This window comes from Helianthus annuus, chromosome 5 (genome assembly GCF_002127325.2).
Source record: "Helianthus annuus cultivar XRQ/B chromosome 5, HanXRQr2.0-SUNRISE, whole genome shotgun sequence".
NCBI lineage: Eukaryota > Viridiplantae > Streptophyta > Magnoliopsida > Asterales > Asteraceae > Helianthus > Helianthus annuus.
Window position 1 is genome coordinate 158647142 of NC_035437.2, and position 60107 is coordinate 158707248.

The 60107-nt window shown below is 35.7% G+C and overlaps 7 protein-coding genes and 1 long non-coding RNA gene across 22 annotated transcripts in view; 4 read left to right on the top strand and 4 right to left on the bottom strand.

The window, feature by feature from the left end:
* LOC110941628 (cytochrome P450 71A2) overlaps positions 1-2885 on the top strand; it is a 4164-nt gene extending 1279 nt beyond the window's left edge. Inside the window, exon 2 of the mRNA XM_022183292.2 lies at positions 2214-2885. Coding sequence (XP_022038984.1) covers positions 2214-2813 — 600 coding nt within the window. The 3' untranslated portion in view covers positions 2814-2885. The remainder of the gene's footprint in view (positions 1-2213) is intronic.
* A 13941-nt stretch (positions 2886-16826) lies between these two features.
* Positions 16827-18117, bottom strand: LOC110943826. The gene is made up of 5 exons (XM_022185558.1): positions 17928-18117; positions 17764-17836; positions 17532-17676; positions 17372-17434; positions 16827-17240 (listed from the first exon to the last, which is right to left on the bottom strand). The coding sequence occupies exons 1-5, from the start codon at positions 18115-18117 to the stop codon at positions 16827-16829; spliced, it is 885 nt and encodes a 294-aa protein (XP_022041250.1).
* A 3146-nt stretch (positions 18118-21263) lies between these two features.
* On the top strand, positions 21264-24296 carry LOC110941629. The gene is made up of 4 exons (XM_022183293.2): positions 21264-21329; positions 21965-23100; positions 23169-23921; positions 24032-24296. Exons 2-3 carry the CDS (start codon positions 21982-21984, stop codon positions 23895-23897), a joined length of 1848 nt encoding a protein of 615 aa, XP_022038985.1. The 5' UTR covers positions 21264-21329; positions 21965-21981; the 3' UTR covers positions 23898-23921; positions 24032-24296.
* A 1159-nt stretch (positions 24297-25455) lies between these two features.
* On the top strand, positions 25456-28258 carry LOC110941631. Of its 6 annotated transcripts, none has more exons than XM_035990313.1 (8): positions 25456-25481; positions 26122-26192; positions 27007-27096; positions 27221-27321; positions 27409-27484; positions 27563-27848; positions 27936-28062; positions 28136-28258. In XM_035990313.1, exons 2-8 carry the CDS (start codon positions 26126-26128, stop codon positions 28241-28243), a joined length of 855 nt encoding a protein of 284 aa, XP_035846206.1. In that variant the 5' UTR covers positions 25456-25481; positions 26122-26125; the 3' UTR covers positions 28244-28258. The 6 variants fall into 6 exon arrangements, with proteins under 6 accessions (XP_035846206.1, XP_022038987.1, XP_022038988.1 ...); XM_022183295.2 differs by lacking the exon at positions 25456-25481 and adding an exon at positions 25857-26040 and having other exon boundaries at positions 27415-27484; XM_022183294.2 differs by lacking the exon at positions 25456-25481 and adding an exon at positions 25858-26040.
* Positions 28232-30922, bottom strand: LOC110941632. 4 transcript variants are annotated; one of them, XM_035990316.1, is made up of 7 exons: positions 30900-30922; positions 30189-30259; positions 29285-29374; positions 29060-29160; positions 28897-28972; positions 28533-28818; positions 28232-28445 (listed from the first exon to the last, which is right to left on the bottom strand). In XM_035990316.1, the coding sequence occupies exons 2-7, from the start codon at positions 30253-30255 to the stop codon at positions 28307-28309; spliced, it is 759 nt and encodes a 252-aa protein (XP_035846209.1). In that variant the 5' UTR covers positions 30256-30259; positions 30900-30922; the 3' UTR covers positions 28232-28306. The 4 variants fall into 4 exon arrangements, with proteins under 4 accessions (XP_035846209.1, XP_022038990.1, XP_022038989.1 ...); XM_022183298.2 differs by lacking the exon at positions 30900-30922 and adding an exon at positions 30341-30526 and having other exon boundaries at positions 28897-28966; XM_022183297.2 differs by lacking the exon at positions 30900-30922 and adding an exon at positions 30341-30523 and having other exon boundaries at positions 28234-28445.
* A 1161-nt stretch (positions 30923-32083) lies between these two features.
* LOC110941633 lies at positions 32084-35116 on the bottom strand. Its single transcript, XM_022183300.2, has 4 exons — positions 35051-35116; positions 33280-34415; positions 32459-33211; positions 32084-32348 (listed from the first exon to the last, which is right to left on the bottom strand). Exons 2-3 carry the CDS (start codon positions 34396-34398, stop codon positions 32483-32485), a joined length of 1848 nt encoding a protein of 615 aa, XP_022038992.1. The 5' UTR covers positions 34399-34415; positions 35051-35116; the 3' UTR covers positions 32084-32348; positions 32459-32482.
* A 1288-nt stretch (positions 35117-36404) lies between these two features.
* Positions 36405-38667, top strand: LOC110941634 (cytochrome P450 71A2). The gene is made up of 2 exons (XM_022183301.2): positions 36405-37319; positions 38000-38667. The coding sequence occupies exons 1-2, from the start codon at positions 36444-36446 to the stop codon at positions 38597-38599; spliced, it is 1476 nt and encodes a 491-aa protein (XP_022038993.1). The 5' UTR covers positions 36405-36443; the 3' UTR covers positions 38600-38667.
* A 5745-nt stretch (positions 38668-44412) lies between these two features.
* LOC110941636 lies at positions 44413-46546 on the bottom strand. Of its 7 annotated transcripts, XR_002594207.2 has the most exons (8): positions 46319-46546; positions 46032-46226; positions 45909-45927; positions 45747-45828; positions 45313-45435; positions 45127-45234; positions 44897-45062; positions 44413-44645 (listed from the first exon to the last, which is right to left on the bottom strand). It is a non-coding gene; the product is annotated as an uncharacterized LOC110941636 (long non-coding RNA). The 7 variants fall into 7 exon arrangements; XR_004893420.1 differs by having other exon boundaries at positions 44463-44645; positions 46032-46546; XR_004893424.1 differs by lacking the exon at positions 44413-44645 and adding an exon at positions 44734-44831 and having other exon boundaries at positions 46032-46546.
* Between the last annotated feature and the right edge of the window lie 13561 nt (positions 46547-60107).

Genomic DNA, 60107 nt, shown 5'->3' on the forward strand with positions numbered 1-60107 from the left:
CTACTTGTAAAAAAAAAAAATCATGGCGAACGGCGCTCCGTGGGGTGTAGTTCTCGTGGTTCTTACAACTCGGGGTGGTTCTCATTCTAGCAGCCCCCTAAATATATATACACACACATATTATAGATCTAGTAGGTGTGTTCGCGTGATGTGATGGGAACAAAAACACTAGTAATCACGTAACATGTTAATTTTTCTTAAATAAAAGATTTTCAGCATTCCCATACTCAAATTAAAAAAACCAGTGCGGTCGATTAAGTTCATTATGTCGGAGAATTGGATCAGTATTAATTCGGTTTATTATGATATAAATATATGGTATCGACACTGGATGTGGATTATCGATACCGATGTTGATATCCGATTCAAATAAAAATATTTAAAATAAAGAAGCACAAATATTTTAAGTAGATAACTAGGACATGCTCCAAAATCATTACGATGGTTTATCAACATGCATCACAATATTTCATCAAAATGCACAATTGTTGTAATGCATTTTGATGCGAATGTTTACCATTTGAATCCAAAAGGTCGGTGCATTTTAGATTACTTTATCTTCATTAGAAAACATCATATGTGTTCAAACACTTTACCTTATTATGAAACCGATATGGAAACGTAACATTTTAGATTTCCTTGTACTCTCCTGCAAAAATGTATTTAGATTTATCCGCCATATATAAGTATTATGTGTACTTGCTATACATGTGTGAAGCACCATAATGTTGATAACTAGGTAAACGAAACTACACCCTGAAAACAAAAGTGAATGTTGGGTTTTACTTATAAGTATGTCGATGTCACGTAGCTCTACATATATAAAATATTATATATATACTAGGTTATAACCCCGTATATTACACGGGTTGAATAAATAAATTTTATATACTAAATAATAAAACAATATATCTTTAAGAACCTTATTTATTGTACAAATTGAATAAATATAATTTATATATTAAATAATAAAAAGTTATATCTATAAGAATAATATTGTACAGGTTGAATAAATGTAATTTTATATACAAAATAAAAAAGTTATATCTTTAAAACCACGTGTATTACACGAGTTAAATAAATGTAATATTGTTTACCAAATAATAAAATAATACATCTTTAAAAAACCTCATTTATTACACGGGTTGAATAAATGTACTTTTATATACCTAATAATAATAAAAAATACATCTTTAAAAATATGCGTATTACACGGTTTGAATAAATTTAATTTTCTGTACTAAATAATAAAAAATATATATCCTTAAAAAATCTCGTGTATTGTACGAATTGAATAAATCTAATTTCATACATCAAATAATAAAATTACGATTTTGGCCCCTTGATTTTATCACTTTTACCCTTTTAGCCCAAAAAAGAATTTTTTAACATTTAAGACCCCAACGTCTTTTTTCTAACCTTTTTGGCCCCTAACGTCCTTTTTAACCCTTTTGGCCCCTAACATTTAATGGATGAGGTTAGTGATAGGGGCCAAAAGGGTTACAAAAGAAGACGTTGGGGGCTCAGATGTTAAAAAATTGTTTTTTGGGCTAAAAGGGTAAAAGTGATATAACTACAGAGGCCAAAATCGTAATTTTCTCTAAAGAATTTTTTAACATCTAAGCCCCCAAAGTCTACCTTTTTGGCCCCTAACGTCTTTTTTTTTATAACCCTTTTGGCCCCTAACATTTAATGGATGAGGTTAGTGTTATGGGCCAAAAGGGTTAGAAAAGAAGATGTTGGAGACTCAGATGTTAAAAATTCTTAGGCTAAAAGGGTAAAAGTGATATATAACTTTAAAATAATAATTATCTATAAGAGATAATTTGTATAAGTAAATATTAAATGATTACTAATAATTAAATAAATATTATGTTTTCTAATACCATGAAAACATAATATTTATTATTTATATCCGCATATAATTTGTGTGTTTAGGGTTTTGGAGTGGAAAGATAAAAACAACGAATGATGGCTAAATTTTAGTGATTGAATTAAATTTAAATCCGGGTCATAAAAGAATCTGGAGCACCACGTGTACAACCCAAGGGATATTAATTAAGGTTAATGGGTTTAGTGGGAAAACTCATCCAAGAACTCCTAAGCAATCGACACGTGTCATTATTTAGTTTACTTTATTATATATAGATATACACATGTATTTTTTTAACCGTCTCCTATATACATATGTAATTTTGATTCATGAATCCTAGGACTTGTTTAATGCTGGCACCGATACCACATTCACTAGCCTCGACTGGGCGATTGCCGAGCTACTACGAAACCCACGTACAATGAAAAAATTGCAACAAGAGGCACACACAGTGGGACAAGGAAGAGAAATGATCACCGAAGACGACTTAGGCAATATGCCCTATCTAAAGGCCGTCCTCAAAGAAACCTTACGATTACACGTTCCAGCTCCATTGCTTGTTCCCCGTGAATCAACAAAAGACGTTAAACTACTCGGCTACGACATCCCATCAGGTTCGCAAGTGATGATTAACGCATGGGCGATAGCAAGAGATCCTTTAATATGGGAAGAATCTGAAGAGTTCAAACCAGAGAGGTTCTTGAACAATAAAATGGATTATAAAGGTTTCGATTTCGAGTATACACCATTTGGTGCTGGAAGACGAGGGTGTCCTGCTATTAATTTTGCAATGATTATTAACGAAATTGTGTTGGCAAATTTGGTGTATAAGTTTGAATTTTCATTGCCGGGGAACGAGCCTGTAGACATGACTGAGACTGATGGTTTAACCGTTCATAGGAAGTTTCCTATACTTGTCAAAGCAACTCCTAGGGAGTAACTTGTTGGAGCAACTCCTTGTGTGTGTAATAAATTATGTTATAAATAAAATATGAGAGTGAGCTGAAACAAATAAATTATGAACTGCTGTAATTTGTTTATATATCAACAGTAATTTTTACATGAACGTTGGGGTTTGTGATCCACTCGATTCAATTTATGGGTGACTCCTTGCTACTATTTGAGATCAACATAAATGTTATTAGATAAAAAAAATTCTGTAAATGCTATTAGTTTTAAATGCATAATAAATTGTGTAACGTAGCATCCATCATACAATCGTCATTACATCACAGAGAATACTGTTAGTTTTAAGGGCTACGTGATCACTCGTAGATCATACAAAACGTTGGGTTTTTGAAGTGATAGTGATCTTTTGGAAATCACCAATGGGTATCCGACATGGTCGATGGTGTACCTAATATTGCAGTTTTGTAAACATTGGTCGACGAATCTCTCACGCTCATGACTCCATACTTTCAGTAGGTAAACCCACGTATTACCATACCCACTACTCCGTAACTCTTCACTAACAAAAACAAACTACCCATAACTTAATAAAACCACTAAAAACATATGACTAAAATAAAACATGCAGACCTATTCTATTATTTGACCCGACTTGACCCATACCAATGATCCGACTTGACCCAAACCATCAAGATTAGCCAACATTTGGATAAGATTTCAAACAAGCTCTTCAGTTTTTTTACATTGTTGGGAAGGGTAATTTTGTAACGGATTTCCAGCCAACATCGGTAGTGTTTATTTTAAGACCTTTTCGTTTTCATGTTCTTCATTCTCAACCTGCATGGAAATTTAATATATAGGTGGCCTTGGTACTAAAAGTTTCCAAGTGTGGTGTTAATCCTTCATATGATGTAGTGGGAACTTCTACACTTGTGCACGTCTATGTGAAATACGAATTTCACATGTATAAACATGGAATCAGTTAGAGTTAAAATTGCCCATACGTATCGAAATACAGCCCGATTACACATCCTTAAGAAGAAGTGGTTGATTAATGTTATAATGTAGGTGGATATTTGTTTGGTTAAAGATGGTCATATTTTACTGTAACGACTATATATGCAGGTCTCCTTTATTAAAAGATTGGTCATATTTGGTTGTAAAGCTTTTATATTTTAGATTATGCTATACTAGTCTAAGTACCCGTGTGTTACACGGGTGGGTTCAAACCATAATATATTATTTAACAGTGTTGACATAAATCTTTAAAGAAAAAAACGTTCCCGTACTAACGTAAATAATAAAAAGGAAAAAAGCTCATAAAAAATACAAACATACATCAGGTTTTTTTACAACTTAATCTTGCTGAGTATATTCGGTCACTGAAATAGTTTTACAATCATCAAGGGTGACATCTAAACTTTCAAATTATGAACAGGCTCTTATATTTTTCATGAACTTCCAAATATGCTTAGATATTCTTTGCATGAGAACGAGCAGCTAAAATTTATAGAATATATTGCAAGTGAGATCGTTTAGAAAAATAAATAATAAGTAATAAATACTAAATAATAGTAAAGAGTGCAAGTCAGACCTGCATGAACCAGTTGCCACCAGTTGTCCATACTCATCATTAAAATTTGTTAAAATTTGTTGAATAATGTGTCATTTTCATACAAATCACACAGCTCAAAGCAGCACAAAGAATAACGATTGATCCGTAAAGTTTATTTTTTTATATATTTCTTTACAAAATGTTAAGTATTACCGTGGGCCTCAAATGTTCATACTTATGGAAAGTTGAAATTAGGCCATCCTCCATATTTATATCCCACGTCTAACAAACCCATATAGTTTTGTTAGAAGACAACTTTAGAAACTCACATAGTTTTGTTAGAAGACAACTTTAGAAACATCACCTATGGTACCAATGCCATCCAAGGTAATTTTCATCCAATCAACCACATTCATGCCTTTTTTCACGTAGAAATGAGAAAATATGAATAGGATCGCAAGACTCGACTCGCTAATATGCTCGTTGCTACGCAACTGTCAATAGGCATTTCAGCAAGTTGGGTAAGGGGTCAACATGGATTCAGTGGATCAAAACAATTACAAGTATCTTTTAAAAAAAAATCCTTTATAAGTCTTTAGTCTCAAATATTGTTTTGAAAATAAAATATAATCCATTTTTCTAAACATGATGATTTATAACGTTGGTGTATTTTAAAATCACACTTCAGGATGAACCATTTGACATGTTTCATTTTTAACTTACCTTTTGTATTACACCCATCTAACCGACTAACACATTCAAGATAAGTATTAGTCCAAATCAACCCATTCATAAGTGTATGGCCCGAAGTTGTAATATCTAAGTTTTACGTACCATCAAGTTAAACCTAACTATAAAAAATGTTAAGCTTTTAGTCTCTTTGTAAAAGAACAAAAAAATAACGCTAAGCCACCTGCTCATCAGCAATGATTCCTCCAAAGCACCGAAAGCTTTTAGTCTCTTTGTAAACCATCCACGAGAAAGCAATTCACTGCCAAACATAATCATACAAATTAAAATCCTGAATCCTCAAGACCAAAAAGATCACACAAAAAACCATTTTCAAATTATTACATTCAAAATATTGAAAGTTGTGCACATATCTGAACCTGGTGTCTCAAAAGTTGAACCTCCTTACATCCAATGAACCTTTAGGCACATAAGTCTTTGAATTCAGTTGAGAAAGATCCTGCCGTTAAACAACATCCAAATTCATTAAATTGAGTACATTAGCTCTCTAGCAACATGAAACTTGCAACGTATAATACTTATTAATAGATTCACGTGCAATGTAGTTTGATAAATAAACAATATGTTCTTCATTTGCCTTAACTCTTGCATTAATATACCCCATGGGAATGGGAAGTGAAGAAAAAAAAGAAATTAGATAAGGATACCTTAATATCTCTCCGGTGTGTTTAGGATCTGTTATCTAATAAAAAAATACTATTCAATACACCAGACATTCAACCCATGACGACACCTGAAAATTAAATTGAATCTCTGTACGTGGCACCTTCATAAGCTCAAAAGAAAAACTGCAATATAGTAAAATTCCAAATTTCCTTCAATCTATGAATATGATGGGATAATAACAAACAAATTCCAAATTTCCTTCAATCTATGAATATGATGAGATTTACAGGTTCAGATCTGCATAGCATTGATATCATAGGTGTCAAAATCAGAAGTTCATTATGTTGATTAGAGTATTTACAGTTGACTTTTCATCTCCATCTCTTTATTTATGCTAAAAATTATTACATTTTCTCTCTTCTTTTTAATTAAATAATACTTTTATACTCTTATTATTAATTTTTCTCACTTTTCCACCTACAACAACTTTCAAAAAATATTAAAAAATTATAAAGGGTGAACGGTGTTTTTTCTCTAAGTTTATTGATGAACGGTAACATTTTCCATCATCCATTCACAACCACTTACAATCAATTTATATAATATACGGACATACTCACATAATTACAGACGATCAATTGCGAATGCTCTTAAATTTCGTCTATACAAAAACCAACTTAAATACACAATTCACATGTAAATCAGTATATCTAGGCTTGTAGTTTCACAAAAATATTATCTCTAAGTGGATAGTGTGGTGGTAAAGTGATCTAGCTTAGACGCTGAGGTAGCACACACTACCCTTCATTTTTGTTGGTAAAGTGTAATACTATCGTAAAAAATATTCTTCGGGTATGTTTGGCATGAAGCTTTTAAGAGCTTCTATCTTTAAGCTTTTAAGAAAAACTCATACTCAATAAAAAAGCCTTGTTTGGTTAAATGAGCTTGAAACTTTTAGGTTAGAAGTTTGAAGCTTTTGGTTGAACTCTCCTACTAGTAGCGTTTAGAAGGAGCTACAAACTTTTAAGGAAAAATGACTATTTCAACCTATAAAGATAATGAACCTTTTAAATGTTTTTCAGAAAATCAAATTCTTAATTATCTTTAATTATTATTTTTAGTATATTATTTGTAGTCCCTTATTATTAATTCTAAAATATTTTCCAAGATAGCCATCTTAAATGGTTAATATTGATATTTTTTTATTTAAAAACTGTAAAAAATGTATATCTCTTGACTTGTGTTTTTTTTATCATTAGTAGCTATTTACGACCAAAATAATAATATATTTTTTATCGTTAGTAGTTATGTAAAACCAAAGTAATAATCATAATAAACAAACCGAAAGAAACATATATTGACACGTTTAGTATTATGTTTTTTTAGTTATCTCTATTTTGGTCATTTTATACAAATAATTAAAAGTTCCAGCTACTCTGCCAAACATCTAAATATATCTAAAAAGCTACAGCTACCAATTTACAACCGCCAACTACTTTTGCCAAACATACCCTTCGTTTTACGACTTAGACTTATGACTAAAGACCGGAGAGGTCAAAGGTGGATTAAAGTGAACGCGCGTATGATGCAAAGAAGATAAAAAGATTTATTGTCGAAATGCGGTTGGAGATTAAAGGCTGAAGAAGACAAATGTGGACGAGTGTTATATCTTCTCTGCACTTGACAAGGGTTTGCTAGGATTTTTTTCCAGCTAGAGCCTCTTTGGGTGGGGTATGGTGTGGGATAGCCAAAACCTTGTCGAAAAAAAAGATAGACGGAATCCTTTTAAGAAACTTCTTCAAAGGGTCAGTGGGAAAGGGTGATGACATAGCTTTTTGGTTAGATCCTTGGGTTATAAACGAACCGCTTAAAGACAAATTTCCGAATCTATATTTTTGTTGGAGTCGGAGAAAAGAAGGAAAGTCATCGATCGGATTAGTTGCGTCGCGGGTGTTTCGACGGGAAGATGGAAGTGGAAAAGGCAGGCGATGTCGGCTCAAGAGCTCGCAGAATTGGATCAGTTATGTGCAATCATGTGTTCAGTTTCGTTAAGTGACTCGCGTGATAGTTGGAAATGGAATGGTGCAGCTGATGACGAGTTTAGTGTGGGCGCGGTTAAGAGGCTCTTGAATAAGGGCAGGGGCAATAGTGAAAATTTTGTGGTCAAATGGTGCAAGTGGCTTCCGATTAAGTGTAACGTTTTCATATGGCGCGCCTAGATGGATAGGATTCCTACTGCTGCGGTATTGGTTAAAAGAAACATTAATATCGCTAACACTAACTGCCCTTTGTGCGAGTTTGGTGATAAGACAATGGAGCATGTTTTTACCTCGTGTTACGTTGCTTCGGTGGTATGGTTAAAAATCAGCAGGTGGTGTAAGGTTCCGAACATTTACGCGTTCTCCTTTCGGGATTTGCTGGATTTTCACAGCAGATGTGGGCTAGGAGAAAAGGCTGCTGAAGCTTTGAAAGGAATCATTCGGATAGCCTGATAGCATGCTAGAGTTTGTGGAGAGCGAGAAACAGGTTAAAATTCAATGGCAAAGCAGGTTAGAATAGACGACATTGTGAACGAAGTTAATTCGGTAGGGTTCCTGTGGTTTAAAAGTAGGTCGAAATGGAAGAACATAGATTGGGATAGTTGGTGTAAATTTGTATTTATCTAGTCGCTCTTTGTGGCCGCCCCGTTTGGGTTTGGCTGTGTTTTAATGATGTCTACATTTCAAAAAAAAATTGATTGTGACCCTCCGTTTTTTTGTCAACCCATATTAGGATACCCGTTAGGTTTAGATAATATTAGTTGTCACGACCCCCGACCACACCCTGGACGGGAACCGCGAGCAGTCAAGTAGTACCGGCCGGTGGTTATTTTGAAAATATTGCAGCGGAAAACTTCATCAGGACCGTGAGTTGGGAAAATATCAGAGTTTAGAAAACACCGGATTTTATTTATTAAATAGATGGGATAAAACCTATGTTTTACAAAGGTAGCTTTAATAAGGGATAAACCCGAATATATGAAACCATGTTTTCTTAATTTAATTCAGTTGATAAAATAAGCCACTTCTTTAAGCCTTTTGGTGCTATATCATCATTCTTATTCCAATCTACTGTCATTTACCTGAAACGCGTTTAAAAAGGTTTGGTCAGCAGGAAATACTGGTGAGTTCATTCATTTTACATCATTACGAGTTTTTACATTTGCTCTTTCAAGATTGGCAAAGACTTAATCACTGCAATTATAAATTTGTTATAGTTTATAGCATTAAGGGTTTTTATATTTGCCCCAATCATATAATTAGCTGGTTCAGCTGTCACTCGACTGAATCTATGACTGTGGACATATCACTAATTAGGCTCGCCCACCTAAAGTGATAAATCGTTAGTAGTAATGTGCACAAAACCCCCACATACTGCCAGTAATTTAAAGATTAGCAAAGACTTAATCACTGCAAAATATAACTGGAAAACATTTAGGGTTTTGTAAAGTACTTTGATAAAAAGAGAATGATTCACCTTGTTAGCATATAGTCTTTGATTAAACAAGCCTCCTGATTCTATGCCTTCTGATAACTAAGCATTTACTTTATAGTTCTGAATCTTCTGATGATTAGTTATCTTATTTGATTATAAGTATATGGTGTAGAGTTTCGGGTGGTTAAACATTTAGTTTAACAGAGTGGAATACGTATTAGTGTTATACCAAATCAAACCTAACGATTGTCACGAGATCAGAACCTTAATGACATTCACAAAGTATAGTCTTGTTTAGACAGCACTTTGGCATTCGTTCAACGAAATTCACAAAGTACAGCACTTTGGCATTCGTTTAACGAAATTCACAAAGTACAACACTTTGGCATTCGTTAGTTGGTTCCCGAATCGATCGTACAGAATATCGCATCGGTGATTATTGGTTAGAACACCAACGTATAAAGAGAAGAAGAAAAGAAATGAGCAAGGAAGAATGAAATCCTGGGCTCCTATTTATAGGTAAGGCAGATTCATTTCTTAGCTAGGAAGTTTCCTTAATTATTAAGTTTCCTTTTATTTATTTAGTTTTTTCTTAACTATTAAGTTTACTTAACCAATTAACTAAATAACTTACTTAGCTTAGTTAATCTTGCTTAGATTAATTAATCTTGATTAGCGTAATTAATCTTGCTTAGCTTAATTAATCTTGATTAGCTTAATTAATCTTGCTTAGCTTAATTAATCTTACTTAACTGATTAATTAATCTTCACGGCTTAATCAAGTAATTTACTTAGCCGATTAATTTAAATAACGTAACTAGCTGATTAATTAACTTACTTAGCTTACTTAACTGCTAAGTTTCCTTTCCTGTTAAGTTTCCGTACCTATTAAGTTTTCTTAACCGCTAAATTATCTTAATAGCTAAGTTGATATAGTAGTTTAACAGCTTCCTGATTATGAGTTCTAATTTCTAGACACAATGGAACTCGTATTAGTGTATTATCTCAATTCAACTTTAACGATAATCACGAGATCGAAACCCTCACAATGAATGACAAAGTATAGCAAGATATTGGCAGCACTTAAACATCCATTGGATCGGTTTTAATCAATCGGATAAAGTATCGTACCAGTGATTAGAGTTATTACCCTAATACAAGCAGAGTTTCGGGATTTAGAAGGTATAATCTTGAGCTGCTATTTGCTATAATAAAAGCTGAAGGAAAGAAAAGAATTGAGCAGTTTGAAACGTAGCAGTGATCGAGTTAATACCGTGGATTCGTAGCAGCGTCTTGACACCGAAAAACTTGTTTTTCAGCAGAATATGGACGTTTTGAGACTGAGATTTCGAACACAGAAGCAAGTCCCATGCACAGGCTACTTATAGCAACATTTTAGGTTTTACGCGGCCCGCGTAAACCTTAATAAGATCTTACGCGGCCCGTGAGGGCCATAAAGGCGGCATTAGGGTTTGCTGAGTCATCGGTGGTCTTGACACGTGGACGACACGTATCCCTTAAGCTTATCCGGAGACTTTCAAGTTGTCGCGGCCCGCATAGCCTTACCTTATGCCTTACGCGACCCGCGTGAAATCCAATTTTCTTGATTTCTTGGTTTTTCATGCACATTAGGATTTCAGGGGTCCGAGTTTTCACTTACGGGTCGATTTGGGACATTTTTGCAGGTCCTTACATCCTCCCCACCTTAATTAAAATCTCGTCCTCGAGATTTGCTGAAACAAGTAAGGATACTTCCGTCTTATTCACGATACCCAAGTATATTCTTGTCCACGCTTTAAGTCCTACTTTACCCTGACTAGAACTAATCTTGCATGTTTTTGGAATTCTCATGATTGAATGATACGGTCTTGCATTTACTTCTATGTTTTGAGGAGGTGTAACTAAAGATTTCTAAGTATTTCATGTATCATGCATACTTGCCATTTTAGCTGATAACTGGTCCACTTTGCTTAGTTACTTTAATGGTTTGACATTCCTTGGACTTAACTTTCCTTTCCAAATACAGAGAGACTTTTAGTGATATCCTTTCTCTGATTTCAATGGTTTGCCGATCTCATGGCCTGATAGTTGCTTTTCTCATATGTATTTCTAACAAACTGGATGATATCTTCATCCATAAGGTGCTTCAAATGGGTAACACTAATACTTGTAGACCAATTATTGGAGAATCTTATGAGTGATAAATGATAGTTCTATTTATCGCACATGCACTTAGCATGTCTTTCTATGTTTGTAGTGTTCCTTCATACAGCTTAAAATATGTCGGGTTAAAATTTCCCCAGAAATGAGAAGTAAGGTGACTATCTTGATTTGATGCAATAGATAACGAGATTCTATGCAATGAGACTATTTCATCCTTATATAACTTAACTAAGTGTCTTATACTAAAGGGTTTCCTTTATTGGTAGGGATTGAGCAGACTTGGTTAGTCGATCCACAATCACCCAGATTGTGTCGTTACATTTTCTTATGTTGGGTAATTTGGTAACAATATCCATTTGTTATCAATCCCCTTCCCATACGGACACTTCTAATCATTGAAGTCAACCTAAAGGTTTCTAACATTCAGCTTTAACTTGCTAAAAGATTAAATACTTAGAGGCATAACTTGCTATCTATTAGTAATTCTTATAAAACTCTTGATACCTCATATCACTTACACGATGCGACAAATACTTAGTCTTATGAGCTCCTTTGAGAATTCCTTCTCATAGGTTTCCTTGATTAGTACCCAAATTCTTTTCTTATGGAATCTCCAAATTCCATTAATTCCTTTTTCTGATTCCTTCCTTATTCCTTTGTAATCCTTCAGCATCATTTTTTTGCTGTGTTCTTGGGTATTATTTAATTGTTTCATTAAATCTATTCGTACTTTAATCTACGAGCACGTATTTGTTTTGGCTTCTTATGAAACTTATGACTTAAAGCATCAACTACTTCCTTAGTCTTAACTTTGTGATATAATGAGCGGTGTTGTTTCTAGTCACAGACAAATTCTGAGTTTCTCCTCACGATCGGGTGATAGCCCAAATAGATCCTCTGGGAAAACATCGGTCGGAATTTCTTTCAGTTCCATGCCTCTCGTGTTAATGAATTACGAGATCATATACGCCATGTCTTACTTCCATGCATAACTCGCAGCTTTCATCACAGAGATGAACTTTATCGGTTGGTCTGTCTTGTCTCCTTGTGGTCACTTCTCCGGTTGGCTTGCAAATCTAAGCCTAAGTCAGCAATCACCTCTGGAATCATCGTTTCCATGTTATTCCTTTTTATGAAGCAGACAAGATTTCTTTTCTATCAGTTCTTTTCATTCTTTCCATTTTATGTCATATATCTTGATCCTGTGTTTCGAAGATCAGGTTTCACTATCTAAATGTCTAAATTTTGAAGCATACATTACTTCATTTTTCTTAACATATATACTAATGGTTAGGACAACTTTAGTCCTTTGAGCTCGTGTATTGTTGCAGTAATTCCTTTGTTACTGGCAATCTTAGTGGGATTATAGGTGAAGAAAGTCTTTGTAAGTGCATCTAGTCGTGGTTACTGTTATCTTCGCAAGATTCTTAAAGAAAGCAGAATTACTATCATTAGCGTAGGTTTTGAGATGTTTTGTACCTAGCACAACTATAGCTACAGGTTTCCTAATGCGTTAATAATCTAAAGTAGCGCAAAGGGAAATCTTATACTTACGATGGCACTCCAACATAAAGGGTTCACATCGTTCATCTTGTCGCACGAGTTACGAGACGGTTGATCAATTGGAATAGCTTTTTATGTCGGAATATAGATGTATATGAGAGATTCCTGGTAAAAATTCTAGAATTACAGGCTCGGGATGTATTTTAAATTATCAATCCTTATGGTTTTTGGATTTCCTTATAGATATACTTATCTATATAATCATATATTTCACATATTGTAATATACAAACCTTGCATACGGTTAATGTATTTAAAAGATTCATATTTCGAAAAAAACAAGCCAGATATCAGGTCATGATACTATTTAGGGAATTCTGTCACTTGTTTGACATATTATATATCCCATTTTATCCGGTTCTTGCCGGAGAGGTAACCTCATCTTACCCGGTTCTCGTCGGAGAGGTAATTTGTATTTCCCATAAATAGAATCTTCTCAATGATAAAAAATGAATCTTTTATTAGAGCTTTTATCAAAGAACAAGGAAATTAGTATTCCCATGACAGATCATATTCTAGAACCCAGTAGTACCAATAAATAAGAAATAACAGTGGCCAAGTGTTATTGCTTATTTACCATACTTACAACGTTCTAGTCATCATCCTCATGGCATACCAACACCCATCACAATTTATTTATGTTAGCTTATCTCGAAGCTAATACTAAAGTATTTTTCTTAAGTTCAAGTCTAAGTACTATCCTGGGTGCTACCAGTTAATAACAATTTCCTAACTCGTTCGTTTAAGCTTAGGTATTATCACAACACCCAATTGCTTAAACCAGTGGCTCTGATACCACCTTCTGTCATGACCCCCGACCACACCCTGGACAGGAACCGCGAGCAGTCAAGTAGTACCGGTGGTTATTTTGAAAATATTGCAGCGAAAAACTTCATCAGGACCGTGAGTTGGGAAAATATCAGAGTTTAGAAAACACCGGATTTTATTTATTAAATAGATGGGATAAAACCCATGTTTTACAAAGGTAGCTTTAATAAGGGATAAACCCGAATATATGAAACCATGTTTTCTTAATTTAATTCAATTGATAAAATAAGCCACTTCTTTAAGCCTTTTGGTGCTGTATCCTCATTCTTATTTCAATCTACTGTCATTTACCTGAAACACGTTTAAAAAGGTTTGGTCAGCAGGAAATACTGGTGAGTTCATTCATTTTTGTACAAAACGACACATTGTTATAATTTACAGCATTAAGAGTTTTTACATTTGCTCTTTCAAGATTGGCAAAGACTTAATCACTGCAATTATAACTTTGTTATAATTTACAGCATTAAGGGTTTTTATATTTGCCCCTATCATATAATTAGCTGGTTAAGCTGTCACTCGACTGAATCTATGACTGTGGACATATCACTAATTAGGCTCGCCCACCTAAAGTGATAAATCGTTAGTAGTAATGTGCACAAAACCCCCACATACTACCAGTAATTTAAAGATTAGCAAAGACTTAATCACTGCAAAATATAAATTGGAAAACATTTAGGGTTTTGTAAAGTACTTTGATAAAAAGAGAATGACTCACCTTGTTAGCATATAGTTTTTGATTAAACAAGCCTCCTGATTCTATGCCTTCCGATAACTAAGCATTTACTTTATAGTTCTGAATCTTCTGATGATTAGTTATCTTATTTGATTGTAAGTGTATGGTGTAGAGTTTCGGGTGGTTAAACATTTAGTTTAACAGAGTGGAATACGTATTAGCGTTATACCAAATCAAACCTAACGATTGTCATGAGATCAGAACCTTAACGACATTCACAAAGTATAGTCTTGTTTAGACAACACTTTGGCATTCGTTCAACGAAATTCACAAAGTACAGCACTTTGGCATTCGTTTAACGAAATTCACAAAGTACAACACTTTGGCATTCGTTAGTTGGTTCCCGAATCGATCGGACAGAATATCGCATCGGTGATTATTGGTTAGAACACCAACGTATAGAGAGAAGAAGAAAAGAAATGAGCAAGGAAGAATGAAATCCTAGGCTCCTATTTATAGGTAAGGCAGATTCCTTTCTTAGCTAGGAAGTTTCCTTTTATTTATTTAGTTTTTTCTTAACTATTAAGTTTACTTAACCATTTAACTAAATAACTTACTTAGCTTAATTAATCTTGCTTAGCTTAATTAATCTTGATTAGCTTAATTAATCTTGCTTAGCTTAATTAATCTTGCTTAGCTTAATTAATCTTACTTAACCGATTAATTAATCTTAACGGTTTAATCAAGTAATTTACTTAGCCGATTAATTTAAATAACGTAACTAGCTGATTAATTAACTTGCTTAGCTTACTTAACTACTAAGTTTCCTTTCCTGTTAAGTTTCCGTAGCTATTAAGTTTTCTTAACCGCTAAATTATCTTAATAGCTAAGTTGATATACTAGTTTAACAGCTTCCTGATTATGAGTTCTAATTTCTAGACACAATGAAACTCGTATTAGTGTATTATCTCAATTCAACTTTAACGATAATCACGAGATCGAAACCCTCACAATGAATGACAAAGTATAGCCAGATATTGGCAGCACTTATACATCCATTGGATCAGTTTTAATCGATCGGATAAAGTATCGTACCAGTGATTAGAGTTATTACCCTAATACAAGCAGAGTTTCGGGATTTAGAAGGTATAATCTCGAGCTGCTATTTGCTATAATAAAAGCTGAAGGAAAGAAAAGAATTGAGCAGTTTGAAACGTAGCAGTGATCGAGTTAATACCCTGGATTCGTAGCAGCGTCTTGACACCGAAATGTTTTCAGCAGAATGAATATGGACGTTTTGAGACTGAGATTTCGAACACAGAAGCAAGTCCCATGCACAGGCTACTTATAGCAACATTTTAGGTTTTACGCGGCCCGCGTAAACCTTAATAAGACCTTACGTGGCCCGCGAGGGCCATAAAGGCGGCAGTAGGGTTTGTTGAGTCATCGGTGGTCTTGACACGTGGACGACACGTGTCCCTTAAGCTTATCCGGAGACTTTCAAGTTGTCGCGACCCGCGTAGCCTTACCTTATGGCTTACGCGGCCCGCGTGAAATCCAATTTTCTTGATTTCTGGGTTTTTCATGCACACTAGGGTTTCAGGGGTCCGGGTTTTCACTTGCGGGTCGATTTGGGACATTTTTGCAGGTCCTTACATTAGTCCTATATGGTTGGCCCCTCTTCTAGTCCAAAAACCCGTATTAGGATACCCATCAGCCCATAAGAAAGTTTTACGTTGCCCTTGAATTTTTATTCTAGATCCGTCACTATAAAGTGGTGTATTCTCGGACTAAATAGTTGAGGGTTCAAATCAAGCAAAGGTTTTGGCAATTTGAAAAAAAAAATCACAAGAATATTGAAGGCAACCTCGAGTTGACCAACTAAAGTCTAAACCAACAATCAACCCAAAAGCCTACCTAGCCTATATTAATTCCCATTAATAAATCCGTCTAGGGTCCAAAATAACCCAGCATGCTATAAGGCTATATGGTATGGTGACCATCCTCCAAGGGAGAATGATCTGCCACCTAGGCGCCACATCATAGTCCTATTGAGAATGGTCCATCCCATAAAAACAATGGAAATGAGAGGATGATCCTACCCCACCGTTTTTAGTTGTGTTTTTTTAACATACTCTTTTTTTAACGTTTAACAAATAAAATAAGAAAATATTTTCATTAATATTAAAAAACATTACATAAAGTTAAAAAAAACATAAACTTTTAAAAGAATCTTAATAACTTAAAAAACATAAACTAAAAAAAAACATAAACTTAAAAAAAATTCTAAGCATTAAAAAATATTAAAAAACCTATACTAGTCTTCATCTTGCATGTGGTCGTCTGGTTCGTTTTGAGCGTTGTTCCAAATGTACTCCACCAAGTCCGCTTGTAGATTATGATGTGTGTACTCGTTACGTAGAGAGAACATGTTCAAATCTTGTTGTTCCAAACTAAACTAACTGGAACAGAATTCCCGTTAGACGCGTTTTCGTCGTACTCGCATATCGTTGTACCTTCATCTTCAATGACCATGTTATGAAGGATGATACAAGCGTACATAATGTGTCGTAACCTCTTTGGTGTAGTCGAACGTGCTGGATGTTCAATGATATGCCTTTTTTGTAGAACCCTAAAACACTGTTCAATATCTTTTCTCGCACCCTCTTGATACTTCGCAAATTTTTTTCTTTTATCATCTGTCGGGTGCGGAAAAGTTTTAACGATTGTCGAGTACTTTGGGTATATTCCATCTGCAAGGTAGTAGCCCTGCCTGTATTCCACCCCCGAAACCGTAAAACTTGTGTCTGGACCTGTTCCCGCCACTATGTCGTCAAATATCTGTGACTGGTATATGATGTTAAGGTCATTAAGCGAACTTGGTAGACCAAAAAAAGCATGCCAGATCCAGAGATCCTGTGACGCAACAGCCTCTAGAATAATAATGGGATGGCCATGATCTCCCCGAGTATACTGACCTTGCCAGGCAGTAGGGCAGTTCTGCCACGGCCAGTGCATGCAATCAATGCTCCCGAGCATTCCTGGAAAACCATGTCTTTGTTCTTGTGTTTGATATAATTTTTGAACGTCGTTTGCGTTTGATTTCCGCAGGTATCTCTTGCTATATAATTTGATTACCCATTCGCAAAACCTGTGCAAACATTCACGTGCGGTTCTTTCGGACATCCTTAAGTACTCGTCCAATGCATCGGGTGCGTACCCATATGCCAGTTGACGAATGGCCGACGTACATTTTTGTAAAGTAGTGAAACCCCTTTGCCCCCTAGCATCGTATCACAATGTGAAAAATGGATCAGACTGGGACATGTCATCTGCGATACGTAAAAAAAGTCGAGGACTCATTCGGAACCGACGTCGAAACATCTCGTCCATGTACACAAGTTTGTCGGCAAAATAATCGGCCACTAGTTTATCGTGGGCAGCTATATATTTAAAACGAAAAATAAATCAAATGCATTATAAAATTCAATATTAAATTTAAATAAACATGCGCTAAACAAAAAATTAAAGTACATTCTTTGTCTCGATTTAATTTTGTTCTCCTAGTTTGCCGTTGGGACAACGCTTCAGAGTTTTCATCCTCCGCCATGAAGATCTGAGCCGCGTACATAATCATGTTTTCGAAAAATGCGTCATTCTCGCCCGAAGATGATGAATACCACGTCGACGAAGAAGATGAAGAAAGTGAAGAAAGTGAAGACATGATTAATTTTGAGAAAGAGAGATAGGGTGGTAGTGGGTAAAAAATGGTATAAAAATGTTGAGTTTATATAATAATTGGAAGGTTTTGGATGGGTTTTAAATTTATAGCCGTTTATTAAAAAAAGGAATCTTTTTTTAAATTCAAACGGTCAAAAAAGGTGTTGAAAAGGGTGATTTTTTGTCTTCTAGCTGGCTGTCTCCAACATCTCCTACTCAACGGAGACGACGAGGACCGGGGGGGGGGGGGGGGGGGATGATGTTTGCGTCGGCGCCGGGTGGGACGGTCCAGGGGACGTTCCCCATACCGCTAAGCATAATAATTACCCAAAAGTAAATGATTACGATTGTTTTGCCATGTCTACGGTCATGATATTTAATATACATAAGAGAAATGGTATACTTATATATAATATTCATCTCAAATATATTAAATATCATAATTTAGATGGAGTAATATATGTATAAACTATTAATATGTACACATATACTTGTATAGGTATGATTATGAGATACTATTTTGAAGGTACATAATCTATGTCTGTAAAAGTATGTACATATCTATGTATGTATGATAAAAGAAGGATAGAGAGGAGCTGAGAGAGATGCCCTTCCTCCTTTCTTGGTTGTGAAATATGAAAATGATGCTGTTGCCCATTCTTCTTTCATTTGTATTTATATTCTTGCATAAATAAGTACATGGAACATACTTATGTCATGTGTAACTATATTTATAAAAAATGAGAGGGGAGATGATGGTATGTCGATCATGTTTGTGGGTTGGCAAGTCAATCCAACACAAATGCAGAACACGACATGGACACAGAAACCCAAACAAGATATTAACTTGTGGGTTCACATATGTTGAGCCCACATTTTGTATTTTATTTTTTTGCATTTTAATATTTTAAAATTACAAATTTACAATCGAAAGTATGAATGGTTATAAAACAATTATGTTTAAACCACAAAACTAGAAGCCTGTTCCTCTTTTAGCTGTATATTTTATAGCAGTTCACACCGCTAGACAAAGAGGTGAAAAAACGACATCATTTTGATTAAACGCCTAGCGTAAATTGTTTGGAACCCTTTAATTTTTTTGAACAATAAATATTGTATTGTATAACCATATATAGTAAAATTCCACTCATAGCACAATCATTGATAAGATTCAAAGGTGGAATGTAAGCGAACCATAGCTCCATCCCAGAGCCATCTCCAAAAATTACAAATTTTTTTTAGCCCTGTGCGAGATAAAAAATTTAGCCCTATTCGCAAATCCTCATACATTCAAATTGGCTTACAAATCCAAAATTCTGAAAAGGCTAAAAAATGTTTTTAGTTCATAAATCCAGGAGTAAACTGCCATTTTGGTCCCTGTGGTTTGACCAGTTTTGCCACTTTAGTCCAAATCTCAAACTTATTACATCTGGGTCTCTGTTGGTTTGCATTTTGTTGCCATTTTAGTCCAAATTTCAAAAACCCTATTTTTTTGACTGTTGCAACCTCCTATTTTGTCTTTTAGTTCAAGGGTATTTTGGTCATTTTGCTTTTCATTTAATATTTTCTTAATTCAAAAATTAATATATCTATACTATATATATATATATATATATATATATATTAATATACACACATACAACTCATCTTCATCATCATCATCGACAACACACTCTCTCTCTTTCTCTCTCCAAGCACCACCCATCACCGCCACTCCCTTGAACGCCGTCGTCGTCCAACACCACCACCACGTCGCCGGAAAACAGAAAAGTCACATCATCTTCCGGTTTTTGCTTGAAAACTTAAGGAAAGTCAAAATAGAAGGGGAGTGGAGTCGGAACCTGTTGGAAAAACGGAACACCACCGTCATCGCAGCCGCTGACGGCGTTGGTCGCCGGTGACGTCGTGTCTGTTTCTCTCCTTCGTCTCTCTCCTCTCACCCCGTTTCTCTCCTCTCTTTCTCCGTTTATTTGGTCACATCACCGCCGTACGCAACCCACCAAATGGTGGTGGCCGGCCACATCTAAAACAGGGAGGTGGGGGTGTTGTCGGTTATACGGAGAAGAGGGGGGGGGGTCGTCGGCCGAACAAGAGGTGCCGGGTGTGTGTGTCTAAGGAAGATGATGAATGAGAGGGTTAGTTTCTCATGTGTGTTTGATGAAACGACACCGCATATCATCTTCCCCCAAATCAGATTTCATGTGGGTTAATGGGTTTGATGCAAAATTAGGGGGATGATGTTAATGTTTGCTGATTTGGGGGATGATGATCTGTGATTTTGTGATGGATGATGATCTGTGATTTTGTTAGTTTTAAGGGATCGAGATGATGGATGATGATATGTGATTTTGTTAATGTTTTAGGTCGTTGAGGGTGATTTTGTAACAAACAGGATGATCAAAACTTAAACCCAGTCCTTTTATTCACCACGAGGCTGTGATGATTTCACCTAATCCGAGTCAAAATTGGGTCAACATTTGAGATTTTCCGCAGCTTGGCGTGGCAGAATCGGAGGAGGGCAAGTGCGCTTGCAACCTCTGTTTGCAGCCATGGCGGTTTTGATTTGTTGTTGGAGCCTCGTTTCTTTTTACAAATCGGTTTTTGATTTTCTTGAAGATGATGTTCTTGATTTTCTGGATTTTCTGGTTTTTGATGATGATGTTTGATGATGTTCTTGAAGATACAGATCTCACTACTAGAAAACTAGGCAATTCCGACCAAATTTTGCGACTAACATAAGACGGTCGCAAAATTAGCAACCGATTTGTGACTAAAACCAAAACAGTCGCAAAATTAACGGCCAATCCAGATTCGATCGCAAAACGGTCGCAAATTTTGTGACGGTATTTTTGTGGTCGGAAAACAATCGCAAATACGAGAAAAATAAAAAATAGCAAAAGTTACGACCGTTTAAAGCAATCGCAAATAAAAAAACAAAAAAAAACAAAAGTTGCGACCGTACAAAACGGTCACAAATCAGCGAAATATATAAAAAAACAAAAGTTGCGACCGTTTAAAGCGGTCGCGGATACAAGAAAAAATAGAAAAAGAAAAATTAAGCAAGATGTGGGTTAAAATTGCAAATAGCCATAAGTTCTGGGTTAAAACTGCAAATAGCCATAAGTTTAGAAGCTTCAATCAAAACAGATCTGCAGATCTGTTAATCTTTCACCTGCGACTAGTCGACTACCCTCATCTGCGTCATTCATCGATCTGGTATGTGTCACTCTTCATGTTCGTATTCAGTTGTTGAAAAATGAATTTGTGTTTAATCCTCCTCATTCATCGATCTGATTCTGTTTTTTCTTATGTATTCGTATCAATTTGTCTTTAGAAAAATGAAATTAGGATTAGGTGTCAAAGGTGTGAAATTGAATAAAATCATCGGTACTTTCTATTATGGTTTACATCTTTTCCTTAATAAAGATGTATATATAGGGTTCATCTATTCGTTGATATATGGTATCATCTTTACAAGTATTAATGTTATGGTTTACATCTTTTCCTTTGATACTGATTAGTTGATTATAATATGTAAAAATTGACTCTTAATTTGTGCCTAAATTTGACTTGATATAGAATATATGATTAGTTAATTATGCTTGTGTAATCCAAATCAGGGCTTTTTTTTTTTTTTTTGTTGATTATGATCAGGTGATAACTTATTTTTTTTAATCTTATATCCAATTCAGGTTATTTTATGTTTTTGTTAGAATTGCAACTAGTTTACTTTTACTTTCATAAAGCAATTGAATTTTCTTTTATTATTAAGCAAATTATATTTTATTGACTACTAAGCATGTTATTTAGAATTGCAATTAGTTTACTTTTACTTCTTTATAATCTTATAGGATTAACTCGAGTAGTAATGGCGTGGTATACTGACCGAGGATGGATGTATGAAAAGACCGATAGTAATGGATTTCTTAATTCTGAATACTGTGACAATGTCGAATTGTTTTTGGACTTCGCATTTTCTAAAGAAGAAGTGGTTGATACGTGGGTGAATATGCATGGTGAGACAAAACGTAACATAAAATGTCCTTGTTATAAATGCCAAAATATAAGTTACAGAGACAGAGCCACTGTACAAAAACACTTGTTTAAGGATGGTTTCATGCTTCGTTATGAAATATGGAGTGAACATGGTGAAAAGTCCAACCACGATGTTGGACAATCTTCTACTACAATGGAGATTGATGATGATGATGATGATGGTTGCAAACGTATGGTGTTAGATAACTTGTGTTCATGCGATTATACTTCAAGTACATTGGAAGGACGTGTACCGAATCCAGAAGCAAAAAGATTCTATGACATGTTAGAAGCTGCTGATGAACCTTTGTGGGAGGGCGAAAAGGCTACAAGTTTTTCAAAGTTACAAGCTGCTACGAGTTTTTTGACATGGAAATCACTTTTCAATGTGTCAACTGCAGCTTACAACTTTAACATTTCCATGATTAATGCAATGTTGCCCGAAAATAATAAACTTCCAAAAAGCTTTTATGATACGAAGAAGAGTTTGGAACCATTGAGTCTTCCATACGAGAGAATTGATGTTTGCAAAAACCATTGCATGATATTCTATAAGCAAGACAAGGCATTGACACATTGTAAATATTGTAAGGAATCTCGTTACAAAAGTGTCTTGAATAAGGTACCTAATTTGGTGATGTGGTACATGCCAATTGGTCCTAGACTTAAAAGGTTATATATGTCTACAAAAACGGCCAAAGATATGACTTGGCACCATGACCACAAAACAAAAGAGGGTAGCATGGCACATCCTAGTGACGGCATGGCTTGGAAGCATTTTGACTCGGAGAATCCTGACTTTGCAAAAGAGATTCGCAATGTTCGTCTTGGGTTATGCACTGACGGTTTCAATCCAAATAACTCTAACTCAATTCCTTACTCATTGTGGCCCGTCTTTCTTACAATCTATAACTTACCCCCGTGGATGAGTATGAAAGACTCGTTTATTGAAGTAAGTTTGATTATTCCGGGTGGAAAGAGTCCAGGTCAAAACATAATAACATTTTTTTGTGAATGTAGGTTATAAATGCTCCAAATAAGGAGCATTTGAGAGACCTAGCCCAAGGCCCTCTAACTTATGTTAAGTCACACAAGGGCTATTTTGTTAATGGTTACAAATTTCACACGAAAACAGCATACGATGGTCGGGTGACACAAAATAGTGGTGTGTGTGTCAAAGGCGCTTCGTACAATGAACATGAAAATGATTACTATGGATTATTAGATGAGATCTTAGAGTTGGAATATCATAGCACCATAGGACGTTGTGTGGTTGTTTTGTTCAAATGTACCTGGTTTGATCCTGTGAGGGGGGTAAGGGTAGACCCTAAAACTCATATGGTTGATGTTAAACCTACGGCTACAGGATGTGTTGATGACCCCTTTATCTTAGCCTCGCAAGCACAACAAGTGTATTATACTTCTTATCCTTCAAAATCAAAAGAACTAAAAGGCTGGTTAGCCGTTGTAAAGACTACCCCAAGGGGAGTTTACGAACTCGACCAAGATGTTAGTGAAATAGAGGATGATGATGTGGATATGGAGCCTTTCTTTCAAGAGAATGAAAGAATAGAATGCACGGTAATGGATGATCTTCTCCCTATTTCTCTTGTACATGAGGATGGAAGGTTGGAAGAAGTGGAGGATACGGATGGCGATAATGATGAAAAAGTTGAGTTTGAAGCCACAACTTTAGCTGACGAGGATTTCCACATCTTGCTTAATTTTGACGATGAAGATTTAGAGTGACGGGTTTGTTTGTTATATACAATGGTTAGTTTGTTTTTATATACAATGGCCAGAATTATTTATTTAAATACATGACCAGTTTATGTGGTCTCTAGTTGTATGATATCATAATGACTTTACTCATTTAAATACAGGCACAGGTTCATGCGTCTACCCTTCGTCGTCATCGTCGTCATCTTCCCCATCATCACCTACACCGGCAATAAGCAAAACGCCTCGTCTACTGCACTTTCATGCAATTTATTAATTCTGACTTTGGTTTAATTTCGACCTTTGTTGCTGAAATTTGGTTTAATTTGGTATATTATAGTTTCTACACTTTCATGCAATTTATTTTATAATTCCTGCAAATGGGTCAAAGGCTGCAGAAATGCCTGTTTTGGCTGCAAGTTTGTTTAATGGATCAGTTTTGTAATTGTCATCTAGGCTGCAAGTTTTTTAATGGGTCAGTTTAATCGTCAAACGGGTCACTTGACTGCAAGTTTGTTTAATGGGTTAGTTTTTGAATGGGTCAGTTTAATCGTCAAACGGGTCACTTGACTGCAAGTTTTTTGGCTGCAAGTTTGCAAGTCACAATCATCATCTGGGTCAGATTGTTATGGCTGTAGGTTTCGGCAAATAGTCCTATTCTACCTTGTTATTACTAAGCAGTCTTGTTGCATGATAGTGCCAATATGATTTAATCACTATATTCCAATATTGGTTACTTTTCATTATTGATTGATCACGTTGCAGTGAGTGTGTGTGTATATTGCTGCTATAGCCAATCAACGTAGGCTGGTAGATGAATTACATAAAATCTTAAGACCATGTGTAGTGCGGCTTTTTTTTTTAAAAAAATTCAAAAAAGAAAAAACGCCTAATAACGCCGAAGACCCATTACATGGGGCGTTTTTTGGCGATTTTTTTGAAAAAAAAATTCCCTTGGCGTGTTTTAAACGACGCCCTCAACATATGTACTGACATGACGGAAAACGCCCTCAACATATGTACTGATCTTAGGTTTTTTAAAGGATATGGTAAGTACCCAACTACCCATCATCAATGCACATGGTTGCTGGATTTTGGGAACATGAAAATTTTACACGAACCCGAACCCGACCCGAACCCGAAAATCGTACCATACGTGTGAACCCGAACACGACCCGAAGTTTCATGGGTTGACCCGAACACGACCCGTTTAACCCGAATTTTTAATTTTTTTTTCTGAAATTTATATATTAAAATTACAATTTACTTAAAAGTCACAAATGCTAATAATAATATCATATTTAAATTATAAAATCTATGTTAACCTAAACGGGTTTGCGGGTTCAACCTGAAACTGACCCGAACCTGTTTAGACTAAACCTAAACCCGCGAATTTCGTGTTAGGTTCGTATCGGGTTTTCGGGTCGTGTCAGAAATTCACACCCCTACACATGGTTGCAATGGATTTAAATAAGCCTCGTTTTTTGCTATTTAATTTATAACGTTTGGTTTGTCATAATATTTTTCTATTACTATTGATTATGGTTACTGAGTCACTAAGGTGGATGTGGCATCAAGGCTCTTGGATCAGAATTGTTAACGAGGAACACATGGGTATTAAAATCTTATATTGATTTCCTTTATACTTTTATATAGTCGAGTCAGTGTTGAAGTAATCGTTAGTCGCTAGTCGGGCGGTGGGATGGGGACTAGCGATTAATCGGGATTAATTTTGATTAATCGGGGATAATCGGTAATTAATCTGCATCTACTCGTAATTTTTACAACCATGAGTCGAGTTATAATAAACATATTATAGTTAAGAATGAGTGTGTGTATACATATACTTATTTAAAACTTTATTAATGTTAATGAGGTGTGTAATATCGTATAGTTCCTTCTAAGTTAGAATACTGAAATGCTTTAAAATATAAATATTCCCTTTAAAATTTTCATATCCCACAATCTCTTTAAAATATAATAAATAATCCCTTTAAAATTTCATATCCCGCTCCTAATTCCCCCAATCTCTCTTTCTCAAAACCTAAAACAGACTCTGCCCTAGATAGGCGAATGGGCGATTCCCCAATCGTTCCTCCGCATCACCGAAGATTCACCTAGATCGACGACTCCTTAATCGTTCCTCTAACCAATTTCTGTCACACTTTTGCTGGTACATCGAATTTGTTCTCGATTTCACGTCATTTCACGGATCTGAGGTATTTGAAGGTTAATTTGATTCTATTTTTTGTAGTATCATGGCACGTAGTACAGCAGATGCCGGCAGATGTCGTGGTTTTGTGGCAGGAGGCGGCAGAGGGCAAGGTGTGGTCTCTTATTCTCCCTAATTTTGCCCTAATTTCTTCGAATTTGTATCAGCTTTGCATTTGCTGTGGATTTATTATTTTGTTAAGAATAAGAAATGGTCGTGTTATACATTATTATTATTATTTCGTTAGGTTTACTGTGTTTGTTGATTGATGTTATCTATGGAGTGAAATTAGGACAACTAGGGTTTGTATTGCAGTTACGATGTACATGATTGTGTTGAATTGGTATTGGTTTAATGTTAGGCTAAATTTGTTTTATACCTAGGGTTTATTGAAGGCTTGTTTTATAATCTGTGGTTGGGAAGCTCAGCATACAGAGCTTTAAATTAGTGATAATGAAGTTACAGTTTGCTGATATTGTTGTGCATTTTAGTGTGAGTTTATTCGGAACCTGAGAAGATTGTGTGTGAGTGTGTCATGGTATGCTGGTTCTAGTGGTCCAGATGTTCATGGCTTCGTTTCTGGTGTGTTCTTTTGATCTTTTCTCGGGGTTAAAATCTGATCAGGTCTGATGAATTCTAGTTAATATTTATATTGAAAGTTGTTCTAGTTTATATTTAATATTGGCTGAATATGAAATCAATCGTTAATTTTCAGAATACTGATAATTGACTTATTATAAAATACGAAGAAGAGGATGTTGGTTATATACTAAACGAACCAGAGTGATAGTATTTTTTTAATTGGTTTTGTAGAAAATGTCTGTCATTGATCAGCAGCATGAACCGTGCTGTTATGTATTATGCTATATAATAGCCAATATGGTCATCAATCTTAAACTAGTACTTTTATGTAATCGTTTGTGGCAGGAGGTGGCAGGGGGAAAGGTGTGGTCATTGAAGAGAACATGGCAGCAACAAGAGAACTGGGCAACAACAAGAGAACATGGCAGCAACAAGGTATATAAACGTGTAATTAGATTTTATCATAAGTATGTTAGTTATGAGCTTTATTCTTGTTAATCGTTAATTGATGGAATGTGTAACCCAATGCGGCAAATGATGAAATTGATAAACTTCACAGATCAATATGGTCGAGGCAGTTTTGCTAAGAAAAAACTATCTGGAGGCAGTGTTACCAAACTTTCTGTTAGTTCTGTTCCAAAGACCGTCACTAAAGAGGATGTAAATTTTTCATATTTAAGTTCTTTTTTTATTTGTTTTCTGTTAGTTATCATGCAAATTCTTAATTTTTTATTTGTTTTCTGTTAGATCCAGCATGCTTTTGAAGAACATGGACAAGTTGAGGTTGCTTTGGTCAAAAATAAGAGAACAGGGCAGCAACAAGGTATGTTGACACATGTCAATATCTTTTTAGGTTAGCGCAGGAATCTGAAACTATAGTTGATCCATTTATTTATTGTAGATATCATGGGACGTACTACGACAAATATCAGCAAAGGTCGTGGCCAAGGTGTTGATCGAAGTAGTGGTGAGCAAGGTCGTAGTCAAGGAAGTGTTCTAGGTAGTAGTGATACCGTTGGACTAAAGTCAAATCAGCAGCATACTTTGATGTCTTCTCCCATTGAGGAGGGTAGTGATGGTGATGATGTGTCTTCGTGTCGTGTTGCTTCTACAAAGCGGGGAGGCTCTTCCCAAGTCCAAGTACCCGAACCAGTGAACCGTGAGTGGATCTATATTATAGATGGAGAGTAAGTACACATACATTAATATTGTTCCTTTATGTGGATATAAAAATGATACTAATGTGGTTTTCATTTATTGCTTCCATTTTATAGATTTAGCAATCAAATAACGGCTACGCGGATTATTGGAGTAAACCTAAAGGGTATGTGGTCCGGTCCATGGAAAAGTTGGAAAGATGTTCCTAATGAGGACAAAAAGCGGTTGTTTGAACGATTCCATGTGTGTACTTAAACAGATCTATGTAACTTATTAAACCATTTGTATGTTTCTTAAAAATTTTCTTTTATTGTAGTGTTATTTTCAGTGGGAGGAGAAATGGAATGGTGAAATATATAGTTGCTGGGAGCAGTGCATTGCTGGTAAAATTCCGGATTTGTTGTGTAGGGCGAAAAGAAAATAACACTACAATAAAAGAAAATTTTTAAGAAACATACAAATGGTTTAATAAGTTACATAGATCTGTTTAAGTACACACATGGAATCGTTCAAACAACCGCTTTTTGTCCTCATTAGGAACATCTTTCCAACTTTTCCATGGACCGGACCACATACCCTTTAGGTTTACTCCAATAATCCGCGTAGCCGTTATTTGATTGCTAAATCTATAAAATGGAAGCAATAAATGAAAACCACATTAGTATCATTTTTATATCCACATAAAGGAACAATATTAATGTATGTGTACTTACTCTCCATCTATAATATAGATCCACTCACGGTTCACTGGTTCGGGTACTTGGACTTGGGAAGAGCCTCCCCGCTTTGTAGAAGCAACACGACACGAAGACACATCATCACCATCACTACCCTCCTCAATGGGAGAAGACATCAAAGTATGCTGCTGATTTGACTTTAGTCCAACGGTATCACTACTACCTAGAACACTTCCTTGACTACGACCTTGCTCACCACTACTTCGATCAACACCTTGGCCACGACCTTTGCTGATATTTGTCGTAGTACGTCCCATGATATCTACAATAAATAAATGGATCAACTATAGTTTCAGATTCCTGCGCTAACCTAAAAAGATATTGACATGTGTCAACATACCTTGTTGCTGCCCTGTTCTCTTATTTTTGACCAAAGCAACCTCAACTTGTCCATGTTCTTCAAAAGCATGCTGGATCTAACAGAAAACAAATAAAAAATTAAGAATTTGCATGATAACTAACAGAAAACAAATAAAAAAAGAACTTAAATATGAAAAATTTACATCCTCTTTAGTGACGGTCTTTGGAACAGAACTAACAGAAAGTTTGGTAACACTGCCTCCAGATAGTTTTTTCTTAGCAAAACTGCCTCGACCATATTGATCTGTGAAGTTTATCAATTTCATCATTTGCCGCATTGGGTTACACATTCCATCAATTAACGATTAACAAGAATAAAGCTCATAACTAACATACTTATGATAAAATCTAATTACACGTTTATATACCTTGTTGCTGCCATGTTCTCTTGTTGTTGCCCAGTTCTCTTGTTGCTGCCATGTTCTCTTCAATGACCACACCTTTCCCCCTGCCACCTCCTGCCACAAACGATTACATAAAAGTACTAGTTTAAGATTGATGACCATATTGGCTATTATATAGCATAATACATAACAGCACGGTTCATGCTGCTGATCAATGACAGACATTTTCTACAAAACCAATTAAAAAAATACTATCACTCTGGTTCGTTTAGTATATAACCAACATCCTCTTCTTCGTATTTTATAATAAGTCAATTATCAGTATTCTGAAAATTAACGATTGATTTCATATTCAGCCAATATTAAATATAAACTAGAACAACTTTCAATATAAATATTAACTAGAATTCATCAGACCTGATCAGATTTTAACCCCGAGAAAAGATCAAAAGAACACACCAGAAACGAAGCCATGAACATCTGGACCACTAGAACCAGCATACCATGACACACTCACACACAATCTTCTCAGGTTCCGAATAAACTCACACTAAAATGCACAACAATATCAGCAAACTGTAACTTCATTATCACTAATTTAAAGCTCTGTATGCTGAGCTTCCCAACCACAGATTATAAAACAAGCCTTCAATAAACCCTAGGTATAAAACAAATTTAGCCTAACATTAAACCAATACCAATTCAACACAATCATGTACATCGTAACTGCAATACAAACCCTAGTTGTCCTAATTTCACTCCATAGATAACATCAATCAACAAACACAGTAAACCTAACGAAATAATAATAATAATGTATAACACGACCATTTCTTATTCTTAACAAAATAATAAATCCACAGCAAATGCAAAGCTGATACAAATTCGAAGAAATTAGGGCAAAATTAGGGAGAATAAGAGACCACACCTTGCCCTCTGCCGCCTCCTGCCACAAAACCACGACATCTGCCGGCATCTGCTGTACTACGTGCCATGATACTACAAAAAATAGAATCAAATTAACCTTCAAATACCTCAGATCCGTGAAATGACGTGAAATCGAGAACAAATTCGATGTACCAGCAAAAGTGTGACAGAAATTGGTTAGAGGAACGATTAAGGAGTCGTCGATCTAGGTGAATCTTCGGTGATGCGGAGGAACGATTGGGGAATCGCCCATTCGCCTATCTAGGGCAGAGTCTGTTTTAGGTTTTGAGAAAGAGAGATTGGGGGAATTAGGAGCGGGATATGAAATTTTAAAGGGATTATTTATTATATTTTAAAGAGATTGTGGGATATGAAAATTTTAAAGGGAATATTTATATTTTAAAGCATTTCAGTATTCTAACTTAGAAGGAACTATACGATATTACACACCTCATTAACATTAATAAAGTTTTAAATAAGTATATGTATACACACACTCATTCTTAACTATAATATGTTTATTATAACTCGACTCATGGTTGTAAAAATTACGAGTAGATGCAGATTAATTACCGATTATCCCCGATTAATCAAAATTAATCCCGATTAATCGCTAGTCCCCATCCCACCGCCCGACTAGCGACTAACGATTACTTCAACACTGACTCGACTATATAAAAGTATAAAGGAAATCAATATAAGATTTTAATACCCATGTGTTCCTCGTTAACAATTCTGATCCAAGAGCCTTGATGCCACATCCACCTTAGTGACTCAGTAACCATAATCAATAGTAATAGAAAAATATTATGACAAACCAAACGTTATAAATTAAATAGCAAAAAACGAGGCTTATTTAAATCCATTGCAACCATGTGTAGGGGTGTGAATTTCTGACACGACCCGAAAACCCGATACGAACCTAACACGAAATTCGCGGGTTTAGGTTTAGTCTAAACAGGTTCGGGTCAGTTTCAGGTTGAACCCGCAAACCCGTTTAGGTTAACATAGATTTTATAATTTAAATATGATATTATTATTAGCATTTGTGACTTTTAAGTAAATTGTAATTTTAATATATAAATTTCAGAAAAAAAAATTAAAAATTCGGGTTAAACGGGTCGTGTTCGGGTCAACCCATGAAACTTCGGGTCGTGTTCGGGTTCACACGTATGGTACGATTTTCGGGTTCGGGTCGGGTTCGGGTTCGTGTAAAATTTTCATGTTCCCAAAATCCAGCAACCATGTGCATTGATGATGGGTAGTTGGGTACTTACCATATCCTTTAAAAAACCTAAGATCAGTACATATGTTGAGGGCGTTTTCCGTCATGTCAGTACATATGTTGAGGGCGTCGTTTAAAACACGCCAAGGGAATTTTTTTTTCAAAAAAATCGCCAAAAAACGCCCCATGTAATGGGTCTTCGGCGTTATTAGGCGTTTTTTCTTTTTTGAATTTTTTTAAAAAAAAAGCCGCACTACACATGGTCTTAAGATTTTATGTAATTCATCTACCAGCCTACGTTGATTGGCTATAGCAGCAATATACACACACACTCACTGCAACGTGATCAATCAATAATGAAAAGTAACCAATATTGGAATATAGTGATTAAATCATATTGGCACTATCATGCAACAAGACTGCTTAGTAATAACAAGGTAGAATAGGACTATTTGCCGAAACCTACAGCCATAACAATCTGACCCAGATGATGATTGTGACTTGCAAACTTGCAGCCAAAAAACTTGCAGTCAAGTGACCCGTTTGACGATTAAACTGACCCATTCAAAAACTAACCCATTAAACAAACTTGCAGTCAAGTGACCCGTTTGACGATTAAACTGACCCATTAAAAAACTTGCAGCCTAGATGACAATTACAAAACTGATCCATTAAACAAACTTGCAGCCAAAACAGGCATTTCTGCAGCCTTTGACCCATTTGCAGGAATTATAAAATAAATTGCATGAAAGTGTAGAAACTATAATATACCAAATTAAACCAAATTTCAGCAACAAAGGTCGAAATTAAACCAAAGTCAGAATTAATAAATTGCATGAAAGTGCAGTAGACGAGGCGTTTTGCTTATTGCCGGTGTAGGTGATGATGGGGAAGATGACGACGATGACGACGAAGGGTAGACGCATGAACCTGTGCCTGTATTTAAATGAGTAAAGTCATTATGATATCATACAACTAGAGACCACATAAACTGGTCATGTATTTAAATAAATAATTCTGGCCATTGTATATAAAAACAAACTAACCATTGTATATAACAAACAAACCCGTCACTCTAAATCTTCATCGTCAAAATTAAGCAAGATGTGGAAATCCTCGTCAGCTAAAGTTGTGGCTTCAAACTCAACTTTTTCATCATTATCGCCATCCGTATCCTCCACTTCTTCCAACCTTCCATCCTCATGTACAAGAGAAATAGGGAGAAGATCATCCATTACCGTGCATTCTATTCTTTCATTCTCTTGAAAGAAAGGCTCCATATCCACATCATCATCCTCTATTTCACTAACATCTTGGTCGAGTTCGTAAACTCCCCTTGGGGTAGTCTTTACAACGGCTAACCAGCCTTTTAGTTCTTTTGATTTTGAAGGATAAGAAGTATAATACACTTGTTGTGCTTGCGAGGCTAAGATAAAGGGGTCATCAACACATCCTGTAGCCGTAGGTTTAACATCAACCATATGAGTTTTAGGGTCTACCCTTACCCCCCTCACAGGATCAAACCAGGTACATTTGAACAAAACAACCACACAACGTCCTATGGTGCTATGATATTCCAACTCTAAGATCTCATCTAATAATCCATAGTAATCATTTTCATGTTCATTGTACGAAGCGCCTTTGACACACACACCACTATTTTGTGTCACCCGACCATCGTATGCTGTTTTCGTGTGAAATTTGTAACCATTAACAAAATAGCCCTTGTGTGACTTAACATAAGTTAGAGGGCCTTGGGCTAGGTCTCTCAAATGCTCCTTATTTGGAGCATTTATAACCTACATTCACAAAAAAATGTTATTATGTTTTGACCTGGACTCTTTCCACCCGGAATAATCAAACTTACTTCAATAAACGAGTCTTTCATACTCATCCAAGGGGGTAAGTTATAGATTGTAAGAAAGACGGGCCACAATGAGTAAGGAATTGAGTTAGAGTTATTTGGATTGAAACCGTCAGTGCATAACCCAAGACGAACATTGCGAATCTCTTTTGCAAAGTCAGGATTCTCCGAGTCAAAATGCTTCCAAGCCATGCCGTCACTAGGATGTGCCATGCTACCCTCTTTTGTTTTGTGGTCATGGTGCCAAGTCATATCTTTGGCCGTTTTTGTAGACATATATAACCTTTTAAGTCTAGGACCAATTGGCATGTACCACATCACCAAATTAGGTACCTTATTCAAGACACTTTTGTAACGAGATTCCTTACAATATTTACAATGTGTCAATGCCTTGTCTTGCTTATAGAATATCATGCAATGGTTTTTGCAAACATCAATTCTCTCGTATGGAAGACTCAATGGTTCCAAACTCTTCTTCGTATCATAAAAGCTTTTTGGAAGTTTATTATTTTCGGGCAACATTGCATTAATCATGGAAATGTTAAAGTTGTAAGCTGCAGTTGACACATTGAAAAGTGATTTCCATGTCAAAAAACTCGTAGCAGCTTGTAACTTTGAAAAACTTGTAGCCTTTTCGCCCTCCCACAAAGGTTCATCAGCAGCTTCTAACATGTCATAGAATCTTTTTGCTTCTGGATTCGGTACACGTCCTTCCAATGTACTTGAAGTATAATCGCATGAACACAAGTTATCTAACACCATACGTTTGCAACCATCATCATCATCATCATCAATCTCCATTGTAGTAGAAGATTGTCCAACATCGTGGTTGGACTTTTCACCATGTTCACTCCATATTTCATAACGAAGCATGAAACCATCCTTAAACAAGTGTTTTTGTACAGTGGCTCTGTCTCTGTAACTTATATTTTGGCATTTATAACAAGGACATTTTATGTTACGTTTTGTCTCACCATGCATATTCACCCACGTATCAACCACTTCTTCTTTAGAAAATGCGAAGTCCAAAAACAATTCGACATTGTCACAGTATTCAGAATTAAGAAATCCATTACTATCGGTCTTTTCATACATCCATCCTCGGTCAGTATACCACGCCATTACTACTCGAGTTAATCCTATAAGATTATAAAGAAGTAAAAGTAAACTAATTGCAATTCTAAATAACATGCTTAGTAGTCAATAAAATATAATTTGCTTAATAATAAAAGAAAATTCAATTGCTTTATGAAAGTAAAAGTAAACTAGTTGCAATTCTAACAAAAACATAAAATAACCTGAATTGGATATAAGATTAAAAAAAATAAGTTATCACCTGATCATAATCAACAAAAAAAAAAAAAAAAGCCCTGATTTGGATTACACAAGCATAATTAACTAATCATATATTCTATATCAAGTCAAATTTAGGCACAAATTAAGAGTCAATTTTTACATATTATAATCAACTAATCAGTATCAAAGGAAAAGATGTAAACCATAACATTAATACTTGTAAAGATGATACCATATATCAACGAATAGATGAACCCTATATATACATCTTTATTAAGGAAAAGATGTAAACCATAATAGAAAGTACCGATGATTTTATTCAATTTCACACCTTTGACACCTAATCCTAATTTCATTTTTCTAAAGACAAATTGATACGAATACATAAGAAAAAACAGAATCAGATCGATGAATGAGGAGGATTAAACACAAATTCATTTTTCAACAACTGAATACGAACATGAAGAGTGACACATACCAGATCGATGAATGACGCAGATGAGGGTAGTCGACTAGTCGCAGGTGAAAGATTAACAGATCTGCAGATCTGTTTTGATTGAAGCTTCTAAACTTATGGCTATTTGCAGTTTTAACCCAGAACTTATGGCTATTTGCAATTTTAACCCACATCTTGCTTAATTTTTCTTTTTCTATTTTTTCTTGTATCCGCGACCGCTTTAAACGGTCGCAACTTTTGTTTTTTTATATATTTCGCTGATTTGTGACCGTTTTGTACGGTCGCAACTTTTGTTTTTTTTTGTTTTTTTATTTGCGATTGCTTTAAACGGTCGTAACTTTTGCTATTTTTTATTTTTCTCGTATTTGCGATTGTTTTCCGACCACAAAAATACCGTCACAAAATTTGCGACCGTTTTGCGATCGAATCTGGATTGGCCGTTAATTTTGCGACTGTTTTGGTTTTAGTCACAAATCGGTTGCTAATTTTGCGACCGTCTTATGTTAGTCGCAAAATTTGGTCGGAATTGCCTAGTTTTCTAGTAGTGTATTTCGATTTGGGCCCAGAGCGGTCGTCCACTCGACACTACTTTGGCTGGCCCTGCTCCATCCTAGAGGATAGAAAAATTGTTTTTAGGAGCACCTTGAAACAAAATTTGATTGGTAAAAAATTATTATTTTAAACATTCTATAACGAAGATGGAACATGTTTTTCAAGTCCTAATAATGATTATTAATTTTTGTAGTTAGCAGCGGAGCTAGAATTCTAAAAGCAATAATTCTGCCACAATTTGATTTTAATATGATTTACTTCATGTGGAAACCTTTGAGTATTCCATGTATGTTACCCAGGGATGCCCAACTTAATCCCTGCATCAGAAGATCTATTTAAAGATATTTTTTTTTGTAACTTTATAGATATATGTAGCTCTTAACTACAAATAGAGGGAGGATATCTCTCGTCTAGAATAATTAAGAAAACAAGGGTTTCTTGCAGTGGCGGATCTAGATAATATTTATAGGGGCAACGTTTCATATAAAAAGGGTTAACGGAATTGAAAAACATCGAATTTTTCCAAAATTTACACTAACGCCGGAGCGTCAAGGGGTAGCGGGGGCTACCCCTAGTAACATGCTATGTCCGCCCCTGGTTTCTTGCTGACTTTTTTGAGATTTCTAGATTTATAGATATATCTAGCTCTTAACAATAAAAATAGATGGAGGATATCTCTCGTCTACAATAATTAAGATACCAAGGGTTTCTTGCTGACTTTTTTGAGATTTCTAGAAGCATAAACTTTGTAAATAGTATCTGATTTGGAACTTTCATTATATTATAAATATATATACTCCATATACTTAACATAAGCAAACGCATACAAGGGTATCTCTAAACTTAGCAAGAACATCGATAAATGTCTTTCAACCTACAAGTTTTTCTCTTTTATTCTCTTCCTATAATTTTTGCCTTACTTGTTTCGAAATTAAATTTTTCATCCAAAAAATCCCATAAAAACCTACCTCCATCTCCTCCAAGGTTACCATTAATAGGAAACCTTCACCAATTAGGCGCGGGCATACACCGTGTCCTTCAATCCATGGCTAAGACTTATGGTCCACTCATATTGCTTCACTTTGGTACTGTGCCGGTAATTGTAGCCTCTTCCGTTGATGCAGCTAGAGAGATTATGAAAACCCATGATATAACATTTGCAAATAGGCCGTATTTAAACACCATTAGTAAACTTAGTTATGACGGGAAAGATATAGCCTTTTCCAAATATGGAGAGCAGTGGAGGCAACTCAAAAGTATTTCTGTACTCCATCTTTTAAGCAACAAAAGGGTTCAGTCATACCGAAAAGTGAGGGAGGAGGAGGTGGTGAGTATGATAAAAAAGATTCAAGGAACCAATGAATCTATTTTTAATTTGAGTGAGTTAGTTGCTACCCTTACACATAATGTGATCTCTAGGGCAGCTTTGGGAAAGATATATGAAGGGATGGAGCTTAAGCATTTGCTAGACCGGACTTTTGATGTGTTGGGACGTTTTTGTTTTGCGAGTGTTTTTCCTTCGTTAGCATGGATGGATAGATTTACCGGATTAGAACGAGAAATTGAAAAACTTGCTAAAGATATTGATGAGTTTTATGATGTTGTAATTGACGAACATGTTAACAAGAAAGAGGGTGATGCTGAAGGCCAAGATCTTGTTGATATTTTATTAGAAATTCAAAAAGATAACTCGACGGGGTTTCATCTCGAGAAAAAGATGATTAAAGCTCTCATCTTGGTAATACGTCTCTCCTTTCTTATTCGTATTCAAGTATCTCTCCTAAACTAGATGTTTATGCATACGAAGTGAGTGCTTAAAAGACACTTTATAATATTGAAAAAACATTTCGGTGCATTTTGATGCATTTTAGATTAATTTATCTTCATTGGAAAACATCATATGTTCAACTACTTTACCTTTATCATGAAACCAATATGGAAACGTAACATTTTAGTTAGATTTACTCTCATGCAAAAAATGTATTTAGATTTATCCCCCATATATAAGTATTATGTGTACTTGCTATACATGTGTGAACAATGGCGGAACCAGAATGATTTAGTTAGGGGGTCATCATAAGCTTATATTCTATACTGGTTCAAATTAGGGGGTCCATCTCTAAGTTTGTTCTTCAAAAACTCAAAATTTATAAATAAAAATTCAAAAAGTTCTGGTGACCGGAGGGTCAACGAACCCTCTTGACCCCCCTCTGGTTCCGCCCCTGTGTGTGAACCACCATAATGTTAATTACTAGGTAAACTAAGCTACAACCTTAAAACAAAAGTGAATGTTGGGTTTTACTTATAAGTGTGTCGATGTCATGTAGCTCTACACATTGGAAATATCATATATATGCGCACATGTAATTTTTTAACCGTCGCTTATATACATATGTAATTTTGGTTCATGATTCCTAGGAGGTGTTTAATGGTGGCACCGATACCACATCCACTAGCCTCGACTGGGCGATTGGCGAGCTACTACAAAACCCACATACAATGAAAAAATTGCAACAAGAGGCACACACAGTAGGACAAGGAAGAGAAATGATCACCGAAGACGACTTAGACAATATGCCCTATCTAAAAGCCGTCCTCAAAGAAGCCCTACGATTACACATTCCAGCTCCATTGCTTGTTCCCCGTGAATCAACAAAAGACGTTAAACTACTCGGCTACGACATCCCATCAGGTTCGCAAGTGATGATTAACGCATGGGCGATAGCAAGAGATCCTTTAATATGGGAAGAACCTGAAGAGTTTAGACCAGAGAGGTTCTTGAACACCGCTACTGATTATAAAGGTTTTCATTTCGAGTTTATACCATTTGGTGCTGGAAGACGAGGGTGTCCTGGTATTAGTTTTGCAATGATTATTAACGAAATTGTGTTGGCAAATTTGGTGTACAAGTTTGAATTTTCATTGTTGGGGAACGAGCCTATAGACATGACTGAGAGTGATGGTTTAACCGTTCATAGGAAGTTTCCTATACTTGTCAAAGCAACTCCTAGGGAGTAACTTGTTGGAGCAACTCCTTGTGTGTGTAATAAATCTATATATATTAATAAATGAGATGATTTTGACCATTTGTCTTTGAATGGTGGAGCTATTTTGCTCATGTGGCATCCATTGGTTTAGTGAACCTTGATTTTGGGAGGGAATTCATGTAATTCTTTGTAAACAAACCAATTTTGGTTAAACACAAACCAAATTTTAAATTCTACGCGGGATCCGTATTGCTTGGGCGGGTCTTTCCTGGTTTCACGAATTCAATATGGATCCTATATATAGTTTACCTTGAATTATAGTCTCTATCTTTCTTTATACGCACAACCTTTTTTCTCTATTCTCTCTCTTCTACATAAGTTCTCCGATCACAGTCTTCAACCAAGAATCCGGTTCAAATCAAAGGTAAACTACATGATCCTATACCGATACTATTTATTTATGTTGTTACATTGTTTAGTAGTGTCATTCTGTTCAAAAAACATTCGGCTGATTTGTATAATTTTTTTTTTTTTTTTGGTTTTTTGTAGATTGTTCCACTTATTGTTCAGTTGCTTAAACCAGATTGGATCGCTCCACTTATTCTAGAGGTACTTAAATCTTTAATCGCACTTTTTTTGATCATTTATATGTATTTTTTTAGTTTTTCGTCATATTTTGAATTGTACTATTGTAATTTTTATGAACGGATCTATTAGTTGTTGTCTTTAAATGTTATTAGGGTTTATGAATGGTTTTAATAAAATAACTTTTGATGATTTTTTTTTTTTGTTTGTTCTTGATGATGATTTGCATTATCCGATTCAAATCATATGAAAGGATCTTTTGTTGATGTCTTGATTGTGTTATGATGTTACTGATATTTTTATTTACAGTCTTTTTGTTTGTTGTTTGATGATGATTTACAGTGTTTTGCTATTTTGTTCGATCGTTTAGGATAGTTTTTTTGTTCAAAACCCTTTCGGCTGGTTTGCATTATTTTTTTTTTTTGTTCATTTTTTTGTAGATCATTCCACTTATTCTACAGATATATAATCAAGATTAGATTGTTATGTATTTTAAATCTTTAATCGCAATATTTTTTGATCATTTATATGTATTTTTTGTGTTGTTGATGATTATGTAAGTTTGTCCGATTATAATGTTTATGAATGAATCTATTCTTTGATGTCTTTAAAAGTGATGTTCATACTGATTTCTGCTATTTGGTTTTTGTTTTTAATGATAAACCCTAAATTCTTTTAAACTGCAGGAGTCTGAATCTTCCTCGAAGAGGAAGAGGTAAATATAATTTTATCGTTGTTTTTGTGTTTTTTGATTCGGTATAATTTTAGGTTTCATTGTTTATGCTGATGTGTATAATTTTGTTTTTTTTTATTTTTTATTTTTTGCAAATCTAACTATGATATTTTTTAAAATTTGAATATTTGGGTTGTTTCTAATAAATTTTGTATTGTTTTAATATGTATTAATTACAATCCATCAAAGATTTCGTTATTTCCTTAAATTTTAGTATTATATGGTTTTCCTAAATTAAGGTTTCTCTTTCTATAAATAAACGGTGGAGCAATTTTGCTTGGCAAGGTTAGACTTTCCTAATAAGTTTGCTTAATTTACGGGATTGGATGTTAGTGATTTGATTTTCATAATTTAAATTTTAAATTTTAAATTTTGAAGTCAATCATTATTTTAAATTTAAATTTTGAAGTCAATCATTATTGTAAATCTTCCACTTTTTTGTTGTTCAAGATGTTTAATTCGGTTAGACTTAAAAGGGTATGGAAATAAAGGTTTGGAGTTTAGGTTTTCAGTTTAGATCTACGTTAATTAAAAAAATCTACCTTTTTTTGCAATAGGTGTTTTGCTTTCTTTAAAGTAAATCCTTCAGTTGAGGTATCACTTGGATATAAATCCTTCATCTATTTTTTTATCTTTCTTGAAAGCAAATGGGATGTTGTAACTGGACTTTTGTTTGTTTCTTTTGTATCAGTCATGTATTTTTTTATTTGTTTATTATTTTTTTTATTCTTTTTTGCAAGTGAACACGACCAGAGACAAACTAATAGTGTTTCAGTAAGCTTATAAATTTTCCATAGAGAAGAAACGAAGGGAGAAACATTCTTAGAGGTATACATTGATCTATTTCAGGTATGGGAATGGATCATAACATGTTGAGAGTTCGTCTTTGTGAAGCAGGATTTGATGAAGAATCGATTAAACGAAGGGATAATGGTTCATTAATCGCTCATATTGCTAAACTTGAATCTCGGGTTGTTATTCTTTTCCACATTGTTGACAACTGTATGGTTTTGTTAATTGGATTCAGTTGTTAGGACTGATGATCAATTTTTTTACTTGCTAAAGATTTTATTTTTAAGCAACATACTGACTAATTAGCTCCTAAAAATGTTGAATGGAGGTGGAGATGGTCAAATGAATCATTTAGTTTGCTGCTATTATCATTGTAACAACGATTGGTTTAAAGGTGGTAAATGGAGTTAGTTGAGCCAGTCCTCAGAGTGTTGTCATAACCGAAAGGTAACCTCAAACAGGTACGTTTTATAATTTTTTATGATATTTTTTAGTTGTGAATGTTTCAAATTTTGAAGAAATTGATCGGTAGAATTGATTGATTTACTTCAAACGCTACTCAATTAAGAGCATTAAAATTCTGACCCAATTAAGCAGACAGCTATTTTTTTTTCTCTTGCAGATTACTTCTTTGGTTGTGAAGATCGTGTGATTTTGGAATAAGAAGTCTGGGCTGAGATTCGTTTCGTTTGAGTCTCTCGACTACGGCTTCTTCTGAGGTTCGTTTCGATTGTAATGGGTACATGCTAATGACGAATTTATGATAAAATTGTTAGGGTTCTATGATGTTTGGTTGAGAGTTTGGATTTGGGCGCACAAATATTTTTATCAATAAGATTTTACCGTTTTATACCTTCATGGTGTCCCTTTGTTTAGGATATTTTATGTAGTATGATATTTTAGAATAAAAAAGAAATTACAAACAACAAATAGTGGTTGGATGCAACTTGGTCGATTTCATTTGGGTTTGATTATGTTTTTGTCTTGACCTACTTCAGTGGTATTCATTCTTGATTTATGTACGAGTTTCTTTATTTGTTTATAAAATCTTAATCTTCTTCATGAAACAAATTGATAAGGTTCTACTAAATCCAAACATGCATTTTTTGGTTGATGTTTTTTGTTGTAGCTGATGTGGTTGGGGCAAGGTTCCGTGGCTTGGTTGTAACTCCGTCGTTCCACCGCGTCAAGAGGTAGTCGTTTTCATGCGGTCACGGATTTGCAAATGAGTGGGATTTGCCATCTCCGGCGTCAGTTGCAGATCCATCACACATGTACATACACTGCGTTTCTCTCTGTTATTCTGATCTTAATCGCCGCCTCCCTGTTATTTTGCTCTTAATCGCAAAGGTATGTTAAGAACCATTAAACCTTTTATGTTACTTTTGATATTTAGATTTTTGATGTGGGCGTGAATGTGTACATTATGTAGGTATCTCCAATCGATGAGTAGCAGGCCAAAATAATCTTTGCAAGTCTCCTTTTCCTCAACAGATTTAGCATATTATAGATTTGCTTATGTTCTATCAATGGTTATGCTAAAAAAATAAGAGTTGCTAATTTTTATACATTTAGCTGGTCAATTTATGTTTTATTTTATGGTTCCAATGTAGAAAATTAGCTAGAAATGACGGGTCAACAGTTGCTTAATGTGTATTCATATGCTTTTAGTGCTCTTAATTATCTTATTTTAACAAAACTAAATTTAGGGGTAAGTGATGTTAGTTAATTACAAAATTAGGGCTCCTACGTTTGTGAGGTACTTTACTCTTTTTGCTTAGTTATTTCGGATACATGTTGAGTATATAGTAGAAACTGTGGCATCATGAATAGTGACTTTATTACATTTTTTTTCATTGTTGTCCTACTTACATACAATTTCAGTTGTATTTTCTTTGCTGAAATAGTAATCAAGGTGATAGTGCAATTAGATGTTGAACTGTTGGAGCCACTTCTAATCCTCTGCACATGCAACCTTCAACTTTTTATTTTTTTTATTTATAGTCGTCTATTTACAGAGACATGCCTGTTTCTTTCATAACACGTATCTACAAATGATGGTACATAAAAGCCTAAATTTCATACGGACACATATCACACAGTCAAATGCAATGCATGAAGATAAGAACTGCATTTTTAAGTTTGCTGATAAAACACGGTCACGGAATTGAAGCAACTTAGTTTGGACTATTAACAACTTATCATTTGTTTATGGCTGCTTTCCAGGTTTGATTCACTTGCTTTACATGTTTGAGTTGTTGCTATTTTGATATGGTTGTATGCGTGTGGCGGATATTTCGGATTTCAACATTTTGTGACTTATATGCCTATTATAAATAACTTATTTGTATCTGTGATTTATTTTCTTTTTTACTGGTATCACGGAATTGGATTCTTGAAGTCATGCATTATTTGTGGAATTTAAGCTATTTAGTTGATTTATGTTTGCGTTTTTTTTTGTGAGAGAAGTCAAATGATTTTGTTACTTTTCTTCATCTGATAGTGCGGTTTTGTGATAGGACTACAAGTTGCCCCTTTCATTAATCTTAGTGTTAGTGTATAAGTAAATGATTCCAAACTGCTTGAAATTTCCACATGTCCCAAATTGTCACTCATAAGAAAATTATTCATATAAATAGCTTTTGCCCTCAACATCAATTGTTTTGTGTTTTCTATCTTAATTTGTGTTTCTATTGTAGTTTACTACGTCGTTGACATTTTCCGGATCTTATAAGGACCAAGGAAGTGGAGGAGGTAGGGGTTTTGGTACTACAACTTGTAGGGGGTCTACGGTGAGGCCAAGTTTAGACACAGACAATCTTATAAAGTTATTCCACGGTTTGGATTTGTTGAAACTCGAGCTTAATCGATTGGAAATTGAACTCAAAGGTGATTAATGCAAAATGATTTGTTGGATTATTTGAATCTTTTTTGTTTTTGAATGTTGATATTGTTTGTTCTTCTGCAGATTATGATCGAGAACCGAGCGAATCACAATCTTAGATAGATCTTAAATTAAATGTCTACATAAGAAAAAAATGATTGAAAGCTATAACTTTAATGCCATTGTGGGTTTTTACTGGTTAATGGCCTTCGAAGTTGCTCAACTGCTCATTCAATTAGTTGATGGTTGCATAGGTGTTCACGTGTTGAATACATTATTTGATTTATATACTTCATATTAAGGGATTATATAGAATTTAGATTGTTAACTTATATAGCCACCAACTATCTTACCTCCACCAACAGATTCTAATTTATTTTCCATTCAGTAATGTATATTAATGTTTCACGGATTTTTTTTAACGAACTGAGCCATCTGGGTTGGATTTGTAGTTTACTTTTTTCCATGTTTATGTATTAGTGTTAGTTGGTTTTGTTTTTTGTTGTAACTGATGTAGGTGTCATTGTACTAGTACAAAATAACTTTTTTGTGATGTATTTTATGCTTTATTTTATATTGTACCATATAGCACCAATAAATACACCACGGGATTTGTTGGTGCTGTTCAAGAACAGCACCATTAAATCTTCAAATACACCACCAAAAAATCAATGATGAAACACAAGTCACACACCATTAAATCTTTAAACACACCACCAAAAAATTAATATAGAACTACATGTCAAATAATAACAAATCTACATAGCACCAAAAAACAAATCTCCATAGCACTAAAAAATACAACAAGAAAAAAAATATAATTTTTTATATTTTTGCAAAATTCCATAAATTTTAGTAATATTTCCCAATATAATTCCAATTACACACAAATGCACATGCTCACGACAAAAGTTAACTAGTATTAAACAACCCAACAACCCGTTCAACAATACGGAATTACAAAAGTATGAAACACAAACTAATGCTTACAAGATCAAAACATCTTTTTAATAATTTTGACATTAAATCTACCACTAAATTCTCAATTTGAGATTCTTCAAAATACCCTTCTTCATTCCAAAGCTAAAAACAAATAAATGCAAAAGTTAGATTTCAAATATATATAATTTAATGCAATAAACAAAGTTTATGAATATTTACGAAAACTCGCTCGGTTAACCAAATCATGTTGTATAGAGTCGATAAACTCTTTCATATGTTTGATTACCATATATACCCACATTCCCAACTGCCTTTCTATTGTTTGCACTGCATCATATTCACAATGAATTACTTTGACTAGACTATTTTAAACAAATAAAGTATTCACATACCTGTGCCATGTACCACTTAAAATTAATCTCAAAAACTTCTTCAATGATCTTGACGAGCTTGTAACTTTTATGAGTCTTCCCTTCATTTATAGAATCAACAATATAGCCGAATTTGAAGTCCGGGCAAACAATTATAAGCGACCAGTGTTTACTACAAAAATAAAAACTATAGAACATATTAAGTATGTATTGTATGCGTATGTGTATGTATGGTGAGGAATTTATATTACCGGGCTAAGTATGATGCAAGAAAGAACACTTTTTTAGAATAAAGCTCACGTATTTCTTTTACGTTTTTTTAACGTCTTCATGAAGCTTGGCGCATCTCCGTCCAAAAGCTACAATTTAACCATAAATGTTAAAAGTAAATATTTATATGCTAAAAATATAATGTAAAATATAAAACGAAAATATACCTTCGCATATTGTCTATGCCACTTAACATAACTATGAAGCATGTCTCTCATAGTTATAAAAACTTCAGTTTGTGTTTCATCCGGGAGACGCAATCCCGAATGTTCATCAACAACAGAAAGAACCTGAACATATAAGAATTCGAACCTTTCTTGAGAGTTAAGACCATGTAGATATCTTTAGCTCCAACATTAGCATCACTCTTGAGATATAGGTAACATGTAATTGCATCATGACATAACAACCAAATCTATTCTATAGATGTTGTGACATGGGCTTTGTGTTATAAATTCTTTTACAAAATTACCTGTTTTTGACCTATAACTCAAACCATTTAACTTGTACACTATCTTTAGCTTTATAACTTAACATGCCATTTTCATTTAGATTATAATTATCTACCTTCTCAATCTCATTAATGCTCACTAAAACTAACCTGATTGTAGCAGCCTAAAGATTGGCTGATGCAAAAAAATTAGTAGTTGCAAACCAAAATAATATCATGTCAACAACCAAACCTGAATTAAGAAAAAATCAAGGTTTTGAACAAAAACAACCAGTAAAACGATGCAGAAGTAAGAAGAATTTAATGTTTTACCAATCTTTGGATCGATCATCTGCAGCAACAAAAAAACTAAATCTGAATTTTACTTAAAAACATCATTAATAACAGAAAAAAGGATCAACTAATATCATATCAACGTCGCTAATTTAAACACACCTGTTCTTGATCCTGCTCGTTAATCTGAAGGCGATTTCTCAAAATCAATGATTTCCAGCAAAATTGTACTGTGATTGTATTTTTATATGATATGACTCAAAATCAAAGATTGTATTTATATAAAGCTTTTCTTTTAACATTCCAATCCTTTCGTCAAACCGAATTCCCTTGTCGATCTGTGATAAATCGGAATTTCTATATAGAAAAAGAGTGAGAGACTTTTATACGCGTGGTTCTATCAATTGAATGTGTGGTTATCAACAAGAAACTATAAAAAGAGAGGTCACCTCTACGGATGTCTAGAAGTTGTTCGTGGATCTGGCAGTGGTGATTGATGCGTTGTGTCCGGCCAACGATCGTAGACAGCGGGTGAGCAAAGAGATCGTGATTTGAGATAAACACGCGGAGGAAGACGATTGGATTGGGGTGGGGCGGAATGAAGGGTGGGTTTAGGGTTAGAGTGTTTTAATTTGAAATGGTGCGAGGGAATGATGGGCGCTGGGATAAATTTTCAAAAGGAGCGCGAGTAAAAATTTGAAGGGAATGACGACTTTTGGAGTGGAGTGAAATAAAAATAATAAAGAGAGTCATGAAAGTATAAAAAAAATGTATTCAAATAATAACTTTTATACATTTAACTTTTTTAAATGATAAACACTTAGCTGTAAACATAAAATATATTATAACTGAATTAGAATATAAGCATGTTTTTTGATTTTGTTCCAATATCATGTTTCATATTTGATCGAACAATGACTATATTGGATCATAATAAGATATTGGCCAATAATAGCACGATAGGTTGTGCCCAGCAATGTTGCACGATGAACAATCGTGCAACAGATAAAAGGTACATAAGGATGGATACGTATCACCAATCACTGAGTGCCGACTAGGAATGAGCATGGTACCCGTTCGGTACCGAAAAACGGGAAAAGTGGGTAACATTACTGATACCGAATATATCGGTTCGGTACCGATATGGTTTACCCGTAAATAAAGGTCCCGAAAAACGGGGAAAGTGGGTACCGATACCAAATATACCTGGTACGGTTCGGTACCGGTACCCAGTACCAAATGCTCATCCCTAGCTTCGACCACTTGTCACACCTCGACCCGCAGCGAAATAGGCGATCAGGGCATTCGAACAGTGTGTGTTTGCGAACTGATAAAGTTTCAAGTGTTGAGATTATAGTGTCCTATAAAACAAAAAAGTTTAATGATAATCAGATCCTCTGGACGCCATCCGGACAGACGATCAGTGAGCGAAGTGTTGTAAAAGTTTCTAAGTTTCGAGCTAACGGAGATGATGTAACGACGCGTCAAACAACGGAAATGTACCAAACTCAGCTCGTTCGGTCAGCTGGGAACCACCCCTTCTCGAACCAACGAACTGTTTCCAGCTTCATGTTTGGACTCGTCACACTGTCCATTTCCCGGTGAAGTTCAGTTCTCAGACTGGCTTTGGACTAAGGAACGAGTCAATAGTCCATTTGAGACCGATTTCACTACTGTTTTGTATAATAGTTGAAAAAAAGTTCGAGAATCGAGTGTAAAACATGATGTTTATTAGATCCGAGCCGGAAAACAGGTATCATTCCGTCAGATCTGAGATAATAGTGTAAGTTTCCTTTAGATTTCATTTGAAAACTGTGAAAATCCTTAAGATCTAGGGTCGTTCTTGATTAAATGATGCTCCATAACAGTTTGTACATCAACTGAACGGTAAACACCTTCAAGAAACCCCAAATCAGTCGGTTTTCATGAAAATGTTAAAGTGTTCGCGTGATTTTGTTGAAGAATCTTGTGTAGAAGTGTTAAATGACTAAAGTTGTACAAGAATCTAGAAGAAATACTTACGAAATGGGCTTGAACCTCGAGAAAAGAGCTTGAAAGGACTTGGGAGTGCGTGTGGTCGGATGACAGAGGCAAAAGTGTGAAATGAAGGGTCAAGGGGCCTATTTATAGCTGAAAGGGACAGCTAAGGTGGTGCAGTGTGCAAGGTGATCAGATGGCTATTCGGTCGAATGGTCATCCAATCGGATGTCCATTCGGATAGCCGAGACCCGTTTGCTAGTTTTCCGACTTTGGTTCGTTTTGCGAGCTAGACTAAGCGTTGCGTTGCGTTTTATTGTGAGTAACATTACAATAACACAAAAGTTTCCACGTTTCAAGTCTGCGTCTAAGTTAGGATCCCGCTTAATAAGTATCAAGTGTCGAAGTATTCAAGTATCAAGAATCAAGTCTCTCGTTCAATAAAGAATTCAAGTTTCTCGTTCAATAAGTATCAAGTCTCTAGCTTAACGAAATATCAAAGTTTCTTGTTTAACCAAGTATCAGAGTTTAACAAGCGTCAAGTTTTAAGATTTAAGTTTCAAAGTATCAAAAGAGTCTAGATTCAAAGCATCACAAAATTTAGGTATCATAAGAGTCAAGTATCATGAGTCAAGTTTCACCAAGTATCACATTGAGTAAAGTTTCACATAATTTGACATAGTTTAAGGCTCAAATAAGCATCATTAGATATTACAGGGACTAGACTTGCCAAATGATAAAAGTTTCAAACGCAGGGCGTTACGCTAGAGCTGGTGTTGGCCAGTGGTTGGTGGTGGTCCTTGGTTGATGGTGGTGATGGTGTTTGGTTTATGAGATGGAAAAATTAAAGTTTATTAAGAAAAGACTAAATTGCCCCTGATTTAACATAGGCCAATTGATGGGGTTAAGTCAGTTGAATCAAAATGGAAATGGTAAAGTCTTTTTGGACCCACATATGAAAAATAAAATCTTTGGACTATACTGGCAAAACTGCCCAAACCACAAGGACCATTTTGGCAATTTACTCAAATTTTAGTTGTTAAAATAATATAAGTATTTTGGTGCTATTTTCAACTTTCAGCCTCAAAAAATAAATTTTATGGTGTATTTTGGTGCAATTAACAACTTTCACCATCAAAAAATCAATTTTCATTTAATGGTGGTTTCTAATATAGTTTTTTGGTGGTGTGTTTATTTATTAGGGTGGTAACTTTGTTATTTGGTGCTTTATATTATAAGATAGCATCAAAAAAATGAAATTGACACCACCAAAAAATTGGTTTTGTACTAGTACGTATTATAATATAAGAATCCAAACATGTATTTTTTTTGTTGATGTTTTTTGTTGCAGCTGATGTGGGTGGGGCAAGGTTAGGAATTGGTATGAGTCGGGTCAAAACAGTTTGATTTAGAGTGTAGAGTGACAGTGAGGTATTGTCTATACGTGTATACAAATTTTTAAAAAATAATCCGTTATACTAAAAAAATATACATGATTAATATACATTCTTGCTTTTGTATATCTTTATGGTTCTTTGCAACAAGAAAAAGTTTAAGAAACCGAATTAAAAATTTATGGTGGAGAAAATGGAAAGACGATACTTTAGATGTTAAAAGTGTTATTTTTATACTTTTATTTGTTGTAAATTAAATTTTTCTACCCGGAAAATTTTCGGGTTATAACCTAGTTATGTTATAAATAAAATATGAAAGTGAGCTGAAACAAATAAATTATGAACTGCTGAATTTTTTTATATATCTACAGTAATTTTTACATGAAGGTTGGGGTTTGTGATCCACTCGATTCAATTTATGGGTGACTTCTTGCTACTATTTGAGATCAATATAAATGTTATATTAGATAAAAAATTCTGTAAATGCTTTTAGTTTTAAATGCATAATAAATTGTGTAACGTAGCCTTCATCATACAATCGTTATTACATCACAGAGAATACTACTGTTAGTTTTAAGGGTTACGTGATCACTCGTAGATCATACAAAACCCAAATAAAAGTTGGGTTTTTGAAGTGTCATCTTTTGGAAATCACCAATGGGTAACCGACATGGTCGATGGTGTACCTAATATTGCAATTTTGTAAACATTGGTCGATGAATCTCTCACACTACATGGTGTGGTAGGAAAGGGTAACGGGAAAGAGCATGCCTCACAGTCATCACATCACGAAAAAGCCTCTTTTCCTCCCCATCACAAAAAGGGGAAGGGTGGTGAAAGGTAAGGGCAAAGCCCCAAAAAAGCAAGTGGATCAAACTTCCAAGTGCCCAAACCCTTGTGGCGTTTATGGTGGGGTGGCACCCTCCCCTCTCCATGCCCCCATACTGTCCAGTCTAATGAGGCTTTTCAGTTTTGTCGGGTGAAGGCAAATTTCTGACGTGGCCCGTCTCAAAATTTGAATATAAAATTTTGGTGTTGGGGTTAAACCCTTTAGTTTGTTGATTCTTATTTGCACAGTGAAAAGAAATGAAGTTGTATGCGAGATAATCGCAAAGGAAAAATTCATACTTTCATTAAAATAAATAGGACTCTTAGACTCTTAACCCACTACTCATGATTCCATACCCACTACTCCGTAACTTTTTACTAACAGTACCCATAACTTAATAAAAACCACTAACAACTTATGACTAAAATAAAACATGCAGACCTATTCTATTATTTAACCTGACTTTACCCATACCAATGACCCGACTTGACCTAAACTATCAAGATTAGCCAACATTTGGATAACATTTCAAACAAGCTCTTCAGTTTAATTACATTGTTCGGAAGGGTAATTTTGTAACGGATTTCCAGCCAACATCGGTAATGTTTATTTTAAGATCCTTTCGTTTTCATGTTCTTCATTCTCAACATGCGTGGAAATTTAATATATAGGTGGCCTTGGTACTAAAAGTTCCCAAATGTGGTGTTAATCCTTCATATGAGGTAGTGGGTCCTTTACATTTGCATCAAACTACAACCGGTGTCCTTTAACTAAAGAAATTGCAGGCTCTGTCTTTATGTTACTGGTTTTTAACACGTTATATCCTTTAGACCTAACCTAGTTAAGTTTTTTGGTTTAGTCTTACTATGTGCCTCTCACATGACTAGGAGGGCCGGCCTGTAAGGCTTATCAACCTAGGCTAAGGCCTAGGGCCATCAAAAATCAAAGGCCTCCAATTTTATTTCCTTTTATATATTAGACTTGCTTTTTGCCATTTAAACAACGTTTCTAGGCGCAAGATTTAGGATTTACACTAGGAGTCTGTATTATCCACGCACACAACACATCAACCCTCGTTACTTGCGGTGTCTTTGGAGTAATCAATGTGAACCTAATTGCGGATTGAGCAAAATTAGGGCCAAGATTAGGAAAAATCATCGCTATGGTTATTCAATGTTTCAAATCTCAATCTCAATTCCTTTGTACCACTTCAATAGGGCCCTGACTTTGTATTTCGTTTAGGGCCTCCAAACGTTGGAACGGCCCTGATGAGTAGTCATAGCTCTTCATTACTTGATGACAATGAAACAATATTTTGGAATTATTCTTTGTTTTCTTATCAAACCAATCAAAAGAACTGACCATTTGAATTGTCGGATCATATGCAAACAAATTATTATGAAAACTACAGTGGGATTAATAGATAAAACTACAATGATGTTGGAAGCTTACTATAAATTTTATTGATGTCATTTTGTTCTAGTGTTTGTCGTATGTAGAAGGCACTCATTGCAAGGTTTGATTCACGTTCCTTTTTTCTATAGGTTTTTTTATCGAAGTTTTGAGAGACATAGATAGTAGCGATGGTTTTTTAGATGAACATGAACAATAAGATGTTATGAGAAGCAAGGGGGAAATCGAAATTCATGTTAAATTAAGATCAAAAGACCATGTTGCCCTCATGTGAGAGGGACATGGTAAGACTTAACCAAAAAAAAAACTTAACTAGGTTAGGGCTAAAGGACATAACATGCTATAAACTAATAACATAAAGGATAAAGCCTGCAATTTTTTTAGTTAAAGGACACCGGTTGTAATTTACTCTAGTATTTAACATGATGTCAACTTCAAAAATAACTTGATTTGAAACAAACAGACTTAGTTTAACCTAATATAACTCATTAACCATAATAATTTCCATAACGGTGAATTAGGTAACGTTTTATAAAAGATAACTAATTATCATGTGACAACCCGAAATTCCAAGGTTTTCCTATACACCTCACTGACTTCACAACCCTGTTTTTACTATATGATTTACATGTTAGTTGGGTGCATAGTTTATCTGAATATTTGTGTGATTTGTGTGATGATTGGTTGTAACTGTTTAATGATAAATATAATTAGGTTATTATATTTAATTGTATAATGATTGGTCTTTCGCCACTCTCATAAGAGTTTCGTCGAAGTAAGCCTTTCTCCAACCATGACTCGATGAAAGATGAGTCGGGTCTTTCGCCGATAAGGACTTCGGCCCAACCCACTTCGTGGCCCAACTGTTAAACGTTGTGTAATTATATAACCCTTGCAGCCGCTAGAAAACCCTAGGTTCCCTCTAATCTAGCGACGGCAGTTCTCCCTCTACTCGAAGCCCTTCTCGGATCGGAAACATTCTTGTTGATCTTGTATATCATTCTTGGTTAGTATATCATTCTTGTTGATCTTATATTCGTTGCTATTTGTTATGTTAGGCACTAGAAATTAAATTATGATGTAGGGTTTTGTTTGCACGTTAGTATGAACATGATAAACTGATTTGACTTAACGGTAGATGATTTGCGATAGATCGATGATGATACTGATTATTAGATGATGATTCAAACCTGTGCGATGATGATTAATTTTTGAATAATGATGTTGTTCGATTTGTTTTGAAGAAGGTTATGCTTGATCCGAATGTCCATGTGATTGTTAATTGATAATGGATTAACTAGTTTAGGTTAATGTCATCTGATTGAATTTGATATTGAATTGTTAACTGATAGAGGATTAGGGTTCTAGAGAAACACGAAACTGTAACTGTTTGGATCATGAGATGTTTCGTCATACTTGATCTCGACGAAACACTAGTGTTTCGTCCCTGTGAGTCTCGACGAAATATAGATGTTTCGTCACATCCTTTTCTTGGCGAAAGATTATGTTTCATCACATCCATGTCACGATGAAAGATCTCATGGTTCGTCACAACTGATCATGACTAGGATCTGAAGGTTCGTCACACGTGACTGTTCGTCGAAGTAGTGCTTATTTAGAACAGTAGATCAGTAGTATTTATGTTGTTGACCTGTGATGTGACTTTCTATTAATGTATAATAGTAATGTGAACTAAATATGAGGATTTTGATGTGGATCTGCGTGGTCGTCAACCCATCTGTTATAAGCCATTGTGACAATGAGTACTCGATATGCAACATAAGGTGATCTTGTGATGCAAACTGTGTAAAATGGATAGCGTAATGGATTGTGAAACTAATGATATTGATAACCATTATTGGGAACATGAACATGGGTTGTAACATGCATGAGACTTAACTGTTGGTTATGTGTTATGTGACAATGGTATTACGTGTAACTTGTTGAATATGTGAATTAGATACATATTTACGAAACTAATCATATTTGGTAACCACGGTAGGGTTTGGTTAACCAACTTGGAACGGGTAAAGTAACTTAACAATCCGAGCAATCTAAGGTGAGTTCATCTCTCTTGATCATGCGTCCTGGTGGTTGGGACAGTCATTAGGCATCCCTGAGAGGGATGGGTTTAGGTAAATTAATTGGGTATTCCTGAGAGGAATACGTCTTGTGGTAAATCTGGAATGTTGGATAATATACTCATCCTATCACCATTAAAGTCCCTCCGTGTTGTTTGGTTACCTGAGAGGTAACAAGGTATTAGTTGGTAGCGCTACTTAGGTTCGGCACCCTCACCCCGTACCGGAGAGGACGGGTGTGAACTAATGACCTAGTCATGACCAATGCTTCGATAGGAGCATTGGGGAAAGGGCAAAATAATCAGGAGCCGTCTTGTATCCGAGGTATTATCAACATTGTAATCAATGAACGTAACTTAACACTTGGTAACTAACGTTTTCGTAAAACTATGAACTCACCAGCGTTGTCTGATACACGTGTGTGCATGCTCGCAGGTTATAAATTATGTGGATCGTGGAACTTGCTGTCTGGTGATGCGTGTGTAACGTAATATATTTTTGGTGTATATTTTAAGCCCTTTTACACTTTTTAGCCAAGTTTTAAATTTATAAAACACGATATTTACTAACACTAAACACACATATGGGCAAGTGCACCCATCGTGAGCGTAGTATAGTGTTGGTCAGATACCGAGGTCGTCCAAGGACACAAGAGCTTTTGGTACCAGTTTATCCTCAACGTCTAGTCAAATCAAAAGTTAGAAAAAAGGTTTTTAAACTAGAAAAATAAAACTAACTAAAATGCTGAAAGATAAAATTAAAATAAAAACAGCTAGACAAGATGAATCACTTGGATCCGACTCGTGTGTAGTGTAACCTTTGATTATTTCCGCACTTTTGCACTTTTTAAGAGATTATCTTAGTTATTGTAGTAGCCCCTCTTTTGAAGGTGATGTTACCCTCAACCCAGTAGTTTGAGTCAGCAAGGATACAATCCTAAAGGGTCGGATTATTGAAAGATAATTAATTAAGTTATTAATTCATAATGTGGTAGGCCCCTCTTTTGAAGGTGACGTTACCCTCGGCTATGTAGTCTGAGTCAGCAGGGATACAGTCCTAAGTAGCCGGGTTAAAGTTTTAATAGTAGCTTACTTATGAGGGGATCAAAGAGTTTGGACCCCCGCCATCCAATATCGGGGGGTATTGAAGGAGGTCCTACTAAATTTGACCCAGATCCTTTGCAGGATCTATACACTGAACAATGGCAAGACTCTTACCAAACCGTTCCCTTAACCCCCGACCAGGTAGCCAACATATCTCCATATAGACCATGGAGATATGAATGGTGAAAATCTTTTATTTTATATAGACAGTAAAATAATGCCAAGACACCACGGACAAACGATAAGGAAGAATCACCTTCAACATAAGAAACTAGTTATTAAAGTCATTAATACATAACCAAATACAAAGTGCGAAAAGATCAAAAATAAAAAGTATTACACTAAACACTTGTCTTCACCAAGTGATGTAAGAGACTTAGGCAAACATTGCCTTTGATTGTCAAGAACTCTTACGATCAATCTTGGATCCCGAGACGACTCACACACTCTATGATGGATGATGGATGATGGTGGTGGATGATGGTGGTGTGATGGTGGTGGTGGGTGGGTGAAGTGTGAGAGAGGTGGTATGCCCAGGGATGGTTTGCAAATGTGCCAAGCACCCCTATTTATAGCCTGAATAGCAGCTCGGGCACGGCCCCGTGTCCATACTCCTTCTCTTTCTTCTTTAAATGCAGTTTGTCTGCATTAGTTGACCACGTCCCCGTGTCCGCTGAGCATGACCCCGTGTGCAGAAGCGTATCTGTACTATCAAGATTTTCCTAGATTCTGCGAATCTTAGAGTTGACCATGGCCCCGTGTCCGCTGAGCTCGACCCCATGGTGGGCAATAGAAGCTTCTACAACATTGTCTTTTCTGCTGACACTTGGGCACGCCCCCGTGCTCATTGAGCACGGGGCGTGTTCAACCTTCTGTTCTCTTGTTTTGCTTGGGAAGATGCTGTCGGGGAGGTCGGGCATGCCACGTTTGTTCCTTTTCTTGTATTTATGTTAGATTTAGCTGCCTTTTTGCTTTTTTTGTTCATTTGAGCTCATTTAATCCTGAAAATACAAAAGAAAGACAAAAACACACTTTTTCCAACATTAGTACTAAAAAAGGGTTAGTTTTATGCCACAATTGATGTAATTTATATGTTGCATTTTGTGCACATCAAATACCCCCACACTTGAATCTTTGCTTGTCCTCAAGCAAAACTCTTTATAATGTGGCTTTACACTCCCAAATGGAACGGGTAGAAGAGAAGGTTTTTGGGCTTGTCATAGAGTGTCGGGATTTCCAAGATTCTTTATTAAGTTTTATTTTTATTTATTTACAATCCTATTCGTCATGATTTATTAAACATTACATAAGATAAATTACTTATTAGGGCATAACATGCCTTTTTAAAATTCCATTTTTATACAAGTTCACATACCTCACGGGGGATCACTCAACACTCGGCCGAATATGTATTTCAGTGAATCACTCGAGAGCGGCATGGAACTTACTCCTACCATAGGCTTGCCAAGCAATCAATCATCCTCCTTTTTAACTATATTCCTTTGTAAATATCAAGAGGACTTTTGGGGTGAGGGTTAGGCTTGGGCTAAAGGTGGGTGGTTGGGTTAGTGGTTAGTAAAAGGGCGAAAGGCGTAAAAAGCGTCGGTTTTCATAAGACTCGTTATTTTTCAAAACTTTTTATTTTGATGAAGCATTTCTTTAAACAAAGTTGTTTATGATAAACTTGTTTGTTTATTTCTTTTGGCTTCATCATCATTATTTTATTCATTTATTTTTTTTCGACAAGGAAGTCATAAGAAAAACCGAGCTTGTTACTAAAACAAAGGGTTAAAAATAAAAAAAGGTTTTGGTGGGTAAAAGGGTGTTTGTTTTGGGTTAAGAAATGAAAAGGTTTAGGCTCAAAGGGTTAACTAGGGGGATTTTGGGTAGGTGGTAAAAAAAGAAAAATAATGGTGTAGAAATAAAAAGGGTTAGTCCTAATACCTCCATTATTTACTTACTCGGGTTTAAGTTGGTAAGGACCGGGAATGTATCGTCATGGCAAGTTCTAGAGTCGTAAGAACCAAGCGGCTATTCACACAAGAAACGAGAAATGAGCATTTAGTTTAAAGATATGTATTTGTATGCTCAATAAAGGCTCAAAACTCACTTTTTGTGGGAATGGGTTTTTATGTGATCAAGCATATATAATCAAATTTTAACTAAACTTGTCATGCAGTTTCATAATTTTCTTATGTTGGTTCTTTTTATCACGACGCTATCGGTTGTAAATTTGTAAAAATATAACCTTTTTTAGAACTTGAAATTCCCAAATTAAACCTAGACAAGTAAAAAAAACTGAAAACTTTTTGAAAAAATTTGGGGTGATTAGCGGTTCCAATAGAGTTTTGTGTAAGGCTTGTATTTAGGACTTGCAAGATTCAAGGTTTTAGCATCCCCCCTACACTTAAATTACACATTGTCCTCAATGTGTCCCAAAAATGAGCTTTTAGGTTGATTGAATGTGTAAAAAGGTATGAAAAAGCAAAATTTTATGTTACTGGGCGTTTGGACACGGCCCCGTGTCGGATGAACATGACCCCGTGGTCAGAGTGCCAGTAACGAAAACTTACAGAAGGTGGACACGGGGGCGTGTTGGCTGGACACGACCCCGTGTCTGGCAAAAATCTGCAGAATTAAACAAACAATAGGTCTGGGGAAGTGGGCACGGGTGCATGTTGGCTGGACACGACCCCGTGTAGACAATCTGCAAAGGCGAAAAACAGGTTTCTGGCTTCGGTTTTCCTGTCCTGGATTTAGTAGCACTAATGTTTAGTACTCTAAGCATCGTATGTACCTGTTTTGTCAATAAACACTACACCAAACCATAACAAGCATCCTAAATTACCATAGTTCAACATCCACATCACCAAGTTAAAAAGAAAAACAAATGCAGAAAATAAAAAGAGTTAAAGGAAAGTAAATTGTTCAACACACGGCACGCAGGCCGGAAATTGTTTAAAAGAAAAGAGGGTTAACCTGTGGGACCTCCTACCAGCTGCTCCTACCTCTGCTCCTCCCGCCTAGTCCATGTCCTCGTCTTCATCATCACCTCCTCCTCCGTGCCCCGCCATGTACTCTCGGATGTTCCCGATGTCATCCTGAATGTCGGAGATGTTTCTCTCAATTGCTCCGACCCGGGTGTACGTGTTGCTCACCATGTTATAGGTGTTCCGGGTGCACATGAGGTTTTCCTGCAATAAATCATGTAAACTTTGGAAGTTAGGAAAACCGCCTCCTTGTGAGGAGGACCGGCCCGGATCACCGTGGGGCTGGTATTGGTATTGAAGAGGTGGTTGGAACTGTGGAGCGTGAAGGACGAGTGCCTCTTGCAGGTTTCATGCATGCCCCTGGACTCTTTGGAAGCTAACTGACCCGTCTTCGGCTTCATAAATCAAGTACATGGAGCGGCAGATGTGTGTGTCCACTCTTCCCGACAATGGGCTCTTTTGGAAAGACCTGGGCATGTTCATGAATTCCTGAAGAGACGGTATATCCACCCCCCGAAGAAGATAGGGGTTGGAGGAGTAGCTAGCCGGTTCCAATGCATGTTGCAGAGCAGGAGGTATGGAACATCGAGGTGTCTGCGGGTGTGAATGCAATGAAGGACCACCAGATCTCTTAACCCAACGACGCCACTGCTATCATGCCTTTGACTAAGAGAGTAAGTGAGGACCCTATGGATGTAGCGGTAAAGAGGGTCCCTCAACTTAGTGCTCTTAGTGCTACTTGGGTTGTAGATTCCTTCTTCAATTTGAGCCCAAGCGGCTTGGCGTTCGTTTTCTCCTAGCTCGTGTAACCCTCCGGTGTTTTCTTTATTACCCGCATCTTCCTCCGCATACAACCCCACCATCGACCCAAACTGTGCCATCGAAATCGAGTATTTGGTCCCCCCACATCTGAATTCTACCCTTTCACTATCAAATGGGTCGCACCTTGAATTGAACACGAATGTGCTATAGAATTCCAGATTATATTCGTGGACCGAGCGAAGGCGAGTAGTTAGGGCGACTCTTAGTGGCCCGGTGACTAGGTTGTTGAAACGGTCACATTGGTTCACTGCTCCTAAGAGTTCCATGCACGCTTGTCTTGGATATTCCTCCGGTCTGGTTCGAAGCACGTCGTATCTTGCCTTAGCATCCAGCTCATTTGCATTGAACCTTGTGAATTTCTTGGACATCTGAAAGAATACACCAAATAATTAGCACGAAACAGTGAAATTTTCGGAGAAAACTGAAAACAGTTAGCTGGACACGTGTCACAACCCCCGTCCCCTAAAAACCCGGGAACGGGCGGCCGTGAGCCAGTTTCAGTGGTATCGGTGTTTATCAATTTGGCAGCGGAAATTTCATCAGGACCGTAGTTAGGAAATATTTTTATCAGAGTTAAACACCAAATATATTTAAATTAAAGAAAATGGGATAAACCCAGGTTTCTTTGATAATACATTTATAAGTGGGACAAAACCCGATTTTCATTTTGATACATCTATAGGGAATGATCCCAATTATTGAAAATAATTCTCATTTTTAATTAGGTAACTTTTATTGCCACTTTTCTAAGCCTTCAGTGCTCTCCAGCTGGCTTTTATTGACTTCACACTAAGTTACCTGAAACACGTGTTTAAAAACATTTTATCAGCAGGAAATACTGGTGAGTGAATCCCAGTTTAAATAAAAATCACAGTGAACAGTATTGAGGGCGCATCCGCAATTACATTTGTTTACAGGTAATACCAATTAACATCCATGGTACTGTCATCTGACTTATGGTCATGTTACTCCTCTCCCCAGGTGGTAACAAATTTTGTATACAAAACCCCAAATATACCATCATAATTGTATCCTTACAAATACTCAATAACTGTCTATTGCATGGAGAAATATTTAAGGTTTTGTAAAAACATTTAACAAAAAGAGGATTACTCACATTGCTATTATAGGTCTTTCCTTTGTGACTTCCTGGTTATAATCTAATTAAATAAACAATGCACACGTGTTAGTATAATAACCCATTTTAACATTAGTAATACCCTCCCCGAGACGGAATTCCAACGACTACGTCGGGCAGAACCACGACAGCCGTTACAGAACCCTAGATCAATCGGGCAGAATATCTAATACGTATCCAGGGGTTATGATACTTACAACGAGGCAGAGCTTCGCTATTTAGGGGGGTATAATGCCCGTGTATAGAGCCTACACTACAGAAATTGAGAAAGGTATAAGAATTCTGAACGATTTGAATGAACTGCCGATGGTTGCTATTTATAGGGCCTGATCTTCAGTTTTACGCGGCCCGCGTAAGACGTAGCTAAGGGCTACGCGGCCCGTGAGAGATGGTAGGGCGGCGGCGGTGTTGCTGAGTCACCCCAGGTGTTGACACGTGTCCTGCCACGTGGCGGCTCCAGGCTGCGCCCTGATCTTGAGCTGTCGCGGCCC

What these genes read in the sequence shown, in the direction of transcription:
- LOC110943826 (XM_022185558.1), bottom strand. Translation starts at nt 18,117, where the DNA reads ATGTCTTCACTTTCTTCACTTTCTTCATCTTCTTCGTCGACGTGGTAT. An exon ending in GACGAGATGTTTCGACGTCG is followed by an intron (nt 17,677 to 17,763) that starts GTTCCGAATGAG and finishes ATACGATGCTAG; the next exon opens with GGGGCAAAGGGGTTTCACTA. An exon ending in CTGCCCTACTGCCTGGCAAG is followed by an intron (nt 17,241 to 17,371) that starts GTCAGTATACTC and finishes ATCATATACCAG; the next exon opens with TCACAGATATTTGACGACAT.
- LOC110941634 (XM_022183301.2), top strand. Translation starts at nt 36,444, where the DNA reads ATGTCTTTCAACCTACAAGTTTTTCTCTTTTATTCTCTTCCTATAATT. An exon ending in TGATTAAAGCTCTCATCTTG is followed by an intron (nt 37,320 to 37,999) that starts GTAATACGTCTC and finishes CATGATTCCTAG; the next exon opens with GAGGTGTTTAATGGTGGCAC.
- LOC110941632 (XM_035990316.1), bottom strand. Translation starts at nt 30,255, where the DNA reads ATGGCACGTAGTACAGCAGATGCCGGCAGATGTCGTGGTTTTGTGGCA. An exon ending in AGGAGGCGGCAGAGGGCAAG is followed by an intron (nt 29,375 to 30,188) that starts GTGTGGTCTCTT and finishes CGTTTGTGGCAG; the next exon opens with GAGGTGGCAGGGGGAAAGGT. An exon ending in AGACCGTCACTAAAGAGGAT is followed by an intron (nt 28,973 to 29,059) that starts GTAAATTTTTCA and finishes GTTTTCTGTTAG; the next exon opens with ATCCAGCATGCTTTTGAAGA.
- LOC110941629 (XM_022183293.2), top strand. Translation starts at nt 21,982, where the DNA reads ATGGCGTGGTATACTGACCGAGGATGGATGTATGAAAAGACCGATAGT. An exon ending in TGAAAGACTCGTTTATTGAA is followed by an intron (nt 23,101 to 23,168) that starts GTAAGTTTGATT and finishes TTGTGAATGTAG; the next exon opens with GTTATAAATGCTCCAAATAA.
- LOC110941631 (XM_035990313.1), top strand. Translation starts at nt 26,126, where the DNA reads ATGGCACGTAGTACAGCAGATGCCGGCAGATGTCGTGGTTTTGTGGCA. An exon ending in GAGAACATGGCAGCAACAAG is followed by an intron (nt 27,097 to 27,220) that starts GTATATAAACGT and finishes TAAACTTCACAG; the next exon opens with ATCAATATGGTCGAGGCAGT. An exon ending in GGTTGTTTGAACGATTCCAT is followed by an intron (nt 28,063 to 28,135) that starts GTGTGTACTTAA and finishes CTTTTATTGTAG; the next exon opens with TGTTATTTTCAGTGGGAGGA.
- LOC110941633 (XM_022183300.2), bottom strand. Translation starts at nt 34,398, where the DNA reads ATGGCGTGGTATACTGACCGAGGATGGATGTATGAAAAGACCGATAGT. An exon ending in TGAAAGACTCGTTTATTGAA is followed by an intron (nt 33,212 to 33,279) that starts GTAAGTTTGATT and finishes TTGTGAATGTAG; the next exon opens with GTTATAAATGCTCCAAATAA.